Source organism: Taudactylus pleione, unplaced genomic scaffold, assembly GCF_031769625.1.
Source record: "Taudactylus pleione unplaced genomic scaffold, aTauple2 ptg000021l, whole genome shotgun sequence".
In the NCBI taxonomy this organism is placed as follows: Eukaryota; Metazoa; Chordata; class Amphibia; order Anura; family Myobatrachidae; genus Taudactylus; species Taudactylus pleione.
This window is the reverse complement of record NW_028284423.1, coordinates 15,738,083-15,802,500: the sequence shown is the minus strand read 5'-3', so window position 1 is coordinate 15,802,500 and position 64,418 is coordinate 15,738,083. Positions and strand designations below refer to the sequence as shown.

At 38.9% G+C, this 64,418-nt stretch overlaps 11 non-coding genes across 11 annotated transcripts; all 11 read right to left on the bottom strand.

Annotated features, from left to right (window-relative positions):
- Positions 1-1,254: 1,254 nt before the first annotated feature.
- Positions 1,255-1,326, bottom strand: TRNAC-GCA (transfer RNA cysteine (anticodon GCA)). The gene has a single exon. It is a non-coding gene; the product is annotated as a tRNA-Cys (tRNA).
- Positions 1,327-3,686: 2,360 nt separating this feature from the next.
- On the bottom strand, positions 3,687-3,758 carry TRNAC-GCA (transfer RNA cysteine (anticodon GCA)). Its single transcript has one exon. It is a non-coding gene; the product is annotated as a tRNA-Cys (tRNA).
- Positions 3,759-6,108: 2,350 nt separating this feature from the next.
- Positions 6,109-6,180, bottom strand: TRNAC-GCA (transfer RNA cysteine (anticodon GCA)). Its single transcript has one exon. It is a non-coding gene; the product is annotated as a tRNA-Cys (tRNA).
- A 962-nt stretch (positions 6,181-7,142) lies between these two features.
- TRNAC-GCA (transfer RNA cysteine (anticodon GCA)) lies at positions 7,143-7,214 on the bottom strand. The gene has a single exon. It is a non-coding gene; the product is annotated as a tRNA-Cys (tRNA).
- A 962-nt stretch (positions 7,215-8,176) lies between these two features.
- On the bottom strand, positions 8,177-8,248 carry TRNAC-GCA (transfer RNA cysteine (anticodon GCA)). Its single transcript has one exon. It is a non-coding gene; the product is annotated as a tRNA-Cys (tRNA).
- Positions 8,249-10,363: 2,115 nt separating this feature from the next.
- On the bottom strand, positions 10,364-10,435 carry TRNAC-GCA (transfer RNA cysteine (anticodon GCA)). The gene has a single exon. It is a non-coding gene; the product is annotated as a tRNA-Cys (tRNA).
- Positions 10,436-12,549: 2,114 nt separating this feature from the next.
- On the bottom strand, positions 12,550-12,621 carry TRNAC-GCA (transfer RNA cysteine (anticodon GCA)). Its single transcript has one exon. It is a non-coding gene; the product is annotated as a tRNA-Cys (tRNA).
- Positions 12,622-14,980: 2,359 nt separating this feature from the next.
- TRNAC-GCA (transfer RNA cysteine (anticodon GCA)) lies at positions 14,981-15,052 on the bottom strand. The gene has a single exon. It is a non-coding gene; the product is annotated as a tRNA-Cys (tRNA).
- Positions 15,053-18,814: 3,762 nt separating this feature from the next.
- Positions 18,815-18,886, bottom strand: TRNAC-GCA (transfer RNA cysteine (anticodon GCA)). The gene has a single exon. It is a non-coding gene; the product is annotated as a tRNA-Cys (tRNA).
- A 1,312-nt stretch (positions 18,887-20,198) lies between these two features.
- On the bottom strand, positions 20,199-20,270 carry TRNAC-GCA (transfer RNA cysteine (anticodon GCA)). Its single transcript has one exon. It is a non-coding gene; the product is annotated as a tRNA-Cys (tRNA).
- Positions 20,271-21,217: 947 nt separating this feature from the next.
- On the bottom strand, positions 21,218-21,289 carry TRNAC-ACA (transfer RNA cysteine (anticodon ACA)). Its single transcript has one exon. It is a non-coding gene; the product is annotated as a tRNA-Cys (tRNA).
- Between the last annotated feature and the right edge of the window lie 43,129 nt (positions 21,290-64,418).

Sequence of the window (64,418 nt, the reverse complement as noted above, 5' to 3'; positions counted from 1 at the left end):
TTTATATTTGCCTTCTATAAATTATAGATTTCTGTAAAAATCTCTATCAAAAAAATTAAATCTACCACTCTAACTGTGCTATGAGGAAGTATATAATGTTAAAGTTTCACTTTTTTTGTTTTCTTGCTCTTACTTGTGTTAGCTTTTCCTGTACTTGAGTTTCAAACTAGCTGTAAACTGCAAATTGATTCAGTACCTTTACACATTAAAAGCTAGGTAAAGGGGGCACCCAGATTTGAACCAGTGACCTCTTGATCAGCAGTTGAATGCTCTACCACTGAGCTATACCCCCAATTGCGTACAAGATTTTAAAACCATTCACATTGCAGTCAGAAAGTATAGGTGTTTGTACTATATATGTTGTCTTATAGGATAAAAAATTAATATGTATAGTTATGGTGATGCTTTGGAGTTATTATTCTGGGCTTGATTGCAGAGTTTACATAGGTGTAAACTGTGAGCATGCTCAAAAAGGAACTTTGATCTTCTAAATCTCCAATTTGGTCAGTTATAGTGACATCAGAACATATTGTAACTTTATATTTTGGGAGGCCAAACAGAACTAAGAAAATACAAATTCTTAGCAACAAACCTATAGAAATTATTTCAAAAAGTAGCTGACAACAGTATATTATTGCTATTAAAATAGGACATTTTGATTTTTGGGCTTGTGGGCTCAGATGTTCAAAATTAATGTTTGATGCATAAACTCGAATGGCCTAGTTGCAAAATCAGTCTAAGATCAACCCCCAATTACAACAACAGTTCCAGAATACTGCAATGTAATTGCTTAATAATTCCTTATTTTATTATCAAAGAGGGTGAGTATTAAAGTACACATGTTTCAAGTTCAGTTCTATTATACTATTCTAAATATATTACTATAGAAAGGACAGAAATTAAATTGAGGTTCTGGAACTGTTGGTGGGATTAGGGATTGAACTCAGACTGATATTGCAATAAGGCTTCTCCTACTTCTTCAGTTTAACCATTTGGGAAAGAAAGTACTTTTTTAAGAGAAACTAGGTAGGTCCTTTATATTTGCCTTCTATAAATTATAGATTTCTGTAAAAATCTCTATCAAAAAATCGAAATCTACCACTCTAACTGTGCTATCAGGAAGTATATAATGTTAAAGATTCACTTTTTTTGTTTTCTTGCTCTTACTTGTGTTAGCTTTTCCTGTACTTGAGTTTCAAACTAGCTGTAAACTGCAAATTGATTCAGTACCTTTACACATTAAAAGCTAGGTAAAAGGGGCACCCGGATTTGAACAAGGGACCTCTCGATCTGCAGTCGAATGCTCTACCACTGAGCTATACCCCCAATTGCATACAAGATTTTAAAACCATTCACATTGCAGTCAGAAAGTATAGGTGTTTGTACTATATATGTTGTCATATAGGATAAAAAATTAATATGTATATTTATGGTGATGCTTTGGAGTTATTAATCTGGGCTTGATTGCAGAGTTCACATAGGTGTAAGCTGTGAGCATGCTCAAAAAGGAACTTTGATCATCTAAAGCTCCAATTTGGTCAGTTATAGTGATATCAGGTCATATTGTGTCTTTATATTTTGGGAGGCCAAACAGAACTAAGAAAATACAAATTCTTAGCAACAAACCTATATAAATTATTTCAAAAAGTAGCTGACAACAGTATATTATTGCTAATAAAATAGGACATTTTGATTTTTGGGCTTGTGGGCTCAGGTGTTCAAAATTAATGTTTGATGCATAAACTCGAATGGCCTAGTTGCAAAATGAATATGAGATCAAACCCCAATTACAACAACAGTTCCAGAATACTGCAATGTAATTGCTTAATAAATCCTTATTTAATTATCAAAGAGGGTGAGTATTAAAGTACACATGTTTCATGTTCAGTTCTATTATACTATTCTAAATATATTACTATAGAAAGGACAGAAATTAAATTGAGGTTCTGGAACTGTTGGTGGGATTAGGGATTGAACTCAGACTGATATTGCAATAAGGCTTCTCCTACTTCTTCAGTTTAAGCATTTGGGAAAGAAAGTACTTTTTTAAGAGAAACTAGGTAGGTCCTTTATATTTGCCTTCTATAAATTATAGATTTCTGTAAAAATTGGTATCAAATAAATGAAATCTGCCACTCTAACTGTGCTATCAGGAAGTTTATAATGTTAAAGTATCACTATTTAAGTGATGCTTTTCTTTATTTAATTATCAATGAGGGTGAGTATTAAAGTACACATGTTTCATGCTCAGTTATATTATACTATTCTAAATATATTACTATAGAAAGGACAGAAATTAAATCGAGGTTCTGGAACTGTAGGTGGGATTAGGGATTGAACTCAGACTGATATTGCAATAAGGCTTCTCCTACTTCTTCATTTTTAACCATTTGGGAAAGAAAGTACTTTTTTAAGAGAAACTAGGTAGGTCCTTTATATTTGCCTTCTATAAATTATAGATTTCTGTAAAAAACTCTATCAAAAAAATGAAATCTACCACTCTAACTGTGCTATGAGGAAGTATATAATGTTAAAGTTTCACTTTTTTTGTTTTCTTGCTCTTACTTGTGTTAGCTTTTCCTGTACTTGAGTTTCAAACTATCTGTAAACTGCTAATTGATTCAGTACCTTTACACATTAAAAGCTAGGTAAAGGGGGCACCCAGATTTGAACCAGTGACCTCTTGATCAGCAGTTGAATGCTCTACCACTGAGCTATACCCCCAATTGCGTACAAGATTTTAAAACCATTCACATTGCAGTCAGAAAGTATAGGTGTTTGTACTATATATGTTGTCTTATAGGATAAAAAATTAATATGTATAGTTATGGTGATGCTTTGGAGTTATTATTCTGGGCTTGATTGCAGAGTTTACATAGGTGTAAACTGTGAGCATGCTCAAAAAGGAACTTTGATCTTCTAAATCTCCAATTTGGTCAGTTATAGTGACATCAGAACATATTGTGACTTTATATTTTGGGAGGCCAAACAGAACTAAGAAAATACAAATTCTTAGCAACAAACCTATAGAAATTATTTCAAAAAGTAGCTGACAACAGTATATTATTGCTAATAAAATAGGACATTTTGATTTTTGGGCTTGTGGGCTCAGATGTTCAAAATTAATGTTTGATGCATAAACTCGAATGGCCTAGTTGCAAAATCAGTCTAAGATCAACCCCCAATTACAACAACAGTTCCAGAATACTGCAATGTAATTGCTTAATAATTCCTTATTTTATTATCAAAGAGGGTGAGTATTAAAGTACACATGTTTCAAGTTCAGTTCTATTATACTATTCTAAATATATTACTATAGAAAGGACAGAAATTAAATTGAGGTTCTGGAACTGTTGGTGGGATTAGGGATTGAACTCAGACTGATATTGCAATAAGGCTTCTCCTACTTCTTCAGTTTAACCATTTGGGAAAGAAAGTACTTTTTTAAGAGAAACTAGGTAGGTCCTTTATATTTGCCTTCTATAAATTATAGATTTCTGTAAAAATCTCTATCAAAAAATCGAAATCTACCACTCTAACTGTGCTATCAGGAAGTATATAATGTTAAAGATTCACTTTTTTTGTTTTCTTGCTCTTACTTGTGTTAGCTTTTCCTGTACTTGAGTTTCAAACTAGCTGTAAACTGCAAATTGATTCAGTACCTTTACACATTAAAAGCTAGGTAAAAGGGGCACCCAGATTTGAACAAGGGACCTCTCGATCTGCAGTCGAATGCTCTACCACTGAGCTATACCCCCAATTGCATACAAGATTTTAAAACCATTCACATTGCAGTCAGAAAGTATAGGTGTTTGTACTATATATGTTGTCATATAGGATAAAAAATTAATATGTATATTTATGGTGATGCTTTAGAGTTATTAATCTGGGCTTGATTGCAGAGTTCACATAGGTGTAAGCTGTGAGCATGCTCAAAAAGGAACTTTGATCATCTAAAGCTCCAATTTGGTCAGTTATAGTGATATCAGGTCATATTGTGTCTTTATATTTTGGGAGGCCAAACAGAACTAAGAAAATACAAATTCTTAGCAACAAACCTATATAAATTATTTCAAAAAGTAGCTGACAACAGTATATTATTGCTAATAAAATAGGACATTTTGATTTTTGGGCTTGTGGGCTCAGGTGTTCAAAATTAATGTTTGATGCATAAACTCGAATGGCCTAGTTGCAAAATGAATATGAGATCAAACCCCAATTTCAACAACAGTTCCAGAATACTGCAATGTAATTGCTTAATAAATCCTTATTTAATTATCAAAGAGGGTGAGTATTAAAGTACACATGTTTCATGTTCAGTTCTATTATACTATTCTAAATATATTACTATAGAAAGGACAGAAATTAAATTGAGGTTCTGGAACTGTTGGTGGGATTAGGGATTGAACTCAGACTGATATTGCAATAAGGCTTCTCCTACTTCTTCAGTTTAAGCATTTGGGAAAGAAAGTACTTTTTTAAGAGAAACTAGGTAGGTCCTTTATATTTGCCTTCTATAAATTATAGATTTCTGTAAAAATTGGTATCAAATAAATGAAATCTGCCACTCTAACTGTGCTATCAGGAAGTTTATAATGTTAAAGTATCACTATTTAAGTGATGCTTTTCCTTATTTAATTATCAATGAGGGTGAGTATTAAAGTACACATGTTTCATGCTCAGTTATATTATACTATTCTAAATATATTACTATAGAAAGGACAGAAATTAAATCGAGGTTCTGGAACTGTAAGTGGGATTAGGGATTGAACTCAGACTGATATTGCAATAAGGCTTCTCCTACTTCTTCATTTTTAACCATTTGGGAAAGAAAGTACTTTTTTAAGAGAAACTAGGTAGGTCCTTTATATTTGCCTTCTATAAATTATAGATTTCTGTAAAAATCTCTATCAAAAAAATGAAATCTACCACTCTAACTGTGCTATGAGGAAGTATATAATGTTAAAGTTTCACTTTTTTTGTTTTCTTGCTCTTACTTGTGTTAGCTTTTCCTGTACTTGAGTTTCAAACTAGCTGTAAACTGCAAATTGATTACACATTAAAAACTAGGTAAAGGGGGCACCCAGATTTGAACCAGTGACCTCTTGATCAGCAGTTGAATGCTCTACCACTGAGCTATACCCCCAATTGCATACAAGATTTTAAAACCATTCACATTGCAGTCAGAAAGTATAGGTGTTTGTACTATATATGTTGTCTTATAGGATAAAAAATTAATATGTATAGTTATGGTGATGCTTTGGAGTTATTATTCTGGGCTTGATTGCAGAGTTTACATAGGTGTAAACTGTGAGCATGCTCAAAAAGGAACTTTGATCTTCTAAATCTCCAATTTGGTCAGTTATAGTGACATCAGAACATATTGTGACTTTATATTTTGGGAGGCCATACAGAACTAAGAAAATACAAATTCTTAGCAACAAACCTATAGAAATTATTTCAAAAAGTAGCTGACAACAGTATATTATTGCTATTAAAATAGGACATTTTGATTTTTGGGCTTGTGGGCTCAGATGTTCAAAATTAATGTTTGATGCATAAACTCGAATGGCCTAGTTGCAAAATCAGTCTAAGATCAACCCCCAATTACAACAACAGTTCCAGAATACTGCAATGTAATTGCTTAATAATTCCTTATTTTATTATCAAAGAGGGTGAGTATTAAAGTACACATGTTTCAAGTTCAGTTCTATTATACTATTCTAAATATATTACTATAGAAAGGACAGAAATTAAATTGAGGTTCTGGAACTGTTGGTGGGATTAGGGATTGAACTCAGACTGATATTGCAATAAGGCTTCTCCTACTTCTTCAGTTTAAGCATTTGGGAAAGAAAGTACTTTTTTAAGAGAAACTAGGTAGGTCCTTTATATTTGCCTTCTATAAATTATAGATTTCTGTAAAAATCTCTATCAAAAAATCGAAATCTACCACTCTAACTGTGCTATCAGGAAGTATATAATGTTAAAGATTCACTTTTTTTGTTTTCTTGCTCTTACTTGTGTTAGCTTTTCCTGTACTTGAGTTTCAAACTAGCTGTAAACTGCAAATTGATTCAGTACCTTTACACATTAAAAGCTAGGTAAAAGGGGCACCCGGATTTGAACAAGGGACCTCTCGATCTGCAGTCGAATGCTCTACCACTGAGCTATACCCCCAATTGCATACAAGATTTTAAAACCATTCACATTGCAGTCAGAAAGTATAGGTGTTTGTACTATATATGTTGTCATATAGGATAAAAAATTAATATGTATATTTATTTTGATGCTTTGGAGTTATTAATCTGGGCTTGATTGCAGAGTTCACATAGGTGTAAACTGTGAGCATGCTCAAAAAGGAACTTTGATCATCTAAAGCTCCAATTTGGTCAGTTATAGTGATATCAGGTCATATTGTGTCTTTATATTTTGGGAGGCCAAACAGAACTAAGAAAATACAAATTCTTAGCAACAAACCTATATAAATTATTTCAAAAAGTATCTGACAACAGTATATTATTGCTAATAAAATAGGACATTTTGATTTTTGGGCTTGTGGGCTCAGGTGTTCAAAATTAATGTTTGATGCATAAACTCGAATGGCCTAGTTGCAAAATGAATATGAGATCAAACCCCAATTACAACAACAGTTCCAGAATACTGCAATGTAATTGCTTAATAATTCCTTATTTAATTATCAAAGAGGGTGAGTATTAAAGTACACATGTTTCATGCTCAGTTATATTATACTATTCTAAATATATTACTATAGAAAGGACAGAAATTAAATCGAGGTTCTGGAACTGTTGGTGGGATTAGGGATTGAACTCAGACTGATATTGCAATAAGGCTTCTCCTACTTCTTCAGTTTAACCATTTGGGAAAGAAAGTACTTTTTTAAGAGAAACTAGGTAGGTCCTTTATATTTGCCTTCTATAAATTATAGATTTCTGTAAAAATCTCTATCAAAAAATCGAAATCTACCACTCTACCTGTGCTATCAGGATGTATATAATGTTAAAGATTCACTTTTTTTGTTTTCTTTCTCTTACTTGTGTTAGCTTTTCCTGTACTTGAGTTTCAAACTAGCTGTAAACTGCAAATTGATTCAGTACCTTTACACATTAAAAGCTAGGTAAAAGGGGCACCTGGATTTGAACCAGGGACCTCTCGATCTGCAGTTGAATGCTCTACCACTGAGCTATACCCCCAATTGCATACAAGATTTTAAAACCATTCACATTGCAGTCAGAAAGTATAGGTGTTTGTACTATATATGTTGTCATATAGGATAAAAAATTAATATGTATATTTATGGTGATGCTTTGGAGTTATTAATCTGGGCTTGATTGCAGAGTTCACATAGGTGTAAGCTGTGAGCATGCTCAAAAAGGAACTTTGATCATCTAAAGCTCCAATTTGGTCAGTTATAATGATATCAGGACATATTGTGTCTTTATATTTTGGGAGGCCAAACAGAACTAAGAAAATACAAATTCTTAGCAACAAACCTATAGAAATTATTTCAAAAAGTAGCTGACAACAGTATATTATTGCTAATAAAATTGGACATTTTGATTTTTGGGCTTGTGGGCTCAGGTGTTCAAAATTAATGTTTGATGCATAAACTCGAATGGCCTAGTTGCAAAATCAGTCTAAGATCAACCCCCAATTACAACAACAGTTCCAGAATACTGCAATGTAATTGCTTAATAATTCCTTATTTTATTATCAAAGAGGGTGAGTATTAAAGTACACATGTTTCAAGTTCAGTTCTATTATACTATTCTAAATATATTACTATAGAAAGGACAGAAATTAAATTGAGGTTCTGGAACTGTTGGTGGGATTAGGGATTGAACTCAGACTGATATTGCAATAAGGCTTCTCCTACTTCTTCAGTTTAACCATTTGGGAAAGAAAGTACTTTTTTAAGAGAAACTAGGTAGGTCCTTTATATTTGCCTTCTATAAATTATAGATTTCTGTAAAAATCTCTATCAAAAAATCGAAATCTACCACTCTAACTGTGCTATCAGGAAGTATATAATGTTAAAGATTCACTTTTTTTGTTTTCTTGCTCTTACTTGTGTTAGCTTTTCCTGTACTTGAGTTTCAAACTAGCTGTAAACTGCAAATTGATTCAGTACCTTTACACATTAAAAGCTAGGTAAAAGGGGCACCCGGATTTGAACAAGGGACCTCTCGATCTGCAGTCGAATGCTCTACCACTGAGCTATACCCCCAATTGCATACAAGATTTTAAAACCATTCACATTGCAGTCAGAAAGTATAGGTGTTTGTACTATATATGTTATCATATAGGATAAAAAATTAATATGTATATTTATGGTGATGCTTTGGAGTTATTAATCTGGGCTTGATTGCAGAGTTCACATAGGTGTAAGCTGTGAGCATGCTCAAAAAGGAACTTTGATCATCTAAAGCTCCAATTTGGTCAGTTATAGTGATATCAGGTCATATTGTGTCTTTATATTTTGGGAGGCCAAACAGAACTAAGAAAATACAAATTCTTAGCAACAAACCTATATAAATTATTTCAAAAAGTAGCTGACAACAGTATATTATTGCTAATAAAATAGGACATTTTGATTTTTGGGCTTGTGGGCTCAGGTGTTCAAAATTAATGTTTGATGCATAAACTCGAATGGCCTAGTTGCAAAATGAATATGAGATCAAACCCCAATTACAACAACAGTTCCAGAATACTGCAATGTAATTGCTTAATAAATCCTTATTTAATTATCAAAGAGGGTGAGTATTAAAGTACACATGTTTCATGTTCAGTTCTATTATACTATTCTAAATATATTACTATAGAAAGGACAGAAATTAAATTGAGGTTCTGGAACTGTTGGTGGGATTAGGGATTGAACTCAGACTGATATTGCAATAAGGCTTCTCCTACTTCTTCAGTTTAAGTATTTGGGAAAGAAAGTACTTTTTTAAGAGAAACTAGGTAGGTCCTTTATATTTGCCTTCTATAAATTATAGATTTCTGTAAAAATTGCTATCAAATAAATGAAATCTGCCACTCTAACCATTTGGGAAAGAAAGTACTTTTTTAAGAGATACTAGGTAGGTCCTTTATATTTGCCTTCTATAAATTATAGATTTCTGTAAAAATCTCTATCAAAAAAATGAAATCTACCACTCTAACTGTGCTATGAGGAAGTATATAATGTTAAAGTTTCACTTTTTTTGTTTTCTTGCTCTTACTTGTGTTAGCTTTTCCTGTACTTGAGTTTCAAACTAGCTGTAAACTGCAAATTGATTCAGTACCTTTACACATTAAAAGCTAGGTAAAGGGGGAACCCAGATTTGAACCAGTGACCTCTTGATCAGCAGTTGAATGCTCTACCACTGAGCTATACCCCCAATTGCGTACAAGATTTTAAAACCATTCACATTGCAGTCAGAAAGTATAGGTGTTTGTACTATATATGTTGTCTTATAGGATAAAAAATTAATATGTATAGTTATGGTGATGCTTTGGAGTTATTATTCTGGGCTTGATTGCAGAGTTTACATAGGTGTAAACTGTGAGCATGCTCAAAAAGGAACTTTGATCTTCTAAATCTCCAATTTGGTCAGTTATAGTGACATCAGAACATATTGTGACTTTATATTTTGGGAGGCCAAACAGAACTAAGAAAATACAAATTCTTAGCAACAAACCTATAGAAATTATTTCAAAAAGTAGCTGACAACAGTATATTATTGCTATTAAAATAGGACATTTTGATTTTTGGGCTTGTGGGCTCAGATGTTCAAAATTAATGTTTGATGCATAAACTCGAATGGCCTAGTTGCAAAATCAGTCTAAGATCAACCCCCAATTACAACAACAGTTCCAGAATACTGCAATGTAATTGCTTAATAATTCCTTATTTTATTATCAAAGAGGGTGAGTATTAAAGTACACATGTTTCAAGTTCAGTTCTATTATACTATTCTAAATATATTACTATAGAAAGGACAGAAATTAAATTGAGGTTCTGGAACTGTTGGTGGGATTAGGGATTGAACTCAGACTGATATTGCAATAAGGCTTCTCCTACTTCTTCAGTTTAACCATTTGGGAAAGAAAGTACTTTTTTAAGAGAAACTAGGTAGGTCCTTTATATTTGCCTTCTATAAATTATAGATTTCTGTAAAAATCTCTATCAAAAAATCGAAATCTACCACTCTAACTGTGCTATCAGGAAGTATATAATGTTAAAGATTCACTTTTTTTGTTTTCTTGCTCTTACTTGTGTTAGCTTTTCCTGTACTTGAGTTTCAAACTAGCTGTAAACTGCAAATTGATTCAGTACCTTTACACATTAAAAGCTAGGTAAAAGGGGCACCCGGATTTGAACAAGGGACCTCTCGATCTGCAGTCAAATGCTCTACCACTGAGCTATACCCCCAATTGCATACAAGATTTTAAAACCATTCACATTGCAGTCAGAAAGTATAGGTGTTTGTACTATATATGTTATCATATAGGATAAAAAATTAATATGTATATTTATGGTGATGCTTTGGAGTTATTAATCTGGGCTTGATTGCAGAGTTCACATAGGTGTAAGCTGTGAGCATGCTCAAAAAGGAACTTTGATCATCTAAAGCTCCAATTTGGTCAGTTATAGTGATATCAGGTCATATTGTGTCTTTATATTTTGGGAGGCCAAACAGAACTAAGAAAATACAAATTCTTAGCAACAAACCTATATAAATTATTTCAAAAAGTAGCTGACAACAGTATATTATTGCTAATAAAATAGGACATTTTGATTTTTGGGCTTGTGGGCTCAGGTGTTCAAAATTAATGTTTGATGCATAAACTCGAATGGCCTAGTTGCAAAATGAATATGAGATCAAACCCCAATTACAACAACAGTTCCAGAATACTGCAATGTAATTGCTTAATAAATCCTTATTTAATTATCAAAGAGGGTGAGTATTAAAGTACACATGTTTCATGTTCAGTTCTATTATACTATTCTAAATATATTACTATAGAAAGGACAGAAATTAAATTGAGGTTCTGGAACTGTTGGTGGGATTAGGGATTGAACTCAGACTGATATTGCAATAAGGCTTCTCCTACTTCTTCAGTTTAAGCATTTGGGAAAGAAAGTACTTTTTTAAGAGAAACTAGGTAGGTCCTTTATATTTGCCTTCTATAAATTATAGATTTCTGTAAAAATTGCTATCAAATAAATGAAATCTGCCACTCTAACCATTTGGGAAAGAAAGTACTTTTTTAAGAGATACTAGGTAGGTCCTTTATATTTGCCTTCTATAAATTATAGATTTCTGTAAAAATCTCTATCAAAAAAATGAAATCTACCACTCTAACTGTGCTATGAGGAAGTATATAATGTTAAAGTTTCACTTTTTTTGTTTTCTTGCTCTTACTTGTGTTAGCTTTTCCTGTACTTGAGTTTCAAACTAGCTGTAAACTGCAAATTGATTCAGTACCTTTACACATTAAAAGCTAGGTAAAGGGGGCACCCAGATTTGAACCAGTGACCTCTTGATCAGCAGTTGAATGCTCTACCACTGAGCTATACCCCCAATTGCGTACAAGATTTTAAAACCATTCACATTGCAGTCAGAAAGTATAGGTGTTTGTACTATATATGTTGTCTTATAGGATAAAAAATTAATATGTATAGTTATGGTGATGCTTTGGAGTTATTATTCTGGGCTTGATTGCAGAGTTTACATAGGTGTAAACTGTGAGCATGCTCAAAAAGGAACTTTGATCTTCTAAATCTCCAATTTGGTCAGTTATAGTGACATCAGAACATATTGTGACTTTATATTTTGGGAGGCCAAACAGAACTAAGAAAATACAAATTCTTAGCAACAAACCTATAGAAATTATTTCAAAAAGTAGCTGACAACAGTATATTATTGCTATTAAAATAGGACATTTTGATTTTTGGGCTTGTGGGCTCAGATGTTCAAAATTAATGTTTGATGCATAAACTCGAATGGCCTAGTTGCAAAATCAGTCTAAGATCAACCCCCAATTACAACAACAGTTCCAGAATACTGCAATGTAATTGCTTAATAATTCCTTATTTATTATCAAAGAGGGTGAGTATTAAAGTACACATGTTTCAAGTTCAGTTCTATTATACTATTCTAAATATATTACTATAGAAAGGACAGAAATTAAATTGAGGTTCTGGAACTGTTGGTGGGATTAGGGATTGAACTCAGACTGATATTGCAATAAGGCTTCTCCTACTTCTTCAGTTTAACCATTTGGGAAAGAAAGTACTTTTTTAAGAGAAACTAGGTAGGTCCTTTATATTTGCCTTCTATAAATTATAGATTTCTGTAAAAATCTCTATCAAAAAATCGAAATCTACCACTCTAACTGTGCTATCAGGAAGTATATAATGTTAAAGATTCACTTTTTTTGTTTTGTTGCTCTTACTTGTGTTAGCTTTTCCTGTACTTGAGTTTCAAACTAGCTGTAAACTGCAAATTGATTCAGTACCTTTACACATTAAAAGCTAGGTAAAAGGGGCACCCGGATTTGAACAAGGGACCTCTCGATCTGCAGTCGAATGCTCTACCACTGAGCTATACCCCCAATTGCATACAATATTTTAAAACCATTCACATTGCAGTCAGAAAGTATAGGTGTTTGTACTATATATGTTGTCATATAGGATAAAAAATTAATATGTATATTTATGGTGATGCTTTGGAGTTATTAATCTGGGCTTGATTGCAGAGTTCACATAGGTGTAAGCTGTGAGCATGCTCAAAAAGGAACTTTGATCATCTAAAGCTCCAATTTGGTCAGTTATAGTGATATCAGGTCATATTGTGTCTTTATATTTTGGGAGGCCAAACAGAACTAAGAAAATACAAATTCTTAGCAACAAACCTATATAAATTATTTCAAAAAGTAGCTGACAACAGTATATTATTGCTAATAAAATAGGACATTTTGATTTTTGGGCTTGTGGGCTCAGGTGTTCAAAATTAATGTTTGATGCATAAACTCGAATGGCCTAGTTGCAAAATGAATATGAGATCAAACCCCAATTACAACAACAGTTCCAGAATACTGCAATGTAATTGCTTAATAAATCCTTATTTAATTATCAAAGAGGGTGAGTATTAAAGTACACATGTTTCATGTTCAGTTCTATTATACTATTCTAAATATATTACTATAGAAAGGACAGAAATTAAATTGAGGTTCTAGAACTGTTGGTGGGATTAGGGATTGAACTCAGACTGATATTGCAATAAGGCTTCTCCTACTTCTTCAGTTTAAGCATTTGGGAAAGAAAGTACTTTTTTAAGAGAAACTAGGTAGGTCCTTTATATTTGCCTTCTATAAATTATAGATTTCTGTAAAAATTGGTATCAAATAAATGAAATCTGCCACTCTAACTGTGCTATCAGGAAGTTTATAATGTTAAAGTATCACTATTTAAGTGATGCTTTTCCTTATTTAATTATCAATGAGGGTGAGTATTAAAGTACACATGTTTCATGCTCAGTTATATTATACTATTCTAAATATATTACTATAGAAAGGACAGAAATTAAATCGAGGTTCTGGAACTGTAGGTGGGATTAGGGATTGAACTCAGACTGATATTGCAATAAGGCTTCTCCTACTTCTTCATTTTTAACCATTTGGGAAAGAAAGTACTTTTTTAAGAGAAACTAGGTAGGTCCTTTATATTTGCCTTCTATAAATTATAGATTTCTGTAAAAATCTCTATCAAAAAAATGAAATCTACCACTCTAACTGTGCTATGAGGAAGTATATAATGTTAAAGTTTCACTTTTTTTGTTTTCTTGCTCTTACTTGTGTTAGCTTTTCCTGTACTTGAGTTTCAAACTAGCTGTAAACTGCAAATTGATTCAGTACCTTTACACATTAAAAGCTAGGTAAAGGGGGCACCCAGATTTGAACCAGTGACCTATGATCAGCAGTTGAATGCTCTACCACTGAGCTATACCCCCAATTGCGTACAAGATTTTAAAACCATTCACATTGCAGTCAGAAAGTATAGGTGTTTGTACTATATATGTTGTCTTATAGGATAAAAAATTAATATGTATAGTTATGGTGATGCTTTGGAGTTATTATTCTGGGCTTGATTGCAGATTTTACATAGGTGTAAACTGTGAGCATGCTCAAAAAGGAACTTTGATCTTCTAAATCTCCAATTTGGTCAGTTATAGTGACATCAGAACATATTGTGACTTTATATTTTGGGAGGCCAAACAGAACTAAGAAAATACAAATTCTTAGCAACAAACCTATAGAAATTATTTCAAAAAGTAGCTGACAACAGTATATTATTGCTATTAAAATAGGACATTTTGATTTTTGGGCTTGTGGGCTCAGATGTTCAAAATTAATGTTTGATGCATAAACTCGAATGGCCTAGTTGCAAAATCAGTCTAAGATCAACCCCCAATTACAACAACAGTTCCAGAATACTGCAATGTAATTGCTTAATAATTCCTTATTTTATTATCAAAGAGGGTGAGTATTAAAGTACACATGTTTCAAGTTCAGTTCTATTATACTATTCTAAATATATTACTATAGAAAGGACAGAAATTAAATTGAGGTTCTGGAACTGTTGGTGGGATTAGGGATTGAACTCAGACTGATATTGCAATAAGGCTTCTCCTACTTCTTCAGTTTAACCATTTGGGAAAGAAAGTACTTTTTTAAGAGAAACTAGGTAGGTCCTTTATATTTGCCTTCTATAAATTATAGATTTCTGTAAAAATCTCTATCAAAAAATCGAAATCTACCACTCTAACTGTGCTATCAGGAAGTATATAATGTTAAAGATTCACTTTTTTTGTTTTCTTGCTCTTACTTGTGTTAGCTTTTCCTGTACTTGAGTTTCAAACTAGCTGTAAACTGCAAATTGATTCAGTACCTTTACACATTAAAAGCTAGGTAAAAGGGGCACCTGGATTTGAACCAGGGACCTCTCGATCTGCTGTTGAATGCTCTACCACTGAGCTATACCCCCAATTGCGTACAAGGTTTTAAAACCATTCACATTGCAGTCAGAAAGTATAGGTGTTTGTACTATATATGTTGTCTTATAGGATAAAAAATTAATATGTATAGTTATGGTGATGCTTTGGAGTTATTAATCTGGGCTTGATTGCAGAGTTCACATAGGTGTAAGCTGTGAGCATGCTCAAAAAGGAACTTTGATCATCTAAAGCTCCAATTTGGTCAGTTATAGTGATATCAGGACATATTGTGTCTTTATATTTTGGGAGGCCAAACAGAACTAAGAAAATACAAATTCTTAGCAACAAACCTATATAAATTATTTCAAAAAGTAGCTGACAACAGTATATTATTGCTAATAAAATAGGACATTTTGATTTTTGGGCTTGTGTTGGCTCAGATGTTCAAAATTAATGTTTGATGCATAAACTCGAATGGCCTAGTTGCAAAATGAATATGAGATCAAACCCCAATTACAACAACAGTTCCAGAATACTGCAATGTAATTGCTTAATAATTCTTTATTTAATTATCAAAGAGGGTGAGTATTAAAGTACACATGTTTCATGTTCAGTTCTATTATACTATTCTAAATATATTACTATAGAAAGGACAGAAATTAAATTGAGGTTCTGGAACTGTTGGTGGGATTAGGGATTGAACTCAGACTGATATTGCAATAAGGCTTCTCCTACTTCTTCAGTTTAAGCATTTGGGAAAGAAAGTACTTTTTTAAGAGAAACTAGGTAGGTCCTTTATATTTGCCTTCTATAAATTATAGATTTCTGTAAAAATTGCTATCAAATAAATGAAATCTGCCACTCTAACTGTGCTATCAGGAAGTTTATAATGTTAAAGTATCACTATTTAAGTGATGCTTTTCCTTATTTAATTATCAATGAGGGTGAGTATTAAAGTACACATGGTTCATGCTCAGTTATATTATACTATTCTAAATATATTACTATAGAAAGGACAGAAATTAAATCGAGGTTCTGGAACTGTAGGTGGGATTAGGGATTGAACTCAGACTGATATTGCAATAAGGCTTCTCCTACTTCTTCATTTTTAACCATTTGGGAAAGAAAGTACTTTTTTAAGAGAAACTAGGTAGGTCCTTTATATTTGCCTTCTATAAATTATAGATTTCTGTAAAAATCTCTATCAAAAAAATGAAATCTACCACTCTAACTGTGCTATCAGGAAGTATATAATGTTAAAGTTTCACTTTTTTTGTTTTCTTGCTCTTACTTGTGTTAGCTTTTCCTGTACTTGAGTTTCAAACTAGATGTAAACTGCAAATTGATTCAGTACCTTTACACATTAAAAGCTAGGTAAAGGGGGCACCTGGATTTGAACCAGTGACCTCTCGATGAGCAGTTGAATGCTCTACCACTGAGCTATACCCCCAATTGCGTACAAGATTTTAAAACCATTCACATTGCAGTCAGAAAGTATAGGTGTTTGTACTATATATGTTGTCTTATAGGATAAAAAATTAATATGTATAGTTATGGTGATGCTTTGGAGTTATTAATCTGGGCTTGATTGCAGAGTTCACATAGGTGTAAACTGTGAGCATGCTCAAAAAGGAACTTTGATCTTCTAAATCTCCAATTTGGTAAGTTATAGTGACATCAGAACATATTGTGACTTTATATTTTGGGAGGCCAAACAGAACTAAGAAAATACAAATTCTTAGCAACAAACCTATATAAATTATTTCAAAAAGTAGCTGACAACAGTATATTATTGCTAATAAAATAGGACATTTTGATTTTTGGGCTTGTGTTGGCTCAGATGTTCAAAATTAATGTTTGATGCATAAACTCGAATGGCCTAGTTGCAAAATGAATATGAGATCAAACCCCAATTACAACAACAGTTCCAGAATACTGCAATGTAATTGCTTAATAATTCTTTATTTAATTATCAAAGAGGGTGAGTATTAAAGTACACATGTTTCATGTTCAGTTCTATTATACTATTCTAAATATATTACTATAGAAAGGACAGAAATTAAATTGAGGTTCTGGAACTGTTGGTGGGATTAGGGATTGAACTCAGACTGATATTGCAATAAGGCTTCTCCTACTTCTTCAGTTTAAGCATTTGGGAAAGAAAGTACTTTTTTAAGAGAAACTAGGTAGGTCCTTTATATTTGCCTTCTATAAATTATAGATTTCTGTAAAAATTGCTATCAAATAAATGAAATCTGCCACTCTAACTGTGCTATCAGGAAGTTTATAATGTTAAAGTATCACTATTTAAGTGATGCTTTTCCTTATTTAATTATCAATGAGGGTGAGTATTAAAGTACACATGGTTCATGCTCAGTTATATTATACTATTCTAAATATATTACTATAGAAAGGACAGAAATTAAATCGAGGTTCTGGAACTGTAGGTGGGATTAGGGATTGAACTCAGACTGATATTGCAATAAGGCTTCTCCTACTTCTTCATTTTTAACCATTTGGGAAAGAAAGTACTTTTTTAAGAGAAACTAGGTAGGTCCTTTATATTTGCCTTCTATAAATTATAGATTTCTGTAAAAATCTCTATCAAAAAAATGAAATCTACCACTCTAACTGTGCTATCAGGAAGTATATAATGTTAAAGTTTCACTTTTTTTGTTTTCTTGCTCTTACTTGTGTTAGCTTTTCCTGTACTTGAGTTTCAAACTAGATGTAAACTGCAAATTGATTCAGTACCTTTACACATTAAAAGCTAGGTAAAGGGGGCACCTGGATTTGAACCAGTGACCTCTCGATGAGCAGTTGAATGCTCTACCACTGAGCTATACCCCCAATTGCGTACAAGATTTTAAAACCATTCACATTGCAGTCAGAAAGTATAGGTGTTTGTACTATATATGTTGTCTTATAGGATAAAAAATTAATATGTATAGTTATGGTGATGCTTTGGAGTTATTAATCTGGGCTTGATTGCAGAGTTCACATAGGTGTAAACTGTGAGCATGCTCAAAAAGGAACTTTGATCTTCTAAATCTCCAATTTGGTAAGTTATAGTGACATCAGAACATATTGTGACTTTATATTTTGGGAGGCCAAACAGAACTAAGAAAATACAAATTCTTAGCAACAAACCTATATAAATTATTTCAAAAAGTAGCTGACAACAGTATATTATTGCTAATAAAATAGGACATTTTGATTTTTGGGCTTGTGGGCTCAGGTGTTCAAAATTAATGTTTGATGCATAAAGTGGAATGGCCTAGTTGCAAAATCAGTATGAGATCAACCCCCAATTACAACAACAGTTCCAGAATACTGCAATGTAATTGCTTAATAATTCCTTATTTAATTATCAAAGAGGGTGAGTATTAAAGTACACATGTTTCATGTTCAGTTATATTATACTATTCTAAATATATTACTATAGAAAGGACAGAAATTAAATTGAGGTTCTGGAACTGTTGGTGGGATTAGGGATTGAACTCAGACTGATATTGCAATAAGGCTTCTCCTACTTCTTCAGTTTAAGCATTTGGGAAAGAAAGTACTTTTTTAAGAGAAACTAGGTAGGTCCTTTATATTTGCCTTCTATAAATTATTGATTTCTGTAAAAATCTCTATCAAAAAAATGAAATCTACCACTCTAACTGTGATATCAGGAAGTATATAATGTTAAAGTTTCACTTTTTTTGTTTTCTTGCTCTTACTTGTGTTAGATTTTCCTGTACTTGAGTTTCAAACTAGCAGTAAACTGCAAATTGATTCAGTACCTTTACACATTAAAAGCTAGGTAAAGGGGGCACCCAGATTTGAACCAGGGACCTCTCGATCTGCAGTCGAATGTTCTACCACTGAGCTATACCCCCAATTGCATACAAGATTTTAAAAACATTCACATTGCAGTCAGAAAGTATAGGTGTTTGTACTATATATGTTGTCTTATAGGATAAAAAATTAATATGTATATTTATGGTGATGCTTTGGAGTTATTAATCTGGGCTTGATTGCAGAGTTCACATAGGTGGAAGCTGTGAGCATGCTCAAAAACAAACTTTGATCATCTAAAGCTCCAATTTGGTCAGTTATAGTGACATCAGGACATATTGTGACTTTATATTTTGGGAGGCCAAACAGAACTAAGAAAATACAAATTCTTAGCAACAAACCTATATAAATTATTTCAAAAAGTAGCTGACAACAGTATATTATTGCTAATAAAATAGGACATTTTGATTTTTGGGCTTGTGGGCTCAGGTGTTCAAAATTAATGTTTGATGCTTAAAGTGGAATGGCCTAGTTGCAAAATCAGTATGAGATCAACCCCCAATTACAACAACAGTTCCAGAATACTGCAATGTAATTGCTAAATAATTCCTTATTTATTTATCAAAGAGGGTGAGTATTAAAGTACACATGTTTCATGTTCAGTTCTATTATACTATTCTAAATATATTACTATAGAATGGACAGAAATTAAATTGAGGTTCTGGAACTGTTGGTGGGATTAGGGATTGAACTCAGACTGATATTGCAATAAGGCTTCTCCTACTTCTTCAGTTTAACCATTTGGGAAAGAAAGTACTTTTTTAAGAGAAACAAGGTAAGTCCTTTATATTTGCCTTCTATAATTTATAGATTTCTGTAAAAATCTCTACCAAAAAAATGAAATCTACCACTCTAATTGTGCTATCAGGAAGTTTATAATGTTAAAGTATCACTATTTAAGTGATGCTTTTCCTTATTTAGTTATCAATGAGGGTGAGTATTAAAGTACACATGTTTCATGTTCAGTTATATTATACTATTCTAAATATATTACTATAGAAAGGACAGAAATTAAATCGAGGTTCAGGAACTGTTGGTGGGATTAGGGATTGAACTCAGACTGATATTGCAATAAGGCTTCTCCTACTTCTTCATTTTTAACCATTTGGGAAAGAAAGTACTTTTTTAAGAGAGACAAGGTTGGTCCTGTATATATGCCTTCTATAAATTATAGATTCCTGTTAAAATCTATCAAAAAAATGAAATCTACCACTCTAACTGTGCTATCAGGGAGTATATAATGTTAAAGTTTTACTTTTTTTGTTTTCTTGCTCTTACTTGTGTTAGCTTTTCCAGTAGTTGAGTTTCAAACTAGTTGTAAACTGCACATTTTACACATTAAAAGCTAGGTAAAGGGGGCACCTGGATTTGAACTAGGGACCTCTCGATCTGCAGTCAAATGCTCTGCCACTGAGCTATACCCCCAATTGCATACAAGATTTTAAAAACATTCACATTGCAGTCAGAATGAATAGGTGTTTGTACTATATATCTTGTCCTACAGGATAAACAATGAATCTGTATATTTATGGTGATGCTTTGAAGTTATTAATCTGGGCTTGAATGCAGAGTTCACATAGGTGTAAGCTGTGAGCATGCTCAAAATGAAACTTTGATCATCTAATGCTCCACTATGGTCAGTTATAGTGAGATCGGGACATATTGTGACTTTATATTTTGGATGGCCAAACAGAACTAAGAAAAATACAAATTCTTAGCAACAAACCTCTATAAATTATTTCAAAAAGTAGCTGACAACAGTATATTATTGCTAATAAAATTGGACATTTTGATTTTTGGGCTTGTGGGCTTAGGTGTTCTAAATTAATGTATGATCCATAAACTCGTATGGCCTAGTTGCAAAATCAGTCTGAGATCAACCCCTAATTACAACAACAGTTCCAGAATACTGCAATGTAATTGCTTAATAATTCCTTATTTAATTATCAAGAGGGTGAGTATTAAAGTACACATGTTTCATGTTCAGTTATATTATACTATTCTAATTATATTACTATAGAAAGAATAGAAATTAAATTGAGGTTCTGGAACTGTTGGTGTGATTAAGGATTGAAATCAGACTGATATTGCAATAAGGCTTCTCCTACGTCTTCATTTTTAACCATTTGGGAAAGAAAGTACTTTTTAAGAGAAACTAGGTAGGTCCTTTATATTTGCCTTCTATAAATTATAGATTTCTGTAAAAATCTCTATAAAAAAAATGAAATCTACCACTATAACTGTGCTATCAGGAAGTATATAATAAGTATATTACTTTTTTTGTTTTCTTGCTCTTACATGTGTTAGCTTTTCCTTTACTTGCGTTTCAAACTAGTTGTAAACTGCAAACTGATTCATTAAAAACTAGGTAAAGGGGGCACCCGGATTTGAAACAAGGACCTCTTGATATGTATTCAAATGCTCTACCACTGAGCTATACCCCCAACTGCTTATAAGATTTTAAAAACATTCACATTGCAGTCAAATCTAAGAATTCTGGATTTCAACCTCTATATGCACCTACCTGTACTTTCTAAACTCTGCCTATAAACCTGTAAATTTGATGATATTTGCGTACGCAGTTTTACAGTTAAATAAAGACTTTAAACCTTTAACATGTGTTCCAAAGCACAAACTATTATTCAAGTAAAGTACAGTCAGTTACACGCTGTGATCAAATTACAATTTAGCACAAAGAATTAGACAAACCCAAGATACAATCATACATATGCAAGCGCTCTGGCACCAGATTCCGGCATCAGCAAAAGACATCAATCAATCAGCAATCAGCAGAATAGACTAGAAACCCAGGGTCAGAGCACACATATTTATACCCCCCCAAAATAGACAACACAATAGAGGAGTTTGTTGTGATCCCATTGTTTCCCAGTGCGGGTGCATTTGTTACAGGGAATTAAACAGGTTGTTTCAAATGGACACAGAACAGCCTCTAACAGCTTGTTGCCTCCTCTATTTACCCTGCATGGAAATCTAGACTGTTGTTTTCACAAAATACATTTTGGTGCTTTATATCTCTACGGTCCATAAGTTGAGAATGCATGTTGCGATCTTCACACCGATGATACTGGGAAGCTGTTGAGAAAGTGTGGATCAGTATAATATCAAATACAGCTTACTTATCATGTATTAAACCTTAGATACCAAAATAGTCTTTATTTTACAGCATTTGTAATAAATGAATAAAACTTGGATCTTTTACTTTATTGCTATGGAACCTTTTGTGTAAGTGTGCATTATGTAAGTATTAGGGATATGGAAAAAGACGCTAGTTAGGTTTACCTGATTTGGGGCAGATGTGCACGCATGCAGGATATTGTGCATTCACTACTGAGCGTCATGTTAGCAGTGCAACTGTGCGTAATGTGCAGTGTTTATACATGAGATTCTATCTAGGATGGACTTAACATATATATATATATATACACACACATACACACATATCTCATTCCTTACTAACAGTTTCAAACTGCAATGCAAATGTGTTGCCCCCAGCTGTGAAGCTGGGGCCATTCTGTCTGGGAGTGAGACTAAAACCTGTTTAGGATTCAGACAAATTCAATTGTGTAGCTCAATGTCTGGGTTATATTACAATTGCCACAGCTATACTTGTCTATATACAGGGATTCCCAATATGTATGTAAAACACTCACAGTGTTCTGGTGTATTGTCTATTCTATTTACTTTTCTCAGGAGGCTGTTTTTCTAGTTTTTTGGTATTTCTCTATGCAAGGTTGTCCCCCGAATGGGCCTGTGATGGCTTCTAAAAAGATTATCAAAAACATTGCCATCCATACTTAGCTCGTGAGTTGTAACTTAAAATGGCACTGGTCGCAAAATGGCATCTTGCAGATTCTTATTTTTAAGATGAAGTCTAGCTGCCATTTGCAAGATGGCATCGTGCATGCTAATTTTTATGCTGATTCCATCTCAGCCACTAATCCAGCTTTGACAGTCCACCCTTTGATAGCGAACAACATGCTATCACACTCTGATTTAAAATTAATTTAGGCATACATTTATATATATATATTACTTAATGTTATTAGGGGATGGCACAAGGTGGTTCTTAATCCATCAACAATGTATCTCTAGGAGGCAACATAAAACAGACATTATACACACTGCAGACCTTGGGAGACCATGTGAAAGATGTGGGGATGCACCAGTCCTATAAAGGAAGTTTTGATGGGGAATTAGGGACTTACATTATTTGAGGTGTTTTTAAAATAACATTTTTGTAATACTTTTTATGCATATCTAAATATAATACATTATATGATGGTATTTCTAGTTCAGGGTTGTAATGCAGTTCTACATTTACCTCAGTATTCATATTGTCATTACTGACCACCATAATAATTTCATTCATTCGTTTTACCTTATTCTTACATTTTCCACACTTCAACACAATAGGAGCACACCGTACATATATGCCAATTACTATGATGATGACTAGTATAAGGATCAGGAAGTTGCCTATGCTTGTGATCATTTCCTGGGCCCATTTCCCCTAGGCCTGAGAACCATTTTACAGGGTTCAACCATGACACCCATTCCTCTACCTTTTCCTCTACTTCAGCCACTGAAGCGTTATGGTTCTTCTGAAATTCCCATTTCAGCTGCAGAATTTCATCCATCTTTTGATTTATTACCTCTTTGGGATCGCTGGTATCATTGGTGACATAGGTGCAACACTTTACTCCAAATTGGGTGGCCAAGGTTATGCAATATCCTCCAGTGACAGCTGTTAAATAATTCAACACTAGTCTGTGTTGCACCAGTTCTTTCTTGTATGCTTGCAATTCTCATCACACATCTCGGTGATATTATCTATCAATTTAGCAAGATCCTGAATATATATAAAATTTAGTGTACCCCGAGCGATCCTGGTGGGCTCCAATGCTACTAAAACTTGAAAGCCAGTTGTCTCACTAATTAACTGAGTGGCTTTATGCAAGTTACCAGGTATCATATTTATTTTGCCTCTGTGTTCATACTGTGTGTGAAGATATGGTGATGGTGTGTTTTTATGAATACCGAGCATTTCAACATGTGTGTGGGTCATAACCTTTGGGACTACTCTTCCCAGGTAACACAAACCTTTGGAACTCAGAGATAGCCATTTATACGCTTTTCTTCCACATATAAAATATACATTTTCAGGGAGAACATAAGGGATAGAATGCATCATGATCATTAAACACATTTCCCTTGCAAACAGTCCTATTTCAGGCTCTTCCATCTGGTACATGCAAGTTTCTGGTTGTATTATCTTAGCACAATATCCATCTGGTACCTTACCAATAATTTCTTTGGTGGAACTCAATGTATAATGATACCTAAAGCTTCTCCCATTAGATTTAATTGAGCGTAACAGATCATGATCCATAGATTCATTATCAGCTCTCAGTGAGAAGGTCATCATCTGAGAATTCCCTGTCACTTCCCAATTCCCTGGTTTATTGGGGTTGGTTATGTTCAAACACAAAAGTGATCTATCTGCGTGGAATTGATATAATTTGAAATGAGGTGGTTTGGATGAGAGGAATTTTCCATCCAAGGTTTTACCTTTTTGCAATTCTAAAATTTCCGTGGTATTCAGCGGAAATGGCACCAACCCTACATTATGTTGACCCTGTGGCACATGTGAGCACACCCAACAATCAATTTTATTTAAAACTTTGCCTATCATGCTATGATAATCCTCTAAAGGATACCCACCCCAGTACGGGTTATATTTAGGTTGGCACCTTTGGATACAGTTCTCATCAACTAGGGACCCACAAAACTCACAAATACAGGAATCTTCAGACGATAAACCTCCACAATGTTCCCGAGTATCCGAAATAACAGCTCTTTTAACAATTACAGTACTAAGATTGGTCAAACACTCCCCTGATTGGCATAGCACTTCTCCTGACTCCACTCCATCAGAGCTGCCATCAGCTCCCATCTCCTCTATCGGTCCCCCAACACAGAAACAGGACATTCCTGAACCAACCAGGATGGTGAACACTCTAGAAGAGAATATGAAATTGAACACATCAGGCCAGTCCATTGTCACAACAAAGACCTGCAAATTTCTTTTAGTTCAGGTATCTCACTATGACCTTTTCAATCCTCCCAGAACAAGCTTGCGATCGACAGGTCCATGTTATCAGCCTTGTCTCCGCCTTGTTTCTCAACCAGTTGGTTGACCTTTTTGCCGTGAGTAGAATGGACCCAGGTATCTCTCTCAGCCACCTTCAAAGATGTAGTACTTGTCAGCAGCACCTGGTATGGACCTTCCCACTGATCAGTCAAACAACCTGAATGCAAGAAATTTGTGATCATAACATATTCTCCTGGTGCAACATCATGACAGTTAGTTTCAGGCATATCATGGGACAACAATTTCAATTTCTGCTGTTGCTGTTTTAACTGTTTACTCATTGATATAAGATACTTTACAGTTACCTCGTTGTTACTCTTCAAGTCTTCCTGTGGACGTATAATCAAATGAGGTTGTCTACCAAATAGTGTTTCAAAGGGGGACAGATTTAGATGGGGTCTAGGAGTGGTCCTTATACTATGCAGGACCAAAGGTAATGCTTCTGGCCATCCTAGTCCAGTCTCTGCCATGATTTTACTTAACTTATTTTTAATAGTCCCATTCATCCTCTCTACCTTGGCGCTGTCCTGCGGTCGGTAGGGGGTGTGAAGTTGACTAATGATACCCATCAGTTTACACATAATTTGAAAAACCACCTGTGAAATGGGTACCCCTATCACTCTCAAAAATTTTAGGGATACCATATCTGCATACAAATTCCTGTACTATTTTCTTGGCAGTAATGCAGTATTAGTGGCCACTGGGTAGGCCTCGACCCAGTTAGAAAATACATCAGCACACACTAATACATACTTGAGATTCCTGCAGGGTGGTAATTGGATGAAATCAATTTGTATTACCTGGAAAGGTCCATCAGTTGGTGGAATGTGGGATTGTTCGGTAGGGATCGCTTTCCCTATGTTCTTCCTAGAGCAGGTCAGACAGGACATTGCTTTCTTTTCTGATTGTGAAGAAAAACCTGGTGCGCACCAGTATGCTCTCACCAATTTGCACATACCTTGCTTTGGGCACACTTATGTATGAATTCTTAATAATAAAGTAAAATATAACATTTAATAATAATAATAAAATACATACCAGGTACATACAAAATCATTGGCGAAAATATTGTAGACAATTCCTGCAAAGTACCCCACACATGCAATTATGGGTTACAATGAATGTGCTTAAGTATAAAATTATGCAACAGATACCACATATATTGGTATATAGGCTACACAGTGTGAAATCCTATGATCCTCATTAAATAGTACAATATCTGTCTACAAAACCTGGTATTCTTCAGTGGTCCCCCACATCAGTACTAACCAGGCCTATCACTGGATCGCTTCCAAGATCAGACAGGTTTGGGCATAATCAGTGAAGTATGACTGTAGACAATCGCTACTGAAATTATATGGGGATTCACATACACACGGTCTGAAGCTATTATAAAATGTAGGACTATTCTCAACAGAGAGGTCCAATTGATAATTAGTTGCTTTCAAGACAAGTGATGCATAGACATGCCTTGCTTGTGATGTAATCAGTTAACATATATAACATAAGCATGTATCAATTGTAACTTATAGAAAACATCACATAGGTAACTTATCACAAATTTTGCTCGGTTCCAAGTATATAAATAGGAACTTTACATAGTAACAGAGCCTGACAAAGCACATAAGGTACATAAGTACTGGGAGCAATCACCACATAGACATAAAACTTCAATATTGTATATATAAATGTGATGATTGCATAAAACTATGCTATCCAAAAAACTCCCCTATAATTAGACAATCTCTGTAAATAGATCTACCTCAGCTGGGAATGCTCAAAAATTTACTGTTTGTGCTGCAAATAGGGCAGAGTAGCGAGCACCCTCAATATCCCAGTACATATTACATGAGAAAAGTCCCAAAGGACACATAAGAATTGGCAGCCATATATGGGAAATGAGCTATATCACAGAAGTAGGTTATATCCATTAAACTGACAAATAGAGAATAGGAGATAGCTATTGGAAAAAAGAAATGACAGGCTAAGACTTCGTAAGTCTAACCGGCTGACCAGATATAATGATCTGTCAGCCTATGTACGTTACCAGTGTGGGGTAAAGTGGAGCCCAGTCCATGCACTGACTGGGTTATCCTCAGCATCAGCAGGGTGTCATGTGAAGAGAGAGGACGCGCGTTTCGCCTGCATAGAGGCTTGATCACCTCGTGTAGTAATAGAGCAGATAGTAGTCTATTTAAGCGTGTATAGAATACACGTCACTCGCCCGCGACTCAAGTCGCAGCTCACCACTGTGCCATTAATCACAGGGCAATACAATCTCGCTTGGTCTAAGCTCATTTCTATTGGTTAGACTTGAGCTCGTGATAAAATTGACCAATCAAATAGTCCCAAATAGATGAAATGCCTTTTGGGATATGTAGTTCAAAACTGACTAACAAAAAAGGGTCTTTTTAAATAGCGCTGGTAATCAGAAATTAATGAAACTGACAAAATATACAAGCCTGATATATTGGATAATGCAAATTCAATCCAGAGATCATAATGAGTACATAGAATAGAACATATTATCATAATTAGTGTTAATTAGAATCGCAGTATATTCCTATACACATAAAATGGAGTTGTACTTATAGATCATGCTGTAAGGATAAACTGGTATTCATGAGTATTTAATAGAAAAATTAATGAAAAGATGAAATGAAATGAAATGATATTAGGTCATAAGCTATCAAGATATGCCGTAAGGTATAATCACACGCAGTCTACTGGTATTTGTAATTACAGATAAAAAAGATTATAAACATAATCAGAACACTAGTCTAAATTGATAATACTAATAAACTTATGTACCTTATGTGCTTTGTCAGGCTCTGTTACTATGTAGAGTTCCTATTTATATACTTGGAACCGAGCAAAATTTGTGATAAGTTACCTATGTGATGTTTTCTATAAATTACATTTGATACATGCTTATGTTATATATGTTAACTGATTGCATCACAAGCAAGGCATGACTATGCATCACTTGTCTTGAAAACAACTAATTATCAATTGGACCTCTCTGTTGAGAATAGTCCTACATTTTATAATAGCTTCAGACCATGTGTATGTGAATCCCCATATAATTTCAGTAGCGACGGTCTACAGTCATACTTCACTGATTATGCCCAAACCTGTCTGATCTTGGAAGTGATCCAGTGATATGCCTGGTTAGTACTGATGTGGGGGACCACTCGAGAGTACCAGGTTTTGTAGACAGATATTGTACTGTTTAATGAGGATCATAGGATTTCACACTGTGTAGCCTATATACCAATATCTGTGGTATCTGTTGCATAATTTTATACTTAAGCACATTCATTGTAACCCAAAATTGCATGTGTGGGGTACTTTGCAGGAATTGTCTACAATATTTTCGCCAATGATTTTGTATGTACCTGGTATGTATTTTATTATTATTATTAAAAGTTATATTTTACTTTATTATTAAGTGTGCCCCAAGAATAGCCTTACTTTTTCTTCTGTTAGTCTATCTGTTATATATAGGCTATGGGAGCACCACCAACATAAATTTGTGATGTATAAATTATTCATGGATATAGATGGTTTGTCATAGCAATTCTAGTAATGGTTCTGTGCCGAATCCTCCCTGTTCACTGTTAACATACCTTGCTTTCCCAGATGAGTCAGACCATGTGCTGCCTCAGCCAGGCTGGGGTAATATGCTTTGGGGCTACTGGCTTACCTTGTCCATCCCTCCAGAGCCCGGAGGACTCTTGCCCACATCCCTTGGACTTCCAGATGGACTTTTCCTGGATTGAACACAAATTTTGCATCTCAATTAGTTTCAGCATATCAATTGTTTGGAAAGACATAATTTGTTCTGTTGGTAAAACCATTTTTAACCCTGCTGCCCATTTTGCAGCTTCATTGACTCTGTTGTTGGCTAGTGACACCGGGTCACTCTCACATGTATGGGCTTTGCACTTAATTACTGCCACCGTTTTGGGTAGTTGGATTGCTTTTAAAAGATGTTTTATTTGTCTGAAATGTGCAAATGGTGTGACTGCTGCTGTCATAAAATTTCTCAGATGCCATAGAGCTCCAAAATCGTGCACGACTCTGAACGAATACCTAGAGTGAGTGTAAATGTTAGCAGATTTGCCTGCTGCCAATTCACACGCTCTTGTTAGTGCTACTAACTCTGCCACCTGTGCAGAGTGAGGAGGACCAAGAGGTTCAGCTTCTATGATGTCTGTGTCATTTTCAACAGCATAACCTGTACATAACTCACCTGTGTCTGTTTGTCTATGACAACTCCCGTCAGTGTAAAATGTCACATCCACATTCTCTAAAGGTGTGTCACTTTTACGCACCAATAGAGCTGTCACTGCTACACTTCTTAAACACATTGGGAGTGATCTTGCTACAGTATCCAATTGGGCACTGTAGTATGCTACGGGCCTACTAGCATCACCACGTTTTTGTGTGAGGACGCCTGCAGCACAACCATTGGCTTCCGTACAATACAAATCAAAGGGTTTTTCATAATCAGGTATTCCCAATGCAGGTGCTTTTGTCAGACTATCTTTAAGATTAAGGAAAGCCTGCTCTGATTCCTCTGTGTGTATGACATGGTCGGGCTTTGAGGAAGAGACTGTCCTGTAAAGGCAAGTCCAGAATAGAAAAACCTGGGTTCCACATTCTACAGTATCCATACATTCCCAAGAAGGTATGAATTTGCTGTTGGTTCTGCGGCAGTGTCATGTTCTGTATGGCCTGGATTCTGTCATTTGTGAGATGTCATAACCCCTGAGTTAGGCAGTGTCCCAAATACTTTACTCTGGATTGGCACAGCTGTAGTTTGTCCTTAGCAACCTTATGTCCTGTGTGCGAGAGGTGAAGCAACAAAAGTTTAGTATCATTTAAACATGACATAAATGAATCAGAACATAGCAATAAATCATCCACATATTGGATTAGAACAGACCCATTGACAGGTTGAAAAGATTTTAAACAGTCGTAGAAGGCCTGGAAGAAGATACTGGGGCTGTCTATGAAACCCTGGGGAAATTTTGTCCATGTGTATTGTACACCCTTATATGTGAAAGTGAAAAGGTACTGACAGTCAGGATGAAGAGTGTTAATATTGAAATGAACCTCTATATACCCCTGCCTGTACCTTCTAAAATCCTTCCTATAAACCTCTAAGGATGACGCTAATTTGCGTACGCAGTCATACAATAAATAGAGACTCCAGACTCAGAACATGTGGTTCCAAAGCACAGAGTATTATTCAAGTAAAAGTACAGTCAGTTACACGCTATGATCTGTGTACAATTTAGCACAAAGGAATTATACAGACCCAAGTACAGTATACATATGCAGCGCAGCTGGACCAGATCCCGGCATTCAGAAAGAAAACCTCCATCAATCAGCATTCAGCAAGAAGACTAAAGACCCAGTGTTTGAGCACACATGTTTATACCCCCCCAGAATTGTCAGGACAATAGAGAAGTTTCAAGCTTATGCCATTGGTTCCCAGGCGAGAAGCATATGTTACAGTGCATTTAACAGGCTGATTCAAATAGACTTGCCCAGCCTCTAACAACTGAGGGTCTTTTCCCTCCCGCCTCCCCATGCTGCATCCTAACAGTTGTTCATAAAATATACATTTTGTTGCTTGTAGTCTCTGCGGTCCATAAGTTGGGAATGCATGATGTGATCTCCACACCGATAGTACCGGAATTCTGTTGAAAGAGTACACATCAGTTTGAAACCAAACACGGCTGTCTTAACATGTATAGAACCTTAGTTATCAAATATCTTTATTTCACAGCATTTAAACTAACTGAACCAACTTAAATCATATACTTTAAAGCTTATTAAACCTTATGTGTGAATATGTAATGTGTGAGTATTTGGGGTTTGATATAAAGAAGTATTAATGTGTGTATGAGGAAGGGTGCACTTAACTCTCACTGAGTGAACATCTTAGCAGTGTGACATGCTGAGCCAGATTGTTCCACATGCCCACTCTGTGAGCATTCCCCCCCACCTGTCCCAGGCTTCAAAAGAAAAACTCTTTATTCTCCCAGTCTCTTGTGTGAAATGCAAATAGCCCAGCTTCAAGAGCCAGACCTAAGATGACACTCTAGTCTTTGAAATCATGTCATTGCAGGAAGCCTGCATATGTAAAGTGTGTATTCGAGCCAGACCACCTGTAGTGAGGGCAAACACTATCCAGGAAGCTTATCTACACAAACTAGTTGTCACGTGGCCATTTGCTCTATTCACCTAATGCAATCAAATTTTGACATACTGTAAAGCCATTTCTGAAATATATCCTTTATAATATATAAAGTAATGAAGTAGGCTTTTGGTGAATCGCCGTAACCTATGGCGATGGTCACAGATGCATTCGCATGATGCTAATAGTATTATCGCCACATGTACTAAAATGTGAGTTTATCTAAAATGGCGCTTAGGCGGCCATTTCGCAAAATGGCGTATTGCGCAGAGTCGCAAGATGGTGTTGCTGCAATTCAATTTTAAACTGATCTTGTCTCAGCCAATAATCCAGTTTTGACAGTCCACCCTTTGATAGCGAACAACATGCTATCACAATCTGCTATTAGAATTTAATTTAGGCTTACATTTACATATTATTTAGTGTTATTATGGGATGGCACAAGGTGGTTCTTAATCCATCAATAATGTGTCTCTGAGTGGGGACATAAAACTACTATTATACGCACACCGCTGATCTTGGAAGATCATGTGAAAGGTGTGGGGATGCACCAGTCTTATAAAAGCAGTCTTGAAGGGGAATTTAGACTTTACATTATCTGAGGTGTTTTAAAAATAACATTTCAATAATACATTCTATGCATGTCTAAATATAATACATTCAATGATGGTAATTCCTAGCTCAGGGTTGTAATGCAGTTCTGCATTTACCTCGGTAGTCATACTGGCCACTATTATAATTTCATTCTTTAGTTTTTCTCTATTTTTACATTTTCCACACTTCAACACAATAGGAACACACCGGACGGATATGCCAATTATTATGATGACAATTAGTATAAGGATCAAGAATTTGCCTATGCTGGCGATCACTTCCTGAACCCATTCCCCTAGACCTGAGAACAATTTCTCTGGGTTCAGCCATGAAACCCATCCTTCTATCTTCTCCCCTACTTCAGCCACTGAAGCGTTATGGTTCTTGTGAAATTCCCACTTTAGCTACAGAATTTCATCCATCTTCCGGTCTATCACCTCCTTAGGGTCGCTGGTATCATTGGTGACATAGGTGCAACATTTTACTCCAAATTGGGTGGCTAACGTTACGCAATACCCTCCAGTAACAGCAGTTAAATCATTCAACACTAGCCTGTGTTGCACCAGTTCTTTCTTGTACGCTTGCAATTCTCTCCCTGTGTACCTGAATGTGTCATCGTACATCTCGATGATATTATCTATCAATTTAGCAAGTTCCTGAATATATCTAAAATTTAATGTACCCTGAGCAATTCTAGTGGGATCCAGTGTGACTAAAACTTGAAAGCCAGTTGTCTCACTAATTAACTGAGTGGCTTTATGCACATCACCAGGTATCATATTTCTCTTGCCTCTGTGCTCATATTGCGTGTGAAGATATGGTGATGGTGTGTTTTTATGTATACCAAGCATTTCAACATGTGTGAGGTTCATAACTTCTGGAAGTATTCTTCCCAAATAACATAACAATTACAATACTAAAATTGGTCAGACACTCCCCTGATTGGCATTGCACTCCTCCTGACTCCACTCCATCAGCACTGCCATCAGCTCCCATTTCCTCAATTGGTCCTCCATCACAAACACTGAGTATCCCTAAACAGATCATCACGACAAAAACTGTGGAAAAATAAGAACTAGGATGACCACAGCAGACCACTCCATTGCTGGAAGCACTGATCTACACATTTCTTTAGCTCAGATATCTCACCGTCACCTTTTTAATCCTTCCAGCACAATCTCGCAATCAACAGGTCCACATTATTGGCCTTGTCTCTGCCTTGTATCTCCACCGGTTGGTTAACCTCCCTATAGTGAGTGGAATGGACCCACGTATCTTCCCCGGCCACCCTTTGAGGATGCTGTATTGTCAGATATGGACCTTTCCACCGATTAGTTAAAGGACCTGAGCTAAAAAAATATTTGGATCATAACAAAATCTTCCAGATTTGACATCATGACAGTTTGCATTAAAAATGTTAGTTAATAACACTTTCAATTTCGGTTATTCTCATTCATCTTCATGAGACCCTGCACAGTAACCTCATTATCATATTTTCACAGGAGGCTGCCTGTTTGAACAGTATCTCAAAGGGGGCCAAAAAATGGAAAAGACAGTCTGGGATAATCTTAGTGTTGTTACCCATCATCTTACACATGTTCTTGGAAACGTCACCTGTAAAATAAGTCCCCCTATCATTTTTAATAATTCTAGGGATATAGTATCTTCATATAGGTTCCTGCAATTAAATCTTGTTATTAATAGCTACTGCTCTAAATAATGTCTGGGCCACTGGGTTGGATAGTATTCCGAGTAGTCGACCTTAGCCTGGCATGGCTGCCATTTATCCTTATCAACCTTGTGTCCTATGAGTGGGAGATAAAGCACAACAGTTTAATATCATTTAAACATGACCTAAAATACAACAATAAATCATCCACAATTTACATTAGAACAGATCCATTGATAGGTTGAAAAGATTGTAAACAGTCATATAAGGCCTGGGAGAAGATACTGGGGTTACCTATGAAACCATGGGAAACTCATGTTCCTGTGTGGTGTTCTTCACTTTGCAGTTCTTACCTACATGTCCCACTTGGTGACAGTTAAAACATAATTTTGAATGGGGTGGATGAAAAGATTGTTGTGGGATTTGAGCAAGAGGGAAAGGTGGTGGGTATGGGTAAGGACAGGGAGGGTAAGGATATTGTGGGAGATATGAGTATGGAACCTGTGGTTGTGCATGATATGTGGGGTAAGGATGTGTTTGCTGTGGTGTGGGATTTGTGAGGACGTGTAATTGTTCAGGTGCAGGTGTGTGTGGGTGAAGGTGTGTCGGTTGGCTGTGATGTTATTGTCATTCCTTCCAGAGCTTGGATACTGACAGCCATTAGTTTTTCGCTCTGGGTCTCTCTCTTCTTTGTGATATTTTTATCATGTTCTATGGCAGAGTCTATGAGGTTATCTATTATAAGTCCCCTCCAGCCAGGCTGTGAGGTCTGAGCCTGAGTCTTTAAGTCGTCTCTCAGACCGTCCATGAGTACCGTGACTATCATTCCCCTGTTGTGAGTGCTATCTTTAATATCTTCTATCCCAGTGTACTGGGTGATAGCCTGCAGAGCCCGATTGCAATAATCTTCTGCAGATTCACTCTCCTTTTGCTTGATTGTGAAAATTTTGTTCCAGTTAACTACTACTTGAAAATATATACCCAATTGAGTTACAATGCAGGAAATGTTACCTTGGTTTACTTGGTTTGTTAAGGGAACGTCACCATCCAATACACAATCGGTGATAAATTTTGTCACGTTGGTATTGCGTGGCAGACAGGCCCTTAACACCACACGCCAATCTTTATTAGTTGGCTCATGAGAACTACCCAAATTCCTCAAAAATCTTTGACATTTGGCTAGTTCTTTTTTGGGATCGGGTTTAGTTCTGCTCTTGTCCAAGGACAATGCATTACCACTTCCCTCGTGGGCACTACACCGTTCGCATCTGCATTTCCATTCGGAACAGTTATAGTCTGAATGGGATGCAGACCGGCAGCGTTGCTACCTCTGACCAGGTTACCTGGCTGGGGGTTTAATCTGCTGCTGCTACCTATGGTATTAACAACTTCCTCTACGGGTGCAGAGTGTGCTAACACTTTCCTTGCTGTTACCGATGGCGGCACCACCCATGATTGTGGTGATGCAGCATCTATCATTTGCACAGCATGGGAAATGGCAGACATTACAATAGGCTCATCATCCACATCATAAACATTTTCTTTATGGTTGCTTAAGAGAGGGTACAAATTGCTTGTTACATTTTTCTGGGTATTTTTGGTAACTGTACTTGCACCTCCATCCACATAAGGTGGGGGAGATGAGCGTGAACTGCCAGCAATACTCTCCACAACGCTACCTTGCCACATGTGCGAGCCAATTTGCGGCTCGCCCGTATTGCAATTTAGCATTGCGGATGTATTTTCTGGCAATGTGCTTGCAACGCTAGTTTGCGTCGCTTGCACATTTTTAAGCCACGCATCCCCTTCATGCTGCCACAATTTTAAACATTCAAAATATTTGACATTTTTCATTTTTGACATCAAACTGATGTGATCCCGGACATTATCTAATACATCCTTATCAAAACTACCAATTCTGAGAAATGGTCTAACACTCTTCCTCATCATATTAAACCATAAATCACAATACCTTATTGCATAAGTACCGTACTTAGTATACATAATACAATGGGCCGATCCGATCGGCGCCTCCATTAGCAGCACATCATTGTCTAACATCTCTACTGTTTGCATGGCTCCCATTCTGGGACAAAATCCTACGTTTTTCCATAAAGATTTAAACTTGTGAAAGACAATCAAGATACTTTCACTTACCTGTGGATGATTTAAGTCGGCGGCGCCAACACACCTGGATAAGATTTGAAAAAGGCAACTTCCACACCCGGATAAGATTTAGTAAGGCAACTTCCACATCTGTGGGAGTTTATATGTCGGCTGCTCCCACGCACCTCTCTACAACAAAGACAACATGTACACCTGCTACTGTGTATAGAACGGTAAAGCTAATTACCGAGCGGCTAGACTAACCCTTGCACCTAGCCCTTAAGGATCATACGATACCGTTAACTTTGTCCAACAAATATTAACTATTACACACTTTTTTCCTGCGCAGAAAAATACACGTTAACCTAGATATTGACAGCAATTGAAAAAGGTAAACCTCGACGGCTTTGTTTAAACATGTGGCAGTAGAACCAGAAGTACGTATACACTATTGTGCGACCAGCCGCATACACAATAATGTGACTACCACACAACCGTATAATGACTTTTTTAACTGCATACGCAAAAGTGCATCTTTTACTGTGCGCAAAACTGCGACTCAGCCGCATACTCAATACTGCGGCACCACTTTTAAACGTTAGGTTCTATCAACAAAGGAAAACAAACTTTTTCCTTTCTTGTCCCTTGATTCTAGTCAGCTTCCTTTGCTCACACGAATATGGATAGTGATTTTTCAGCACAAAGCGGTTGCAGGAAAACCCTGTATGTGGCCACTCCACCCTTTGCTGAGATATCGATAGCCGTATGTGCCATGTGAGTAGGTAAGTGACTTCACTCGATGAGCCCCCATCTGTTAATATTGAAATGAACCTCTATATACCCCTGCCTGTACCTTCTAAAATCCATCCTATAAACCTCTAAGGATGACGCTAATTTGCGTATGCAGTCATACAATAGAGACTCCAGACTCAGAACATGTGGTTCCAAAGCACAAAGTATTATTTAAGTAAAAGTACAGTCAGTTACACGCTATGATCTGTGTACAATTTAGCGCAAAGGAATTATACAGACCCAAGTACAGTATACATACGCAGCGCCTCTGGACAAGATCCTGGCATTCAGAAAGAAAACCTCCATCAATCAGCATTCAGCAAGAAGACTAAAGACCCAGTGTTTGAGCACACATGTTTATACCCCCCAGAATAGACAGGACAATAGAGAAGTTTCTTGCTTATGCCATTGGTTCCCAGGGGAGAAGCATATGTTACAGTGCATTTAATAGGCTGGTTCAAATAGACTTGCCCAGCCTCTAACAACTGAGGGTCTTTTCCCACCTACCTCCCCATGCTGCATCCTAACAGTTGTTCATAAAATATACATTTTGTTGCTTGTAGACTCTGTGGTCCATAAGTTGGGAATGCATGATGCGATCTCCACATTGATAGTACCGGAATTCTGTTGAAAGAGTACACATCAGTTCGAAACCAAACACGGCTGTCTTAACATGTATAGAACCATAGTTATCAAGTATCTTTATTTCACAGCATTTAAACTAACTGAACCAACTTAAATCATATACTTTAAAGCTTACTAAACCTTATGTGTGAATATGTAATGTGTGAGTATTCGGGGTTTGATATAAAGATGTATTAATGTGTGTATGAGGAAGGGTGCACTTAACTCTCACTGAGTGAACATCTTAGCAGTGTGACATGCTGAGCCAGATAGTTCCACATGCCCACTCTGTGAGCAGTCCCCCCCATCTGTCCCAGGCTTCAAAAGAAAAACTCTTTATTCTCCCAGTCTCTTGTGTGAAATGCAAATAGCCCAGCTACAAGAGACAGACCTAAGATGACACTCTAGTCTTTGAAATCATGTAATTGCAGGAAGCCTGCAAATGTAAAGTGTGTATTCGAGCCAGACCACCTGTACTGAGGGCAAACACTATCCAGGAAGCTTATCTACACAAGCTAGTTGTCACGTGGCCATTTGCTCTATTCACCTAATGCAATCAAATTTTGACATACTGTAAAGCCATTTCTGAAATATGGCCCTGATTCAGAGCCGCTCGTAATTGGCCGCTTGTTCGTTCTGACTGATGTTCGCACATCTGCGCATGTGTATGGATTTTAATACGCATGCGCGAACCAGTCAGTGTGGCCGAAAATCGTTTGTTTGTCATATAGCGAATGCCTGCTATTTTGAGTGACAGAAGGAGGCATATGTGGGTGGTAGCAGGGGAGGGTGCTTGAAAATGGGGGTGTGGAATTCAAACGCAGGCGTGCTTAAAGGTCAAAACGGGCATTTTAAGGGAGTGCATAATTAATACAGCAGCGTCATTGACCACGTCACTTGTTTTTTTTTTACTCAGAACTGCTCACAAAATAGCGGTTGAAAAAACCAGCCACAAGAATAGCGAGCAGTTCATACCGTTCATACTGTTCGATGTACTCGATTAATCTAATAAATAGCAGACATGACATATGGTGCAAGCGGCAAGGGGGCGTATTTTTCAAAATTACAACCGCAAGTTTTGCTCGCTCGTTCAGACTTAGAGGCGTGAACAGACCGCAATTAGTGAACGGTTCATTTGAATAGCCACCCCTTGTTTTAGAACGAACGACCGCAAATAACGAGCGGCTCTGAATGAGGGCCAATATCCTTTATAATACGTAAAGTAATGAAATAGGCTTTTGGTGAATCGCCGTAACCTATGGCGATGGTCATAGATGCATTCGCATGATGCTAATAGTATTTTCGCCACATGTACTAAAATGTGAGTTTATCTAAAATGGCGCTTAGACGGCCATTTCGCAAAATGGCGTCTTGCGGCCAGTCGCAAGATGGTGTCGCTGCGATTCAATTTTAAACTGATCTTGTTTTGACAAGATGTACAGAGAAGAAAACAGAACAGAGGTCAATGACAGTGAAATGGGTTGCATTTGGTGGGATCTGCATAAGAATGACAGCTGGATTTGGCACTCTGGGAAATTGACTTTCTACTACCTTATTAACACCTCTAAGGTCTTGTACCAGCCTGTAACCCCTCCCACCACTCTTTTTCACCGGGAAGATGGGACTGTTGGCTACACTAGCTGTACGAACTAAAATTCCCTGTTGTAATAATCGTTCAATTATTGGATAAACTTCTAATTCTACCTCCTGTTTTAGTGGGTACTGAGGAATTTTTGGAGCTTGCCTATCGCTTTTTAAGTTTACCATTACGGGGCTTACGTTTGCCATTAATCCAGTGTCCTGTCCGTCCTTGGTCCAAAGTGAATCTGGAATTTGGGATAACATTTGATCTATCTGAGATGGATTTCCATTTATACTGGTAGAGTGATACATTATCCTTTGGGGAGTGTCCAACATATCCCTCACCTCGTGCACAACTCTCTCTAGGATATCTAGAATTACACCATCAGTATATGACACAATATATGACACATCCCATCTTACATAACAAATCTCTTCCCATAAGGTTAGTAGGAGCCACAGCAGCCAGAATGAAAGAATGCCTGGTATGCAACGGCCCGATAGTAACTTCTGTGGATTTTGTTAAAGGATAATGTTGCACTTTACCCGTTACGCCCATTGCTGGTACTGTCTTGTTGGCTACCTGTAAATTAACGGGAGATTTTATCACTGACCTGGTCGCCCCTGTGTCTACAAGAAAAGGATATTTAGTACCAGCTACATCAACCATCATGACTGGCTCTTCCCTAGTACCTCCCGTTAACCTGACTATCTGTAGACTACAGGTATGACCTGACCCCTAGTGTTGGCTCCCACTCTCCAATAAAGCATTAACGGCACGATTGGAGCTGGTGCCTGTTGGACAGTTGCTGGTCTCTGTGCATATCCTTTATGGGGATATCCAGGTTTTCCCTGAGTTGGGGGTCCTACCCTTTTTGCCGTACAGTTTCTACTTATATGTCCAGGCTGGTTACAATTAAAACACGTTTGTGGATTGGATGAAGAAAAGGGTTGTTGTGCGAGTTGTGCAGGAGGAAGAGGTGGTGGGTATGGGTAAGGATGTTGAGGGAAAGGATATAATTGGGGATATGTAGTTTGTGGATAGTATGGGACTTGTGGTTGTGCAGGGTAAGTGAGATAGGGTTGTGTTTGCAGGGTGTGGGACAAGTGTGGGCATGTAACTGTTCAGGTGCAGGTGTGTGTGTGGGTGCAGGTGTATCTGCTGGCTGTGATGTTACTGTCATTCCTTCCAGAGCTTGAATACTGACAGCCATTAGTATCTCGCTCTGGGTCTCTCTCTTCTTTGAGATGTTTTTATCATGTTCTATGGCAGATTCTATGAGGGTATCTATTGTGACTCCCCTCCAGCCAGGCTGTGAGGTCTGAACCCGGGTTTTTAGGTTCTCTTTAAGGCCATCCATGAGTATGGTGACAATCATTCCCCTGTGGTGAATGCTATCTTTAATATCCTCTAACCCAGTGCACTGGTTGATAGCCTGCAGAGCCCGGTCACAATAATCTTCTGCAGATTCACTCTCCTTTTGTTTTATGGTAAAATTTTGTTCCAGTTAACTACTACTGGAAAATATACACCCAATTGAGTTATAATACGGGTAATGTTACCTTGGTTTACTTCATCTGTTAAGGGAACGTCACCATCCAATACACAATCCGTGATACATTTTGTCACGTCGATATTGTGTGGTAGACAGGCCCTTAACACCACCCGCCAATCTTTATTGGTGGGCTTATGAGAACTACCCAAATTTCTCAAAAATCTTTGACATTTGGCTAATTCCTTCTTGGGATCAGGGAAATCATTTATGATGGAATTTAGCTCTGCTCTTGTCCAAGGACAATGCATTACCACATCCCTGGTAGGTACAACTCCATTCGCGACCGCATTCCCATTCGGAACAGTGATTGTCCGAATGGAATGCAGACCGGCCGCATTGCTACCTTTGACCTTATTACCTGGCTGGGGGTTTAGTCTGTTGCTGCAACATATAGTATTAACAACATCCCCCATGGGCACAGAGGAGTTTAACACTTCCCATGCTGTTACAGATGGAGATGGTGGCACCACTTGAGCTTATCGTGGTGTCGCATCTAACATGTGCACAGCATGGGAAATGGCAGACATAACAATAGGCATATCATCCACATCATAAACATTTTCTTTATGGTTACTTAAGAGAGGGTACAAGTTGCTTGTTACATTTTTATGAGTTTTTTTCATGACTGTATCTGCACCTCCATCCACATAAGGTGGCGGTGGTGCACGTGAACTACTGGCAATACCTTGCGCAATGCTACCTTGCCGCATGTGCACGTCATTTTGCGGCTCGCACGCATTGCAATCCAGCGCCGCTGGTGTATTTGCTGGCAATGCACTCGCAACGCTAGTTTATGTCACTTGCACATTTTTAAGCCACGCATCCCCTTCATGCTGCCACAATTTTAAACATAATAATATAATTATTTTACTTTTTTCTCTCGAGAACGCATCAGACTGATGTGATCCCGGACATTATCCAATACATCTTTATCAAAACTACCAATCCTGGGAAACGGTCTAACATTCTTCATCGATATTTTAAGCTATACGTCACAATACCTTATTGCATAAGTACCATACTTAGTATGCATAATACGATGGGCCGATCCAAGTGGCACCTCCATTAGCAGCACATCATTGTCTAACATTTCTATTGTTTGCGTGGCTCCCATCTTGGGACAACTCCTATGTTTTTTAATACAGTAAAATAAAGACTTTAGACCTTGAACATGTGTTCCAAAGCACAAAGTATTATTCAAGTAAAGTACAGTCAGTTACACGCTGTGATCTAAGTACAATTTAGGGCAAAGAATTCTACAGACCAAAGATACAGTCATACATACGCAAGCGCTCTGGGACCAGATTCCGGCATCAGCAAGAGATCTCTGTCAATCAGCAATCAGCAGAATAGACTAGAAACCCAGGGTCAGAGCACAATATTTATACCACCCCAGAAATAGACAACACAATAGAGGAGTTTGTTGCTGATCCCATTGGTTCCCAGTGCGGGTGCATTTGTTACAGGGCATTTAACAGGTTGGTTCAAATGGACACAGAACAGCCTCTAACAGCTTGTTGCCTCCTCTATTTCCCCTGCATGCAAATCTAGGCTGTTGGTTTCACAAAATACATTTTGGTGCTTAATATCTCTACTGTCCATAATTTGAGAATTCATGTTGCGATCTTCACACTGATGATACCGGGAAGCTGTTGAGAAAGTGTGGATCAGTATAATATCAAACACGGCTTACTTATCACGTATTAAACCTTAGATACCAAAATAGTCTTTATTTCACAGCATTTGTAATAAATGAATAAAACTTGGATCTTTTACTTTACAGCTATGGAACCTTTTGTGTAAGTGTGCATTATGTAAGTATTAGGGATATGGAAAAAGATGCTAGTTAGGTTTATCTGATTTGGGGCAGATGTGCACGCATTTATGCATGAGATTCTATCTATGATGGACTTAACATATATATATATATATATATATATATATATATATACATACACATATCTCATTCCTTACTAACAGTTTCAAACTGCAATGCAAATGTGTTACCCCCAGCTGTGAAGCTGGGGCCATTCTGTCTGGGAGAGAGACTAAAACCTGTTTAGGATTCAGACAAATTCAATTGTGTAGATCAATGTCTGGGTTATATTGCAATTGCCAAAACTATACTTGTCTATATACAGGGATTCCCAATTTGTATGTAAAACACTCACAGTATTCTGGTGTATTGTCTATTCTATTTACTTTTCTCAGGAGGCTGTTTTTCTAGTTGTTTTTGGTATTTCTCTATGCAAGGTTGTCCCCAGAATGGGCCTGTCATGGCTTCTAAAAAGATTATCAAAAACATTGCCATCTGTACTTAGCTCATGAGTTGTAACTTAAAATGGCGCTGGTCGCAAAATGGCATCTTGACGATTCTTATTTTTAAGATGGAGTCTAGCTGCCATTCGCAATATGGTGTCGTGCACGCTAAGTTTTATGCAGATTCCATCTCAGCCACTAATCCAGCTTCCACAGAATGTATAGGTGTTTGTACTATATATCTTGTCCTATATCATAAAAAATGAATCTGTATATTTATGGTGATGCTTTGGAGTTATTAATCTGGACATGAATGCAGAGTTCACATAGGTGTAAGCTGTGAGCATGCTCAAAAAGAAACTTTGATCATCTTAAGCTCCACTTTGGTCAGTTATAGTGAGATCAGAACATATTGTGACTTTATATTTTGGGAGGCCAAACAGAACTAAGAAAATACAAATTCTTAGCAACAAACCTGTATGAATTATTTCAAAAAGTAGCTGATAACAGTTTATTATTGCTAATAAAATAGGACATTTTGATTTTTGTGCTTGTGGGCTCAGGTGTTCTAAATTAATGCATGATCCTTAAACTCGTTTGGCCTAATTGCAAAATCAATCTGAGATCAGCCCCCAATTACAACAACAGTTTCAGTATACTGCAATATAATTGCTTAATAATTCCTTATTTAATTATCAAAGAGGGTGAGTATTAAAGTACACATGTTTCATGTTCAGTTATATTATACTATTCTAAATATATTACTATAGAAAGGACAGAAACTAAATTGAGGTTCTTGAACTGTGGGAGTGATTAGGGATTGAACTCAGACTGATATTGCAATAAGGCTTCTCCTACTTCTTCATTTTTAACCATTTAGGAAAGAAAGTACTTTTTTAAGAGAAACTAGGTAGGTCCTTCATATTTGTCTTCTATAAATTATAGATTTTGCAACCAGGCCATACGAGTTTATGGATCATACCTTAATTTAGAACACCTGAGCCCACAAGCCCAAAAATCAAAAAGTCCTATTTTATTAGCAATAATAAACTGCTGTTAGATATTTTTTTTTTATAATTTATATAGGTTTGTTGCTAAGAATTTGTATTTGCTTAATTCTGTTTGGCCTCCCAAAATATAAAGTGACAATATGTCCCGATCTCACTATAACTGACCAGAGTTGAGCTTTAGATGATCAAAGTTTCTTTTTGAGCATGCTCACAGCTTACACCTATATAAACTCTGCATTCAATCTCTGATTTTTAACTCCAAAACATCACCATACTGTAACTATACAGTTCAAATTTTTCTACTGTAGGATTAGATATACAGTACAAACACCTACAGTATACGTCATGACTGTGATATGAATGTTTTTTGGAACCAATAAGTACTTGTGCGTATAGCTCAGTGGTAGCACATTCAACTGCAGGTTCCTGGTTTAAACTAGGACACACCTAGTTTCTCTTAAAAAATTTTTTACAACTCTAATATTTTATAACTCCTTAAAGCACAGTCAGTGGCAGATTTAACTGCGATTTTTCATATACAATTTTAGAGAAATCTAAACTTTTTTTTAAAAATAATATAGGACCTAGCTTGTTTCTGTACATGAAACATATGTGTTTTATGACTCACCCTCTTTGATAAAAGTAAGGGATAATTGAGCATTTATAAGGCAGTATTCTGGACCTGTTATTGCAAAAAGGGGTTTATCAAGCACTTTATCACACTTGAGTCTCATTTTTTACTATTGTAACATTTATTTGTAATTAATAACATTTTCCATTATATATTTTTAAACACTGCTTAATTTTGCTTTATCTTTGTACAAAGAAAAATGTAAATCTGAACTGTTTTCATTATCTGGCACTTTTTGTATTTGGATATTATTTATATTGCTTACTATGTGCTTAGTAAAGGGACATTTAATAAAATAATATTTTCTGCATACCCCTACCCCCTAAAACAACCATTTTTGTGGTGTACATGCAAATATTAATGATACCCCGAATGTAGCATGGAGGCACCGCAGCAGTTATGGTGGATAACTGCCATGGTTTCTTCATTTCCAACAGCAGAAGCAGCCACCATATATTTCTATGGTGGCTGCTAGGATGATAGATTTACCAAGGTTAGCCCCTGTGAACAAGTAAATAACTATTTCTACCTTTGACAGCTATGCCATGTTGTACTGTATGTATGTGGGAGGGGAATGGTTATTTGTCATTGTGGAGTATTACCAATTTTACAATTGATAGTGCAAAACTTATCTCTAATATCTTTCTCTAGCTGCTCTCATGGCTTGATATATTTATCCTTCATATGTGAAAACTATTGGAATTGATGTGTGTGCAGGTGTTGATATTGCAGAGATACAGTATGTAGGCACACAACAACAGATGACTCAAACATGAACTGCCTCATTTATTTAACCAGTGGTATTTGTTTACTGATAGTTAGTAAGCACAGCCTTACTCACTGTTATGTGCACACCGGTAATGCAGTGGCACTTAAGTGGTGGCGGTTCCTATAGAGCTCACCAGCCAGTGTGTACATGCTGCAAATTGGTAATGGTACAGTATGCTGGAACAGCATTATATGCAGGTATTAACCAGATCTCTCATACAAGCTAAGCTGGAGACTTTTGTCTCTAACCATGTCACTCTACTCAGTAAAGACAAGAATGCCCCTGCACATGCTCAGTAGTAAACTTTTTGGCCATCATGAGACAGGGCATAAAGCCTCCCTGGAGAACAGGAAGAAGTGAGTCTGCCATGTTGCTCATTACAATACAGATAGGTGTTTTTTTTTGCTTTTTCTATATACAATTTTTGATTCCTCTAACATCACCCTAACATTACCTATATGGGAAGCCTCAAGTAAGTTGCTTTGCAATATATTCAATATCCAACTATGGACCTGATTCAGCAGTGCATACAAGTGCACTTCTGATTGCAGATTTCCGATAATTGGGAATCTGCACGTGTGCAGGACCCATTCTGCGAGGTTGCAGAATGAGTCTTGCATAGTCGCATGCAGACCCTTGAATGCCTCTGTCTGAGTCACAGGCAGAGGAATTTAAGGGACAGTGCAGGGGCATGGTCTGCTGACGTTCCCTGAAATGGAGGCGTGTCCACCTTGTTTTCTGGGAGTGGCCAGCCCAGGAGCTGCATTGATCAATGCAGTGTCCTGGGCTCACAAGCCGACCAGCCTGAGCAAGCTGAGGCTTACTCAGCTGGTCAGAGGTTCGGCGCCATCCACCATCGAGACCATCGACCACCGATGGTTGCAATGGTGATCCCAGACTGCGACCTCCATCACAGTGCTGGGATCGCAAATGCAGCAAGAGGTGTCATACACCTCCTGTTGCATTCGCCTAATAGCAAGGATCGCAATTGCAAAGCTTCCTGCGTTCCGCTTTACAATTGTGATCCTTGCTGAATCCAGCCCTATATCAATAGTGTGGAACATTCATTATTATCTGGACATTTTACCAGAGTAGGCCTACCAGAGTTTAGTATTTCACTCTGCCTTTGTCCCTATTCCAATGAATTGTTTCCTATGCCTTTACATCCATTGGAGTATCTAATTCTGTAAACTATTAAATGTTTCACAGGTGTGTTCTATTCAGCTAACCACATATGGTCAAATATTATACATTTTATCAGTGGCAGCTACAGAGTTGGGGTTGCAGTACAGTCCAAAATTTAAATAGTGGAGTCACACCAACTGCCAAACGTTGCTAAACATCGCTGGCCGGGACTAACTGACAGTTTGTGTGGCTCCCCTATTTGAATTTTGAATTGTACTGTAGCCCCACCCTTGGAGCTGCCACTGTATTTTATATTTAATTGTTTGTATTTTATTACAACTACTTATTAAAATTGCATTTACTATAGAGTCTTATCAATATTCAAATAAGCGCCCCACATATTTCATTATTCATGCATTATGCCTTTATTATAGTATAGTATTTGAATCAATTAACTATTACATTGTCTTTAATAATTTTGCCTTTTTAAATGTGATTGAATTTAAATGCATGTGATTAAATTTAAATGCATGCTTATTTCTTTTCCTCACTGCACCACATATTCTCCAGGAATGATGAATTTTAGGTCCGTGGATACTTCAAATACTATTATTGGGCATTTCATTTCAATGCAGTAGACATAATAAAAGTTAAGATTTAAAAGATTTTTTGGGGGGAAATATTATCAAATAGTGCTCAAAAAATTATTTCCTCCTCTGTAGTTTCTGATAAATAGTATACTCTATTGAGCACCGCCACGAACTGTATGGGATTGGCAGAGATTGCCTATTTATAAGGTATTTGTGGTTATTTATTACCTGTGCGGCATCTTCTCTCCCTCTTTTCCTTAATTGCTATGTATATATTGAAAATATACGTTAAAAGTATGAAATGTCAGATGCCAAACCGATAGCCACTCCCAACGACAAAAGCACAAAATGAACTAAGAGTATGTTACCCAAAGAAGAGAAAGAGCCAGAAAATATGAAAAATTAAAATTCTGAGAATGCTATCAGGCAACTGATATTTGCAAGTGTTTGATTTCAGCCCAATATCACATAATCGGTGATCAAAGTAAGCCAGTTTGCTACAAAACAAGGAATACAGCATTAGATAGCTGTAAAAAGGATCCCAAAGGTATTTAAATTTACGTCATTCATAAAGTTGGTATTTTCCAGGTCTGGGAAATCCACATTGGAGTCAGTCTACGATGTCTACTGGGGTGTAGATGGGGATGAACAGGAAGCAGCCCACAGTAGCATCATTCACCACAGAAGCAGAATATATGGCATTGACTGAATTGGCCAAGGAGGCTCTACAGCTCAAGAAAACCTTGGGTGAACTGAATGTCATAAACATACAAGATACCATCAACACTGAATGCAACAATAGAGGTCCTATCAATTTGTCACACAACATCAAGCATCACAGAAGGTCCAAACATATTGAGATAAGACTTCACTTTATATGTGAACTTTTTGAAAATAAACTTATTGATGTAGTCCATCTTTACAGCATGGAAAATCCTGTAGATGTACTAACGAAAGGGGACACATCTCATTCACTTATGATGTTTCTAAGAAAGAGTGGACTGGAAGTCATGTGATTTGTTGATGCCTTTTCATGTATTTTTTAGAGGTTGTTATGAGAAAGCTTTATTTAAATGCTTGTGTAACATGGAGAAACTTGTAGCAAGTTCCATGCACACAGCACAAAGGATATCAAGACTAAATTCCGAATGTATTGAACATGAGTATTAGTGTGGCTGTATCTCTGCTGCACCAGTACATTAAAGAAGTCAATGAAATGCTTGCAATGTGCTATAGTGGTAAGATGTAATTAGAACAAAGGTTAATATGAGGTGGTCCATTATTTAGATGAATAGAGAGAAACCACAATGGGTTGACTCTCTGCTCGGCAATAGAAGCAGGGATCAATGCCCGTACTGAAACAGAGCTCTGTCCCCATAAGGTGCATTGCTGTTTTTATGTGGTAAGTAAGAGTGGTGCTGAGTCCCCATGAAAAGAAATATCCAGAAAATTGTTGATTTTTATTTATTAACAAATTATATAAATAAGAGCCATTTAAACTTGATTCAATATAATTTTTTTTTACAAAAATGTTAAAGCAAGTTAAAATAGCTGACCCTTGAAAAAGGTTATGTGAATACCAAAACGGGCCATCGGGATGGCCATATCCTGCTCCCATTTGTTGATAACACTCTTTCACACCATATGGATGAGTATAATTACTTTTCACTAATGATGGCTTTTTATATGATGGCGTCTTTTTGATATTCTATTAAAATAATTTTTTGGACATTAGGCTATGTGTTGGTGTGCTGGTCTCCTCAAGCTTACCATTGTTGGAGAAGTTTTGGTGCTTATACTGAATAATTTGACCTAGCACCCACATGCTTTGACTTACATCCCTTGGTATAGTCATTCCGCAGGGTGCTCCACTAGGGAAAAAAGCCACACAGGTACTCCAGGAAATATCCAGGAAGGCTAAATAAATAGCCAAATGAGGGCACTCACCGCACTAAAAAATGATGAATCAATCGGATTTATTAAAATAATGGTATTCCACCATAAATATAGTCAACGTTTTGACCCCTGGGGGTCATTATCAAGACACATCAGCAGTGACAAATATCCAGCAGTTGACAGAAGGCATACTGGTTATACCCCATGAGCTCACTTATAAAGCCTGGAGGATCAGCATTAGTTCAATTACACTAATTACAAAAGAATTCACCTGAGATACTGCGTCACACTCTACAACAGTGCATGCACATACCTGATAGCTGAGAGGGCAGGTACACACAAAACACCTCCCTATTGGCACTATAAGTGCTGTCACAATAGCAGCTAGTCACACAAAATGTGTGATACAACGAAGCTGCATTGTTAAGTAAAACACAGAACCCGGAAGTGTCTGCGCATGTCAGACACTCATTGTCATGATGGTGTAACTAGGCAACCTGTCAGGCTTGCGGGTCAGGCGGCTTCAATGTGTGTCATATCTCGGAAGTGTCAGCGCTCGCTGTGGCTGAATTGATGTAATACTGTGACTAAGCAACATATCTAGGTAGCCAATCAGATAGCAGCGCATGTATGACAATTATCATCTTGGAGATGTAACTAGGCAACCTGTAAGGCTTGCGAATCAAGCAACTTACATGCGTATCACATCACCAGAAGTATCAGCACACACTGGGGCTCAATCAGTGTAATACTGTTGCTAGGCAACATATCTAACTGGCCAATCAGGCGGCAACCAAACCTAGGAGTATACCAATAGGTGTCCTGCCATCAAGCTATTCAGGGAACCTTTCAATAAACCATAATATATGTCATAAATACTTATACACACAACAACTGCATTACTAAAATGTTGATCCATAAAACCAGACTTAAGGAGCTCATATAGTGAGTACCATAATTTTCACAGACCCACATTTCAACACAATATTATAAGGAATATAACATAATATTAAACACCATTAATCAGCACAAAAATGTGAACAAAAGAAAAATATAAAGAATTAGGGGTGAGCGGGTTCGGATTTCTGAAATCCGAACCCCCCCGAGCCCCCCCGATCCGAGTCTGATCCGAGTCAGGCTCGACTTTTCCCGCCTGACTCGGATCTGAAATCGAGGCAAAACGTCATCATCCCACCTTCCGAGTCTCGCGGGTTTTGGATCCTATATAAGGTACCCGCGTCGGCGCCATTTTCTCACTCGGCTGTGGACAGTGAAGAGGGAGGGTGGGAGTTAGGGCTGTGTAGTGTAGTGTAGTGCTGCTGTTGTCCACTACTTCAAAGTCCTTAGGGGCTGGCTGTGTTGTGCTGTGCTGCTGTTGTTAATAGGGGCTGTGTCCACTACTTCAAAGTCCATAGGGGCTGGCTGGACTGTGTTGTGCAGTCAGTTCTCCATAGGGGCTGTGTCCACTCCAAAGTCCTGTGCAGTGTCCCACTCCTAAAGGAGTGCTGTAGTGTTGTCCAGGGGGTGCTCTGTCCATCAGGGGTGCTCCCCCCAAGTGCTAAAAAAATAATATATTTTCTGTGTTTGTGAATTGTGTGCGCAGTAGCCGCACGTGCATCAACAAAGTAGTGCCAAGCGTGCGCCTGTGTCATAAGTAAAGGGCCGGCTGGCTTGACCGTTAATGGGTGCTGTAACCCCCGAAAGTACACTCCAGTCCAAACCAAAAAAAAATTATTTTCTGTGTTTGTGAATTGTGTGCGCAGTAGCCGCACGTGCATCAACAAAGTAGTGCCAAGCGTGCGCCTGAGTCATAAGTAAAGGGCCGGCTGGCTTGACCGTTAAGGGTGCTGTAACCCCCGAAAGTACACTCCAGTCCAAACCAAAAAAAAAATTATTTTCTGTGTTTGTGAATTGTGTGCGCAGTAGCCGCACGTGCATCAACAAAGTAGTGCCAAGCGTGCGCCTGTGTCATAAGTAAAGGGCCGGCTGGCTTGACCGTTAAAGGGTGCTGTATCCCCCGAAAGTACACTCCAGTCCAAACCCCAAAAAAATTATTTTCTGTGTTTGTGAATTGTGTGCGCAGTAGCCGCACGTGCATCAACAAAGTAGTGCCAAGCGTGCGCCTGTGTCATAAGTAAAGGGCTGGCTGGCTTGACCGTTAAAGGGTGCTGTAACCCCCAAAGTACACTCCAGTCCAAACCAAAAAAAAAATTATTTTCTGTGTTTGTGAATTGTGTGCGCAGTAGCCGCACGTGCATCAACAAAGTAGTGCCAAGCGTGCGCCTGTGTCATAAGTAAAGGGCCGGCTGGCTTGACCGTTAATGGGTGCTGTAACCCCCGAAAGTACACTCCAGTCCAAACCAAAAAAAAATTATTTTCTGTGTTTGTGAATTGTGTGCGCAGTAGCCGCACGTGCATCAACAAAGTAGTGCCAAGCGTGCGCCTGTGTCATAAGTAAAGGGCCGGCTGGCTTGACCGTTAAGGGTGCTGTAACCCCCGAAAGTACACTCCAGTCCATACCAAAAAAAAAATTATTTTCTGTGTTTGTGAATTGTGTGCGCAGTAGCCGCACGTGCATCAACAAAGTAGTGCCAAGCGTGCGCCTGAGTCATAAGTAAAGGGCCGGCTGGCTTGACCGTTAAGGGTGCTGTAACCCCCGAAAGTACACTCCAGTCCAAACCAAAAAAAAAATTATTTTCTGTGTTTGTGAATTGTGTGCGCAGTAGCCGCACGTGCATCAACAAAGTAGTGCCAAGCGTGCGCCTGTGTCATAAGTAAAGGGCCGGCTGGCTTGACCGTTAAAGGGTGCTGTATCCCCCGAAAGTACACTCCAGTCCAATCCCCAAAAAAATTATTTTCTGTGTTTGTGAATTGTGTGCGCAGTAGCCGCACGTGCATCAACAAAGTAGTGCCAAGCGTGCGCCTGTGTCATAAGTAAAGGGCTGGCTGGCTTGACCGTTAAAGGGTGCTGTAACCCCCAAAGTACACTCCAGTCCAAACCAAAAAAAAAATTATTTTCTGTGTTTGTGAATTGTGTGCGCAGTAGCCGCACGTGCATCAACAAAGTAGTGCCAAGCGTGCGCCTGTGTCATAAGTAAAGGGCCGGCTGGCTTGACCGTTAAAGGGTGCTGTAACCCCCGAAAGTACACTCCAGTCCAAACCAAAAAAAAAAATTATTTTCTGTGTTTGTGAATTGTGTGCGCAGTAGCCGCACGTGCATCAACAAAGTAGTGCCAAGCGAGCGCCTGTGTCATAAGTAAAGGGCCGGCTGGCTTGACCGTTAAGGGTGCTGTAACCCCCGAAAGTACACTCCAGTCCAAACCAAAAAAAAAATTATTTTCTGTGTTTGTGAATTGTGTGCGCAGTAGCCGCACGTGCATCAACAAAGTAGTGCCAAGCGTGCGCCTGTGTCATAATTAAAGGGCCGGCTGGCTTAACCATTAAAGGGTGCTGTAACCCCCAAAGTACACTCCTGTCCAAACCAAAAAAAAAAATATTTTCTGTGTTTGTGAATTGTGTGTGCAGTAGCCGCACGTGCATCAACAAAGTAGTGCCAAGCGTGCGCCTGTGTCATAAGTAAAGGGCCGGCTGGCTTGACCGTTAAGGTTGCTGTAACCCCCGAGAGTACACTCCAGTCCAAACCAAAAAAAAAATTATTTTCTGTGTTTGTGAATTGTGTGCGCAGTAGCCGCACGTGCATCAACAAAGTAGTGCCAAGCGTGCGCCTGTGTCATAAGTAAAGGGCCGGCTGGCTTGACCGTTAAAGGGTGCTGTAACCCCCGAAAGTACACTCCAGTCCAAACCAAAAAAAAAATTATTTTCTGTGTTTGTGAATTGTGTGCGCAGTAGCCGCACGTGCATCAACAAAGTAGTGCCAAGCGTGCGCCTGTGTCATAAGTAAAGGGCCGGCTGGCTTGACCGTTAAGGGTGCTGTAACCCCCGAGAGTACACTCCAGTCCAAACCAAAAAAAAAATTATTTTCTGTGTTTGTGAATTGTGTGCGCAGTAGCCGCACGTGCATCAACAAAGTAGTGCCAAGTGTGCGCCTGTGTCATAAGTAAAGGGCAAGCTGGCTTGACCGTTAAAGGGTGCTGTAACCCCCGAAAGTACACTCCAGTCCAAACCAAAAAAAAAATTATTTTCTGTGTTTGTGAATTGTGTGCGCAGTAGCCGCACGTGCATCAACAAAGTAGTGCCAAGCGTGCGCCTGTGTCATAAGTAAAGGGCCGGCTGGCTTGACCGTTAAGGGTGCTGTAACCCCCGAAAGTACACTCCAGTCCAAACCAAAAAAAAATTATTTTCTGTGTTTGTGAATTGTGTGCGCAGTAGCCGCACGTGCATCAACAAAGTAGTGCCAAGCGTGCGCCTGTGTCATAAGTAAAGGGCCGGCTGGCTTGACCGTTAAAGGATGCTGTAACCCCCGAAAGTACACTCCAGTCCAAACCAAAAAAAAAATTATTTTCTGTGTTTGTGAATTGTGTGCGCAGTAGCCGCACGTGCATCAACAAAGTAGTGCCAAGCGTGCGCCTGTGTCATAAGTAAAGGGCCGGCTGGCTTGACCGTTAAGGGTGCTGTAACCCCCGAAAGTACACTCCAGTCCAAACCAAAAAAAAAATTATTTTCTGTGTTTGTGAATTGTGTGCGCAGTAGCCGCACGTGCATCAACAAAGTAGTGCCAAGCGTGCGCCTGTGTCATAAGTAAAGGGCCGGCTGGCTTGACCGTTAAAGGGTGCTGTAACCCCCAAAGTACACTCCAGTCCAAACCAAAAAAAAAATTTTTTTCTGTGTTTGTGAATTGTGTGCGCAGTAGCCGCACGTGCATCAACAAAGTAGTGCCAAACGTGCGCCTGTGTCATAAGTAAAGGGCCGGCTGGCTTGACCGTTAAGGGTGCTGTAACCCCCGAAAGTACACTCCAGTCCAAACCAAAAAAAAAATTATTTTCTGTGTTTGTGAATTGTGTGCGCAGTAGCCACACGTGCATCAACAAAGTAGTGCCAAGCGTGCGCCTGTGTCATAAGTAAAGGGCCGGCTTGCTTGACCGTTAAGGGTGCTGTATCCCCCAAAAGTACACTCCAGTCCAAACCAAAAAAAAAATTATTTTCTGTGTTTGTGAATTGTGTGCGCAGTAGCCGCACGTGCATCAACAAAGTAGTGCCAAGCGTGCGCCTGTGTCATAAGTAAAAGGCCGGCTGGCTTGACCGTTAAGGGTGCTGTAACCCCCGAAAGTACACTCCAGTCCAAACCAAAAAAAAAATTATTTTCTGTGTTTGTGAATTGTGTGCGCAGTAGCTGCACGTGCATCAACAAAGTAGTGCCAAGCGTGCGCCTGTGTCATAAGTAAAGGGCCGGCTGGCTTGACCGTTAAAGGGTGCTGTAACCGCCAAAGTACACTCCAGTCCAAACCAAAAAAAAATTTATTTTCTGTGTTTAGCCGCACGTATATATCAAATCGATATAACATAAATGGAGGACCAAACTTTCTCCGATAAAAATAAAATAGAGAAAGATCAAGAACCACTTCCTCCTAGTGCTGAAGCTGCTGCCACTAGTCATGACATAGACGATAACATGCCATCAACGTCGTCTGCCAAGGCCGATGCCCAATTTCATAGTAGAGGGCACATACAATCCCAAATGGCAAAGTTCAGGAAAATGACCTTGAAAAAGACATTTAAATCAGCTGAAGAGAAACGTAAACTTGCCAATATGCCATTTACGACACGGAGTGGCAAGGAACGGCTAAGGTCGATCCCTAGTATGTTCATGACTAGTGGTTCAGCTTCACATGACGATGGAAGCCCTCCTCCCACTAAAAAAATCAAAAAAGTTAAGCTGGCAAAAGCACAGCGAAGAACTGTGCTTTCTAAGAAGATATCACAAATCCCCAAGGAGAGTCCAAGTGTGGTGGTGGTTGCGATGCCTGACCTTCCCAGCACTGGACGGGAAGAGGTGGCTCTTTCCACCATTTGCACGCCCCCTGCAAGTGCTGAAAAGAGCACCCACAGTCCACTTGCTGATATGCAAATTGAAGATGTCACTGTTGAAGTACAACAGGATGAGGATACTGGTGTAGCTGGCGCTGAGGAGGAAGTTGGCGAGGAGGATTCTGATGGTGATGTGGTTTGTTTAAATCAGGCTCCGGGAGAGACAGTTGTTGTCCGTGGGATGAAAAAGCCCATCACGGTCATGCCTGGGCAGAAGACCAAACATTCCACCTCTTTGGTCTGGCAATATTTCTATCGAAATCCGGACAACAACTGTCTTGCCATATGTACCATATGTAAAGGTGAAATAAGTAGGGGTAGGGACGTCAACCACCTAGGAACATCCTCCCTTATACGGCACCCGCAGCACGTTCATAAAAAGTTACTGTCAAGTTCAGAAACTTTGGCTAAGACCGTAAGCAGTCCAGGGACACCTAAATCCCGTTGTCCTGTTGTATCCAAGCGCCTGCAAACCACACCGTCAACTCCCTCCTCATCAATTTCCTCCTTAGTCAGGATCGGAAGTAGTCCTGCAGGCCATGTCACTGGCATGACTGACTCTCCTATCCGGGATTCCTCTGGAGGATCCTGCATTGCTACGCCTACTGCTGCCACTGCTGCTGTTGCTGCTGCTGGGAGTCGTTCATCATCCCAGAGAGGAAGTAGGAACACCACTACTTTTACTAAACAATTGACCCTCCAACAGTCCTTAGCGAGGAGGATGAAGTACGACAGCAGTCATCCTGAAGCAAAACGTATAACTGAGGCCTTGACTGCTATGTTGGTGTTAGACGTGCGTCCGGTATCCGCCATTAGTGCAGTGGGATTTAGACAATTGATGGAGGTAGTGTGTCCCCGGTTCCAAATCCCGTCTAGATTCCACTTCACTAGGCAGGCGATACCGAGACTGTACAGAAACGTCAGAAAAAGTGTCCTCAGTGTCCTGAAAAATGCCGTTGTACACAATGTCCACTTAACCACGGACATGTGGACAAGTGGAACAGGGCAGACTAAGGACTATATGACTGTGACAGCCCACTGGGTAGATGTATCACCTTACGCAGCAACAGCAGCAGCGTCACCAGTAGCAGCATCTCAGAAACGCCAGCTCGTTACAAGGCAGGCTACGCTGTGTATCACCGGTTTCAGTAAGAGGCACACCGCCGACAACCTCTTAGAGAAACTGAGGGAAATCATCGCCCAGTGGCTTACCCCACTTAGACTCTCCTGGGGATTTGTGATATCTGACAACGCCACCAATATTGTGCGGGCATTACATCTGGGCAAATTCCAGCACGTCCCATGTTTTGCTCACACAATAAACTTGGTGGTGCAGAATTTTCTGAAAAGCGACAGGGGCGTGCAGGAGACGCTTTGGGTGGCCCGAAAAATTTCTGGCCACTTTCGCCATTCAGCGACTGCGTGCCGAAGACTGGAGCGCCAGCAAACACTCTTGAACCTGCCCCGCCATCACCTGAAGCAAGAGGTTGTGACGCGGTGGAACTCAACCCTCTATATGCTTCAGAGGATGGAGGAGCAGCAAAAGGCCATACAAGCCTATACATCCACCTATGACATAGGCAAAGGAGGGGGTATGCACCTGACTCAAGCGCAGTGGAGAATGATTTCCGTGTTGTGCAAGGTTCTCCAGCCCTTCGAACTTGCCACACGTGAAGTCAGTTCAGACACAGCCAGCTTGAGTCAGGTCATTCCCCTCATCAGGCTTTTGCAGAAGCAGCTGGAGAAAGTGAAGGAGGAGCTAAGACGGAGCGATTCCGCTCGGCATGTGGGACTTGTGGATGAAGCCCTTCATTCGCTTTGCCAGGATTCCAGGGTGGTCAATCTGTTGAAATCAGACCACTACATTTTGGCCACCGTGCTTGATCCTAGGTTTAAAGCCTATGTGGTGTCTCTCTTTCCAGCCGACACAAGCCTGCAGAGGTGCAAAGACCTGCTGGTGAACACACTGTCAGCTGAAGCGGAACGTGACACGTCAACGGCTCCTTCTTCATTTTCTCCCGCAACTGGGGCTGCCAGGAAAAAACTTAGGTATCCTAAGCAACCCGCTGGCGGTGATGCAGGGCAGGCAGGACCAAGTTTTGACATCTGGTCCGGACTGAAGGACCTGGCAACAATTTCTGACATGTCTACTGTCACTGCATATGATACTGTCACCATTGACAGAATGGTGGAGGATTACATTGGTGACAGCATCCAAGTAGGCATGTCAGACAGTCCATACCTGTACTGGCAGGAAAAAGAGGCAATTTGGAGGCCCCTGTACAAGCTGGCTCTATTTTACCTGAGTTGCCCCCCCTCCAGTGTGTACTCCGAAAGAGTGTTTAGTGCAGCCGGGAACCTTGTCAGCGAAAGGCGTAGGAGGTTGCTTCCACAGAATGTGGAGAAGATGATGTTCATCAAAATGAATTATCAGCTCTTCCAGGGAGACCAGCCTCCAGAAGGTACAGAGGGACCTGTGGTGGTGGATTCAAGTGGGGACGAGTTAATACTTTGTGAGGATGAGGATGTACACACTGAAGAGGGTGAGGAATCGGTGGATGAGGAGGATGAGGATGACATCTTGCCTCCGTAGAGCCAGTTTGTGCAGGGACACATTAATTGCCAGCTTGTTTTGTGGGGGCCCAAACGAACCAATCATTTCAGCCACAGTTGTGTGGCAGACCCTGGCGCTGAAATGATTGATTTGTTAAAGTGTGCATGTCCTGTTTATACAACATAAGGGTGGGTGGGAGGGCCCAAGGACAATTCCATCTTGCACTTCTTTTTTTTCTTTGCATTATGTACAGTTTGGGGCCTAGTTTTTCTAACTGCCATCCTGTCTGCCACTGCAGTGTCACTCCTAGATGGGTCACGTGTTTGTGCCGCCCACTCGTGTCGCTTAGCATAGTCATCCAGCTACCTCGGTGCAACCTTTTGGACATGAAAACACTATTGTGAGGTGTGAGGTGTTCAGAATAGACTGGAAATGAGTGGAAATTAAGGTTATTGAGGTTAATAATAGCATAGGAGCAGAGAAACCAACAAATTCTGTGATTTTAGCTGTTTTTATGCTTTTTAAAAAAAAAATACAGATCCAAAACACAAAACCCAGAACCCAAAACACGGAAGGGTGGTTTTGGCAAAACCAATCCAGATCCAAAACACGAAGAAAGATCCAGATCCAAAACCAAAACACAAAACACGAAAAGTGGCCGGTGCACACCCCTATAAAGAATACACAAAAGTGAAAATAATAAAAAAATCTAAAGTATATGGGAAAAACAAAAAACAAAACACCAAAAAACAACAGATCCAAATATAGCTTAGTAACATATCCAAAATTAAAATATAGCTAGAGCCATGAATACATTGTGTTCCATACTGATATTCAATACAACTATACTGACAAGATGGAATTAAAGGCTTCAGGAAAAAACGTAATTTTAGGAATATTTTCAATGGATTATTCTCATTTAAACAGCAGGGAACTGTCGTGTTCAGATTATAAATCCATCGTGCTTCCCGTTTTCAAAGTATTAATTCCCGATCACCTCCTCTAATCAATTTTGGAACATGATCAATTAGCATGCATCGCAGGGACGAGACCTGATGTCCCCAGGGGTCGAAACGTCGACTATATTTATGGTGGAATACCATTATTTGAATAAATCTGATTGATTCATCATTTTTTAGTGCGGTGAGTGCCCTCATTTTTTCTTCGATTGCATTAGGGGTATGCTAGCCCCAGGGAGGCACCCAAGCAGGCTATCAGTAGGTTCCAGCTACCTACAGAGTGCCGGCTGTGTTGATTTTCTATCTATCTATATACACTGTTTATATTTATATACATACACACATATATATATGCGTGTGTGTAGATAATATATATATTATATAGACACTCATCATATATATATATATATATACATACATACATACTGTACATACATATAGATGCATACTGTACTGCTACTGGCCAGCAGTGATTGGGCACATGGGGGACAGAGCTTCTGCTTCTAGTGCAGAAGCTCCACACAGAAGCTGGCCAGAAGAGATGAGGTGAGGTGGGGGTGCCTCCAGCTGGACACACTGCAGCAGCCATGGCTACCAGGAGCCACGTCTGCTGCTTTCATTGAAGCTGAGGTTGCCATGCAGCTACAACGGGAGGGGATAGGTGCTGGCCACAATGATCGGGACCCAGCAGCAGCCATGACTGCCAGGAGCTGTGGCTACTGATTCTTCTTAATTCATGGCTGCTCTGCAGCCATGACAGGAAGGGGGTGCTGCCAGGTCCCAATCACTGTGTCCAGTAGTGATCAGGACATTATGCCACAGGTGCAGCAGGTCCCTCTGATATAGCTGGCTGCTGGAAGATTATCTTTCAGCAGTCGACTAGTGGGCACTTCTTACTAGTCACATCAGATGTGATCATGTCTGTTAAAGCAAAGTTTGGTGTGGTCGCTTCTGATGTGACCACACCAGGCAAGTGGTTAAACCACACTAATCCACACAAACATGCCAACTACTATAAGCGTGCATCCCATCAGCTATATAACTCCACCCAACTGTGGGGTCCAGATCACTGCGGTGATCATATATTTGTACAATGGAGTCACACACCAAGTGTAACAGTAAAAAATGTGCTGATGTGTTTTGAGCTCTTTACTGTACATAAACAACCAGACTCTTGAGTTCACACTCCAGGATCCCATTCCAAACTTTCATTGTTTGACAGTTTCATCCCATCTGCCCCATGCTCCCATAGGGAAAGGTTCCACTGTGACAGTGACTCTCATTGAAGTTGCTGGTATTTGTTACCCAATTCACTGAGTTCAGATGCGGTGTATAAATTTGTTTCCTCTGTACAATTTTGCTCAGCATCCGTCAAGGTCCGACTTGTGGTGCCATCAGCACACGAGTGTTCTCTCACTTGCTTTTTCCTATGCTCTGTGATAATGGTTAACAACTCGCTAGTAGCCTCTTCTCAATATTATACCTCCTCATCACAGCAATAAACATGAAATCCCATGACATCCTCCCAGTTTGTACATTGTATCAACATATGGACATGGGATGTGCTTCCGCCCTCTCCGTCGCTGTTTCTTATTTACAGTATTCACAAAATATGTTTAAAATTGTTGCTGTAACTCAATAGTCTGCTGCTTTTGCACCCAAAGTCAAGCATGTTGAACAGCCAGCTGGTCTCTATTACTTTCATTTTTGTCTTGTACATTTTTCAGTTTCACGTCCTGTTGCACCACTTCCTGTGTCATCACACTAAGCACAGCAGCAGCATGAGCCTCTCCTAAAACTACTCTACAAGGTACTTTCTATTCACAGGATTTAATAGCACTCACAATGATGTGACATTTACACAGTGATTGCAACAAAATTACAGATTATTGGGAAAAAATCAATTAAATATATTTAGCTTCACATTTCAACTTGGTTACAGATCAAATCAGGAGTGTACTAGAGAGCCCCTTCGCATAACCATCTGGAATCATGTTGATCTGGAAACAGATTGGAATGGTCACCGCTGCAGTCTAATTCCACGTATCCACTTGCCTACAATGAAGGACTGCACGATAACGATATCATTATGCTGTCCTTCATTATACTGTACAAACATAGGACCTAATTCAGACCTGCTCGCTAGATGCGATCGCTCGCTCCCAATGTATGCAAATACAGCTCACGCCCAGCAAGGCAGGTGATCACACGGCAAGGCATAAGCACACCCGCTATGTCTAGGCAAGCGATCACTTTGTGTATGCAGACACCCACCAGCCATTCATAAGATGCCCACTTGCGCACTTCATCTCCTGGAAGTACATGAAAACATTGGTACATCGAGCACCATCGGATGTGCTCGCAGAGCTTGAGGTTGACTATACCTGGCCGCAAGCACTGCGATCACTTCAGTGATAAATATAGCCAGGTGACATGTACTATGACACTGCCTGTTAATTATGCACACCTATGAAACAGCATTGAAACATACAGGCATGCCTGCATTCGTACCACCACTCCCCCATTTCTAGTGGCCTGCCCCTGTTACCACCCACAAACGGCCTCTCCTGTCACTCATTCAACTGGGCTATCTATGGTGGGCGAGAGAGCACTTCTTGATCTTTCGCAGTGGTTCGCGCCCGTGCATTGCAATACATATGCATGCGCAGAATGCAAATATTGGCCAGCTACTACCGATCGCATCCTAGTGAGCAGGTCTGAATCAGGTCCATAGTCACAGTCTGAGATATGATACATAGGCCCGTATTCAATTAGCCGCGATAAGTCCATTTCTGCAGAAAAGTATCGTGAGTGATGTCATTTCGCCATGCGAAAAGTTTCCTCCATATTCAGTTCCAAATGCTTTTCACCGGTGCAGAAACTCAATGCAATGGGACCTGCGAAAAAATATCGCCTAAGAATAGGTGTCGAAAAAAAAATGCAGAATTGGGGTTTTGGGTGTGCAAAGCAGCGGGAACCCCCCTGCACCCTTGGGACAGTCCCCCAAAGGTAAACTGTATCAAAAAAGTTTAAAAAAGTCTTTGGTTTTTGGGACAAAAAAGTTCAAAGTTGGAAGACAAACTTAAAAACTAGCGAAATAGACTCCAGGGGGATCCCCAAGTATGCCAAAGGTGTTTTTAAGTTTGCAGGTGCTTGCAGCAGGTGGATTTTAACCCATGAAGCCTTAAAATGTAATCATATGTCCCCATTTTAACAATACCTCCCAACAGCCAATGGAAGAGATCCCCCAGTGGCAATAGATTCTCATTGGCATTTCACTTCACCCCCAAGTGTTAATAGATCACCAGTAAGATAAGCCCCACTTACCAGTGTCCATATGTCCCCATTGTGGCACAACTACCACCTATGGTATATGGTATTCAAAACCCACACTGTAGTCCTGATTCAGAGATGGACGCTAGTGCAATAGAAACTGCGATTGTGTATGCTACTGATACAGTTCATGTTAAACTATACATAAAGCTCATACCTTTTTACACTACTTACACCTAGTTTCATGTACCCACCCCAACATTTCCCCAGTGCCAATAAACCTTTATGGGGTATTACACAGTGGTGCCAATAGATCACCCTCTTGCAGAGCGCACTGGAGCATGTTTTAGGGTGGACTAATCATTTGTCTGCCTGCTACAGCTAATTTCTGCTCTCACAAATATTAGTGTGCAGAGGGGTACTGAAACTACCCTACTTGCACTTTTATAAGCGGGTCACATTCAGGGACACAAATCATTAGAGACCACAATATCACAGTCGGGGGGTGGATGAGAAGCATAAAATCCTTTCTATATGTGTGCAGAACTGAGTTCTTCTTAAAAACACAGTGAGGCAGCTAGGGCTGGACTGGCCATCTGGTAGTTCTGGCAAATTACCAGAAGGGCTGATGGCCAGATGTGCTGGTCCGGCTAGTGCCACTGGTTACAGTCTTGTGTGTTTTGTTGCCAAACTCTCGAACCAGAAGGCAGCCGCCCACCCACAGCCTTTGAGAGAGATGGCTCCCTTATCATTTTAAGATGGATCCGGTCGCAAGCCAATGGGAGCTTGAGGACCAGCAGCCAATCAGCAGTGGCTGCCAGTCTGCAAGCTCCCATTGACTCTTGACTGGCTCCATCTTAAAATGATAAGGGATCCATCTCTCTCAAAGGCTGTAGGTGGTTGCCTGCTGGTGCGGGAGTTTGCCAACTAATCCAGACAAGGCTGCTGGAGGGACACAGGCTGACAATTTGAGGGGGGTAAACAAATAACCTGCTGGTGATATATATTTTGCAACTATCTACTATGGTGCCACTTCTCATTTTGTAAAAAAATGTAGGGATTATGAAAAAATAGGCATTCTCTCTCCTACTAAAACTTGCTTTTAAAATCAGTTTTATTAAGTATTAAAAAACTTATATAAACTTCAAAATGAAAGGTGTTTGTAATAACATATTGGGGACCATGCTGCACAATATGGTTGTTTGGCGCTCCCACATACAGGGCCGGTTTGTTGGCACCAGGGGCCAATGATTGGATTAAAAAAGAAGCAGGCTCTCCTAAAATTTATGATAATCTAATTTAGAAAGCTCAACTAGATTCTCTGCTCTGATTAGGTTTTTATCATTTAGTATGGACATTTGGAGCACCTGCCCTATTTGGTTAAAAAAACAGACTGCCGTACACTATCCATACATTTCCATGGTTTTCAACATTTTTAGGGACATCAGATGTGACATACATATTGATATTTCTCCCACACTAATGTTTTGAGGTTGAGGTCCCCCATCAATGGTGAGATTGGTTTGTACAGATGTTAGTTTATATTCTGTTCCTGGTTCCTAATGTGTTCCAGTTGGCTGGTCTCTTGGAAAAGACCACGACAACCTGCATAGAACATTGATGGTTATCAATGGCAACTATCACTGTTGAGATATATGCAAATCCAATGGGGGGCATGTGTATGGGGCATTACTGTGTGGCATGATGTTATAAGTAGGGGTGAGCGGGTTCGGATTTCTGAAATCCGAACCCCCCCGAGCCCCCCCGATCCGAGTCCGATCCGAATCAGGCTCGACTTTTCCCGCCTGACTCGGATCTGAAATCGAGGCAAAACGTCATCTTCCCGCCTTCCGAGTCTCGCGGGTTTTGGATCCTATATAAGGTACACACGTCGGCGCCATTTTCTCACTCGGCTGTGGACAGTGAAGAGGGAGGGTAGGAGTTAGGGCTGTGTAGTGTAGTGTAGTGTAGTGCTGCTGTTGTCCACTACTTCAAAGTCCATAGGGGCTGGCTGTGTTGTGCTGTGCTGCTGTTGTTAATAGGGGCTGTGTCCACTACTTCAAAGTCCATAGGGGCTGGCTGGACTGTGTTGTGCAGTCAGTTCTCCATAGGGGCTGTGTCCACTCCAAAGTCCTGTGCAGTGTCCCAGTCCTAAAGGAGTGCTGTAGTGTTGTCCAGGGGGTGCTCTGTCCATCAGGGGTGCTCCCCCCAAGTGCTAAAAAAATAATATATTTTCTGTGTTTGTGAATTGTGTGCGCAGTAGCCGCACGTGCATCAACAAAGTAGTGCCAAGCGTGCGCCTGTGTCATAAGTAAAGGGCCGGCTGGCTTGACCGTTAAGGGTGCTGTAACCCCCGAAAGTACACTCCAGTCCAAACCAAAAAAAAAATTATTTTCTGTGTTTGTGAATTGTGTGCGCAGTAGCCGCACGTGCATCAACAAAGTAGTGCCAAGCGTGCGCCTGTGTCATAAGTAAAGGGCCGGCTGGCTTGACCATTAAGGGTGCTGTAACCCCCGAAAGTACACTCCAGTCCAAACCAAAAAAAAAATTATTTTCTGTGTTTGTGAATTGTGTGCGCAGTAGCCGCACGTGCATCAACAAAGTAGTGCCAAGCGTGCGCCTGTGTCATAAGTAAAGGGCCGGCTGGCTTGACCGTTAAGGGTGCTGTAACCCCCGAAAGTACACTCCAGTCCAAACCAAAAAAAATATTATTTTCTGTGTTTGTGAATTGTGTGCGCAGTAGTCGCACGTGCATCAACAAAGTAGTGCCAAGCGTGCGCCTGTGTCATAAGTAAAGGGCCGGCTGGCTTGACCGTTAAGGGTGCTGTAACCCCCGAAAGTACACTCCAGTCCAAACCAAAAAAAAAATGATTTTCTGTGTTTGTGAATTGTGTGCGCAGTAGCCGCACGTGCATCAACAAAGTAGTGCCAAGCGTGCGCCTGTGTCATAAGTAAAGGGCCGGCTGGCTTGACCGTTAAGGGTGCTGTAACCCCCGAAAGTACACTCCAGTCCAAACCAAAAAAAAAATTATTTTCTGTGTTTGTGAATTGTGTGCGCAGTAGCCGCACGTGCATCAACAAAGTAGTGCCAAGCGTGCGCCTGTGTCATAAGTAAAGGGCCGGCTGGCTTGACCGTTAAGGGTGCTGTAACCCCCGAAAGTACACTCCAGTCCAAACCAAAAAAAATATTATTTTCTGTGTTTGTGAATTGTGTGCG